General features: G+C 46.3%; 1 protein-coding gene, 1 long non-coding RNA gene and 1 pseudogene across 2 annotated transcripts; all 3 read right to left on the reverse strand.

Moving 5' to 3' along the window:
• Positions 1-37692: 37692 nt before the first annotated feature.
• Positions 37693-38726, reverse strand: LOC123142413 (E3 ubiquitin-protein ligase BOI-like). The gene is made up of 2 exons (XM_044561338.1): positions 38463-38726; positions 37693-38365 (listed from the first exon to the last, which is right to left on the reverse strand). The coding sequence occupies exons 1-2, from the start codon at positions 38724-38726 to the stop codon at positions 37814-37816; spliced, it is 816 nt and encodes a 271-aa protein (XP_044417273.1). The 3' UTR covers positions 37693-37813.
• A 9865-nt stretch (positions 38727-48591) lies between these two features.
• On the reverse strand, positions 48592-56244 carry LOC123143469 (disease resistance protein RGA2-like; annotated as a pseudogene).
• A 4272-nt stretch (positions 56245-60516) lies between these two features.
• On the reverse strand, positions 60517-62032 carry LOC123141039 (uncharacterized). Its single transcript, XR_006470132.1, has 3 exons — positions 61503-62032; positions 61212-61362; positions 60517-60573 (listed from the first exon to the last, which is right to left on the reverse strand). It is a non-coding gene; the product is annotated as an uncharacterized lncRNA (long non-coding RNA).
• Between the last annotated feature and the right edge of the window lie 10057 nt (positions 62033-72089).

Here is a 72089-nt window from a genome sequence, read left to right on the forward strand (position 1 = left end):
TAGCTCCTTGCTTGCGAGTACTTTGGATGAGTACTCACGGTTGCTTTTCTCCCTCTTTTCCCCCTTTCCTTTCCTCTCGGTTGTTGCAACCAAATGCTGGAGCCCAGGAGCTTGACGCCACCGTCGACGACGACTCCTACTACACCGGAGGTGCCTACTACTACGTGCAGGCCGCTGACGACGACCAGGAGTGGTTTAGGAGGATCCCAGGCAGGAGGCCTGCGCCTCTTTCGATCTGTATCCCAATTTATGCTAGCCTTCTTAAGGCAAACTTGTTTAACTTATGTCTGTACTCAGGTATTGTTGCTTCCGCTGACTCGTCTATGATCGAGCATTTGTATTCGAGCCTTCCAGGCCCCTGGCTTGTATTATGATGCTTGTATGACTTATTTTACTTTTAGAGTTGTGTTGTGATATCTTCCCGTGAGTCCCTGATCTTGATCGTATATGTTTGCATGTATGATTAGTGTACGATTGAATCGAGGGCGTCACAAGTTGGTATCAGAGCCGACTGCCTGTAGGAATCCCCCTTCCACACTCCTTGGCCGAAGTCGAGTCTAGACATTGCAAAACTTTTACTAACATGGCTGTGTGTCTTACGGGCCCATGTCGCCATTTGGGTGGTATTAGGATCTTTTATTCCTCATCTATACTCTGGGACTCTGATCTCTCGCCTATTTGGGTTAAATGATTTTGCTAAAATCTAACTTTAGGTTCTCGAAAATACTTCCTTCCGGAGAGCCCCTTCAGGCCAGATGATCGCCTGTTGCACCAGAAGATTCCGATGATACCCTCTGATGTTCTCTCGAGACTTTGTGTCCTTCGTTTTTGCAAACTCGTACCACCAATATATCCCTATGGATAGCTACTTATACTTGCCATCCATACCTTCATTCTCGATTACTCTTGTTAGTACAAGATACCCCGAACTACCCGCTATTCCGAGAATCCTTTGTGCTTGCTGCCTTGCAGCTCTTTTCTGCACGATTACACCTACGAATAATTCCTCACAACTTATCGAGGAATCGTTCATCCCCAGTTGATCATGTGTTTCACAAAAGTCTTCGAAATACCATTCGATTTTCGGAAAATCCTGAGCAGCATATTACTCTTGAAATTCTTGCTTGCTTGCACTATGCTTAATCCCATAAGTCTCGTAATCTTATTGGCATCCCTTGTCATTATCGTTATGAATCTGCTGATTCAATATGTTGCGGATGCTCGCAATCCTCCATCAGATCCTAGAAGTCATCCTTCCGGCTGAGGCGTCATTTTAAACATGAGTTGGATCTCGACCAATCAATTGTCGTCGATTGTACCCCTAAACTTACTCAACTTATCCATCCTTAATCACAACGTTTGCTTCTAATCCCTTGATTTGGAAAATTATGATTCCTTTACATTTGAGCTTTGAATTAGTCAGTTGTTTTTATAATCTGATCCCCTTGCATTCTTTCTTCCTCTGATTGGGTATCGATACTCACATCAGCTCCATTGTGGATCGCCATATCCACTGTTGGATTATTATCCGACAGTGTCCTTCATAATTAATCACCTTGTGAGTTCTTTCTCCGATACATAACGCCTTTGGTAAATTGTATCCTCTCCTTTTGCCAACCATGCTCTGCTTTCGAGCTGGTGATATTTACTCTTGAAGCTTGTGGTATATGTTCCTAAGAAACCCCGATGGGTTGAACCAATGCCTTCCCTAATCTGTGCAAACCCGAAAGATTTCACAGGTCATACTTATCTGGTATTGCACCAGGTAAAACTTTCAACAACTAATGCCATTTCGAAAAGAAACGAGAAGTGAGTGAAAGGTTATGCATTGGAGAAGTGGGAGTCGACCTTGAACTTTGTGTTCATGCCCATGGACACGATGTAGAACTTATCATGGAAGCTGCTCGTAAAAATAATTACCCCCTTGTAGAAGTTCATCTTGTATCCGTGGTTCGATCATTTATGATTGTGGTTCCGACCATAAATTCTTCCTTTGATTCCATTTCTCAAACAAGTTAAAGTGCTTGTCTTCTATATATCAATACACCCCACTTCAACCTTTCATTCGATATGCCTTCGAGTATTATCCCCCTGGTATCTCGAGGATATCATGCCATTGCACTACATCTTATGAATTTGTGCTGGAGTAATACATTTCCCTATCAGAGTCACTCCACGAGTTCTGGGTTGTCGTCAACCGAGAACATCGATAAGTGAATTGATTCTGCGCTCCGACCTTCGATACGATAACTCTAAGTAATTTTTGTTGCTTATGAGTTTAATAATCCTTCAAGTCATTCCTAGCCTGATTGGCTATATCCTTATTGTGCTAAATTTTAACTGTGCTACCTTGTCCTTCCCGGAGCACAATTTTCGATGATGAGCTAAGCTTACGTCGATCTTCCTCTTCATATCATTTTGCCTTGAACCGCAAGTTTGGTTTCGAGTTTGTGTCGTATCCGTGGTTCCAATAACCTTTCGCTTCATCATTCCTTTGACTTGTTGTCATCGCCGATCGATTACATCTTCAGGTGATCTCTCGACAAATATGTCGTGATCATCATCAACATTCTGAGCTCTTCTAGAATATCAATCAAATTCATGATGAGAAATACCATCCTTGCCCCTCTATGATTTGTGTTATCATCGGCAACATTCTTGCCTTCCCCCCCCCCCAACACAAACTTGTTCATTTTTCGTGTTGTACCTTGATTTCCTTGCTATCTAGCTTAGGTTAGGTTCTACCTTGTAGTATTACTGTCTTCTATATCAAGAATGTTGTGAGGATTGCTCCACCTCTTAAGAATTCTTGGTATAGTGATGCTTCTTGCCATCACCATTCTTTTCTTGGTCCTCTTGTTGTTTCTAACTGGAATACCAACAAGTGAACGGTGCTGTTTGGATTCTGCCCTTCTAGCAACCCTCTTGCTTTGAAGTTAATGGTCGGTCGTTCATTCTTAGACAATTGATTATTGAATCACCATTCCGACGTTGGTCGTGCAACCCAGCCCACATTCGGGTGCACCTTTCAACCAATGTTTAATTGTGTGTGTTTTCCTCGAGCATACATCATTATACCATTTGATCAGACAAATGTTATCTCCTTGTTCACATAATTGTGGAAATCCATCTTTTGATAATCTCGATGAATTGCCGCTGATTCCATCAGCCACCTCCTCATCCTCTCGTTGGCTTACTGATGAACTCTTGTTTCGGAACTCGCTTCCATAGTTCATTTCTGGAGAATTTTACAATGTCATCTCGTCAATTTGTATTACACCTTTTCCTCTCAGGCATCCTAAGTCTGAGGTATTTTGACACCAATCAGATCTGAATCTCGGTCAGATATGATGGTTGGAACATTTTCCAAGAGTCACAACATTGGTCTTTATATGACCCGGTAAGGTGATGTCATGCCTAGCACACCTGGCCGGAGGACCTATTGTTATAGTTTCCATCTTAGCAAGGTTAACCATTCTTCCATGAGGAAATTGTGAGACTTATTCTATAAGTTGTTCCTGATGAATCCTTTGTATATCCAAGTCTGACCTTTGCTTGAAGACCATGTCAATGCTATCTCAAAGCATGTCTGTGGTACTCCGATTTTCAACAAGAACATTTGAAGCCCAATGCTAAATGTTTCTTGCTCAATTATCCAAACACCGCTGTATGGGTAATGTCATGAAGTTTCTCTCCCCTTACCTAAATGGTTTTCTACATTATATCTTGTCACAGATATCATGCTCTACTTGTCCTTGGGAAGGATATACCCCTGAATTATGTGTTTAAACACATTTTTCTTTCCATTGTTCTGATTAAATCTGATAGACACTTTTCCCTTTCCATTGGTTTGTTTAAACCCTTTCTATGATCTATATGATATAAGCAGTAACAATTCCCTCCTTGTGCAAACACCACGGTGTACAATTCTGTCAGCAAGACCCTGTTACTATTGTTGATGACATTCCGGTAGCCACCGATGGAGGAGAACTTTGCCTATTGGTCCGCCTCGTTCAACGAGCAGGATAATGGTTCTCTTCGTCCCTCGCCCTTCGTACCGATGTTGTTGCCGACATAACTGACAGGCTATCCTTTGACATGCCTTGCTTACATGATCGTGTAAGACGTCATCGCCTTCCTACTTTTAACCCACATGGTGGGCCCATGACCCACAGATCCACAGGATCGAAACCTGACTCTCCTATACACCCTGTTGTCAAAGTTATTCCTTGAGCTTGACTTCGTATGTAATTCACGGGCCACATGCCTAGTAATCTATTCTGGTATCAGACGCAATACTTACTCTCGCCGCTCTGAACCCCTTTCTCACTCTGGTTCAGACTTCGAGCAACTATCTATCCGCTGGGAACCTCTTATTGTACCTTCGTACCTTACTCTCGATGTATTTTATATGTTCAACTCGATAGATAATCTTATGCTCATTCATGGGTTAACCCCAGATTGTTTTCCCTCATAAGCATTCTGTCGTAGCCGAGCTGCCCCTTACCTATTCGTAAGTACGTTGGAGTTCCCGAAGAAAAGGACGACTTCACCATGATGACCTGAAGCAGAGAAATGAAGACGTCAATGTAAGGGATCGACCTCTTCGAGAAGAGCAACCAAGGCCGAGAAGATCCGTTAGAATTTCGTACCTAGACCTTTCCCCCCTTCTCTACCTCTTAAATCTCGGGACGATATTTCTTGTAGTGGAGGAGAATTGTGACGCCCGGATAATTATGCTACAGTGATCCCCCGCTAATGATGCCGCGTCACCTCGGTTACTGTTGATAAACTCTAGATAATTCAAAACCGAAACAAATTCAAAATTTAATTAAAGGAAAACAATAAAAGTTTTCAAACATTAAAATAAAAATGTTCGGTTGTACTAAATGTTACATAGATAATTATGGTGTAGAAGACACAGTTTTATAAAATTCATAAATATTTTAAATTGAATTAAAACAGAAGAGAAAATAAATAAATAGAGAAAATACAAAAGAGAAAAACAAAAAAAGGAAAAGAACCCCCCACCCCCCGGCTCCGGCCCAGCAGGCCACCGGCCCAACTGGGCCACGAACCACCAGGTCGGCCCACCCCCGCACCCCATAAACCTCCCCCACTCCCCACTCGCCCCACCGACACCCCCACTCCTCCCCCCGAAATATCTCCCCCCCCCCTCTCTCCCGATTGGATCGGGATCGAGAGGAGGAGGCCGCCGACGCTGCCGTACGCCGCCGCCTCGTCATCCTTTGCCGCCGCCCGAAGCCCACGCCGCCTCGCCGGACCTCCCCACTGGCCTGCCTCCCGCTCCGCCGCGTCGTCCTCGTCGACCACCCCGACCCCCAATAACCCGTCCCTACTCCCCGCCGTGAGCACGCGCCCCTCTCCTCCTCCTGTCTCCCTCGCGCACGCCGCTCGGGGCCGCGCCGCTGTCCCTGCATCGCCGCGCTCACCGCAGTCATGCCACGCCCTGGCCGCGCGCCGCCCCGCCCGGCCGTGCCCATCGTCCCGCGCCGTGCCACCACCCTGCTACCCCCGCGCACGCACGGTCGACTCCCGCTTGCGCTGCTCGCCCCGCTCCCCTCCCCTTTGCTGCTCGCCGCTGCTGCCGTCCCGCCTCTACTGTTGCCGCCGTCTGCCACTCACCTCGCTGCTGTGCCGCTGCTCGCCGCCCCGCCTCCTCTGCTGCCGCCGCGCGCCTCGCCTCCGCCCTCTCCTCCTCCCGCGGCCGCGCCACCGCGCCTGCTCGCGCGCCACTGGCCGCGCCGGCGCCACCACCCGCCGTGGTCCCGGCTGACCGCGCCGGCTTGCCCCGCCGTCGGTGCCCCGGCGGCCTCGTCCCGCCCAGCGGGCGAGTACCCGCTCGGGTGCGCCCGCGCCCAGGCACCCGCACCCGTGTGCCCGCCCCGCTAAGGCCCCCAGGGCCAATGACAAGTGGGGCCGAGACCCTGGAACGTTTTTTTTAAATGAATATAAAAAAATAAAAAATAATAATTAAGTTAATTAATCCTATTTAATTAATCTAATTAACTAGTTAGTTTAATTAAACAGTAATTAGATTAGTTAAACCCTAATTAGACTAAATAGTCAATGACGAACGGGACCCACACGTCAGTTGACCAGTCAATGCCTCTGTTGACTGCTGATGTCATGCTGACGTCAGTGTGCACTGTTCTAGATAATGTTGGATTAAAATAATTAAATAAATGCTAAAAAGTGATTTAAATCTTTTAAAATCAATATAAAATAAACCGTAGCTCGGATGGAAAAACTTTGTACATGAAAGTTGCTCAGAACGACGAGACGAATCCGGATACGCATCCCGTTCGTCCGCCACACATCCCTAGCATAGCAAACACGCAACTTTCCCCCTCCGGTTCATCTGTCCAAAAACGCGAAACACCGGGGATACTTTCCCGGATGTTCCCCCCTTCGTCGGTATCACTTCCTACCGCGTTAGGGCATACCTAGCACCGTGTATTGCCTCGTTATGTTTTGTGATGTTTTGTTTGCTCCGTATTTACTGTTTCTTCTCCCCTCTTCTTCCCCGGTAGACCCAGAGACCGGCGCTGATGCCACCGAGTACGGCTACATCGACGACGAACCCTTCTCTTGCCAGAGCCACCAGGAAAGCCTCCCCCCTGGATCACCAGATATCGCCTATTCCTTCTCTCTACTGCTTGCATTAGAGTAGTGTAGCATGTTACTGCTTTCGGTTAATCCTATTCTGCTGCATAGCCTTTCATTGTTGCTACAGTTGTTACCCTTACCTGCAATCCTAAATGCTTAGTATAGGATGCTAGTATTCCATCAGTGGCCCTACATTCTTGTCCGTCTGCCATGCTATACTACTGGGTCGTGATCACTCGGGAGGTGATCACGGGCATATGCTATATACTTTATACTGTTACATTGCTTATGATACTGTTCGGAGATGGGGGCTGAAGGGGCAGGTGGCTCCATCCCGGTAGAGGTGGGCCTGGGTTCCCGACGGCCCCCGACTGTTACTTTGTGGCGGAGCGACAGGGCAGGTTGAGACCACCTAGGAGAGAGGTGGGCCTGGCCCTGGTCAGCGTTCACGGATACTTCAATTAACACGCTTAACGAGTTCTTGGTATTTGATCTGAGTCTGGCCACTGGCCTATACGCACTAACAAACTACGCGGGAACAGTTATGGGCACTCGACGTCGTGGTATCAGTCGAAGCCTTCGTGACGTCAGCGACTGAGCGGCGCACGCCGCATTGGACCGTAAGCTCGCGCTTGTATTAAGGGGGCTTGGTCTGCTTCCGGCCGCGTTCGCAACGTGCAGGTGTGCAATGGGCGATGGGCCCAGACCCCTGCGCCATAGGATTTAGACCGGCGTGCTGACATCTCTGTTGTGCCTAGGTAGGGATGTGACGTGTTGATCTTCCGTGGCCGGGCATGACCTAGAAAAGTGTGTCCGGCCAAATGGGATCGAGCGTGTTGGGTTATGTGGTGCACCCCTGCAGGGAAGTTTATCTATTCGAATAGTCGTGATCTTCGGTAACAGGACGACTTGGAGTTGTACCTTGACCTTATGACAACTAGAACCGGATACTTAATAAACCACACCCTTCCAAGTGCCAGATATAACCCGGTGATCGCTCTCTAACACGTCGACGAGGAGGGATCGCCGGGTAGGTTTATGCTATGCCATGCTACTTGGTGAACTTACCATCTACTCTCTTCTACATGCTGCAAGATGGAGGTGGCCTGAAGCGTAGTCTTCGACAGGATTAGCTATCCCCCTCTTATTCTGGCATTCTGCATTTCAGTCCACCGATATGGCCCTTTACACATATACCCATGCATATGTAGTGTAGCTCCTTGCTTGCGAGTACTTTGGATGAGTACTCACGGTTGCTTTTCTCCCTCTTTTCCCCCTTTCCTTTCCTCTCAGTTGTCGCAACCAGATGCTGGAGCCCAGGAGCTTGACGCCACTATCGACGATGACTCCTACTACACCGGAGGTGCCTACTACTACGTGCAGGCCGCTGACGACGACCAGGAGTGGTTTAGGAGGATCCCAGGCAGGAGGCATGCACCTCTTTCGATCTGTATCCAATTTGTGCTAGCCTTCTTAAGGCAAACTTGTTTAACTTATGTCTGTACTCAGATATTGTTGCTTCTGCTGACTCGTCTATGATCGAGCATTTGTATTAGAGCCTTCGAGGCCCCTAGCTTGTATTATGATGCTTGTATGACTTATTTTACTTTTAGAGTTGTGTTGTGATATCTTCCCGTGAGTCCCTGATCTTGATCGTACATGTTTGCGTGTATGATTAGTGTACGATTGAATCGGGGGCGTCACACACATGGAAAAAAATGGGCCCGTTTGGCGGATGCGAAGGAGAGACGTGCGCCCGAGGGTCCCCTCCGCCCATACTGAAACCACCCCCTTCCACACCAAGTACCTGAGTGGTTTCACGGAATGCACCCAACTTTTGCCAGCGCGTGAGGGGCCCCACCCGGGCAGCCCATGCCAAAAATGAACAAAATCCGACAACGAACGCAAGTTGCGTCACGCCCGGGCAGTATTTTAGGGGTTTTCAGGCCAGAAAATCGTAGAAATTACATAGAGCCTCGAAACGCGACAAATTTTGGCGTGCGTGCCCTGCATGGTCACTGTATCACGTGGAAAAAACCCCGCCCATTTGGCGGATGCGAAGGAGAGACATGCGCCCGAGGGTCCCCTCCGCCCATACCGAAACCACCCCCTTCCACACCAAGTACCTGAGCGGTTTCACGGAATGCACCCAACTTTTCGCAGCGCGTGTGGGGCCCCACCTAGGCACCCCACGCCAAAAATGAACGAAATCCGACAACGAAGGCACGTTGCGTCACGTCCGGGCAGTATTTTAGGGGTTTTCGGCCCGGAAAATCGTAGAAATTACATAGAGCCTCGAAACGCGACACATTTTTGCGTGCGTGCCCTACATGGTCACAGTAGCACGTGAAAAAAAATGGGCCCGTTTGACGGATGCGAAGGAGAGGCGTGCGCCCGATGGTCCCCTACGCCCATGCCAAAACCACCCCCTTCCACACCAAGTACCTGAACGGTTTCACAAAATGCACCCAACTTTTGCCGGTGCGTGTGGGGCCCCACCCGGGCACCACACGCCAAAAATGAACGAAATCAGACAACGAACGCACGTTGCGTCACGTCCGGGCAGTATTATAGGGGTTTTCGGCCCGGAAAATCGTAGAAATTACATAGAGCCTCGAAATGCGACAAATTTTTGCGTGCGTGCCCTACATGGTCATTGTAGCACGTGGGAAAAAATGGGCCCATTTGGCGGATGCGAAGGAGAGACGTGCGCCCGAGGGTCCCCTCCGCCATACCGAAACCACCCCCTTCCACACCAAGTACCTGAGCAGTTTCACGGAATGCACCCAACTTTTGCTAGCGCGTGTGGGGTGTTGGGAATCGTAGCATAATTTTAAAATTTTCCTACGCTCACCAAGATGCATCTATGGAGTCTACTAGCAACGAGGGGAAAGGAGTGCATCTACATACCCTTGTAGATCGCGAGCGGAAGCGTTCCAATGAACGTGGATGACGGAGTCGTACTCGCCGTGATCCAAATCACCGATGACCGAGTGCCGAACGGACGGCACCTCCGCGTTCAACACACGTACGGTGCAGCGACGTCTCCTCCTTCTTGATCCAGCAAGGGGGAAGGAGAGGTTGATGGAGATCCAACAGCACGACGGCGTGGTGGTGGATGTAGCGGTTCTCCGGCAGGGCTTCGCCGAGCTTCTGCGAGAGAGAGAGAGAGAGAGGTGTTGCAGGGGAGGAGGGAGGCGCCCAAGGCTGTAGGTTGCTGCCCTCCCTACCCCCCCCCCTTTATATAGGCCCCCTGGGGGGGCGCCGGCCCAGGGAGATGGGATCTCCAAGGGGGGGCGGCGGCCAAAGGGGGGAAGGGGTGCCTTGCCCCCCAAGGCAAGGGGGAAGCTCCCCCCCCTAGGGTTCCCAACCCTAGGCGCATGGGGGGAGGCCCAAGGGGGGTGCCCCAGCCCACTAAGGGCTGGTTCCCTTCCACTTTCAGCCCACGGGGCCCTCCGGGATAGGTGGCCCCACCCGGTGGACCCCCGGGACCCTTCCGGTGGTCCCGGTACAATACCGGTAACCCCCGAAACTTTCCCGGTGGCCGAAACTGGACTTCCTATATATAATTCTTCACCTCCGGACCATTCCGGAACCTCTCGTGACGTCCGGGATCTCATCCGGGACTCCGAACAACTTTCAGGTTTCCGCATACATATATCTCTACAACCCTAGCGTCACCGGACCTTAAGTGTGTAGACCCTACGGGTTCGGGAGACATGCAGACATGACCGAGACGCCTCTTCGGTCAATAACCAACAGCGGGATCTGGATACCCATGTTGGCTCCCACACGTTCCACGATGATCTCATCGGATGAACCACGGTGTTGAGGATTCAATCAATCCGTATGCAATTCCCTTTGTCAATCGGTATGTTACTTGCCCGAGATTCGATCGTCGGTATCCCAATACCTTGTTCAATCTTGTTACCGGCAAGTCTCTTTACTCGTACCGCAATGCATGATCCCGCGACTAACGCCTTAGTCACATTGAGCTCATTATGATGATGCATTGCCGAGTGGGCCCAGAGATACCTCTCCGTCACACGGAGTGACAAATCCCAGTCTCGATCCGTGCCAACCCAACAGACAGTTTCGGAGATACCCGTAGTGCACCTTTATAGTCACCCAGTTACGTTGTGACGTTTGGCACACCCAAAGCACTCCTACGGTATCCGGGAGTTGCACGATCTCATGGTCTAAGGAAAAGATACTTGACATTGGAAAAGCTCTAGCAAACGAAACTACACGATCTTCTATGCTATGCTTAGGATTGGGTCTTGTCCATCACATCATTCTCCTAATGATGTGATCCCGTTATCAATGACATCCAATGTCCATAGTCAGGAAACCATGACTATCTGTTGATCAACGAGCTAGTCAACTAGAGGCTTACTAGGGACATGTTGTGGTCTATGTATTCACACATGTATTACGATTTCCGGACAATACAATTATAGCATGAATAATAGACAATTATCATGAACAAAGAAATATAATAATAACCTTTTATTATTGCCTCTAGGGCATATTTCCAACATGGGGCCCCACCCGGGCACCCCACGCCAAAAATAAAGGAAATCCGACAACGAACGCACGTTGCGTCACGTCCGGGCAATATTTTAGGGGTTTTCGGCCCGGAAAATCGTAGAAATTACATAGAGCCTCGAAACGCGACAATTTTTTGCGTGCGTTCCCTGCATGGTCACTGTAGCACGTGGAAAAAAATGGGCCTGTTTGGCGAATGCGAAGGAGAGACGTGCGCCCGAGGGTCCCCTGTGCCCATACCGAAACCACCCCCTTCCACACCAAGTACCTGAGCGATTTCACGGAATGCACCCAACCTTTGCTAGCGCACCCCACCTGGGCACCCCACGCCAAAACTGAACGAAATCCGACAACGAACACACGTTGCGTCACGTCCGGGCAGTATTTTAGGGGTTTTCGGCCCGGAAAATCGTAGAAATTACATAGAGCGTCGAAACGCGACAAATTTTTGCGTGCGTGCCCTGCATGGTCATTGTAGCACGTGGAAAAAATGGGCCCGTTTGGCGGATGCGAAGGAGAGACGTGCGCCCGAGGGTCCCCTCCGCCCATACCAAAACCACCCCCTTCCACACCAAGTACCTGAGCGGTTTCATGGAATGCACCCAACTTTTGCCAGCGCATGTGGGGCCCCACCTGGGCACCCCACGCCAAAAATGAACGAAATCCGAGAACGAACGCACGTCGTGTCACGTCCGGGCAGTATTTCCGGGGTTTTCGGCTCGGAAAATCGTAGAAATCACATAGAGCCTCGAAACGCGACAAATTTTTGCATGCGTTCCCTGCATGGTCACTGTAGCACGTGGAAAAAAATGGGCCTGTTTGGCGGATGCGAAGGAGACACGTGCGCCCGAGGGTTCCCTACGCCCATACCGAAACCACCCCCTTCCACACCAAGTACCTGAGCGATTTCACGGAATGCACCCAACCTTTGCTAGTGCGCCCCACCTGGGCACCCCATGCCAAAAATGAACGAAATCCGACAACGAACACACGTTGCGTCACGTCCGGGCAGTATTTTAGGGGTTTTCGGCCCGGAAAATCGTAGAAATTACATAGAGCATCGAAACGCGACAAATTTTTGCGTGCGTGCCCTGCATGGTCATTGTAGCATGTGGAAAAAATGGGCCCGTTTGGCGGATGCGAAGGAGAGACGTGCGCCCGAGGGTCCCCTCCGCCCATACCGAAACCACCCCCTTCCACACCAAGTACCTGAGCGGTTTCGCGGAATACACCCAACTTTCGCCAGCGCGTGTGGGGCCCCACCCGGGCACCCCGCGCCAAAAATGAACAAAATCCGAGAACGAACGCACGTTGCGTCACGTCCGGGCAGTATTTTCGGGGTTTTCGGCTCGGAAAATCGTAGAAATCACATAGAGCCTCGAAACGCGACAAATTTTTGCATGTGTTCCCTGCATGGTCATTGTAGCACGTGGAAAAAAATGGGCCCGTTTGGCGGATGCGAAGGAGAGACGTGCGCCCGAGGGTCCCCTTCGCTCATACCGAAACCACCCCCTTCCACACCAAATACCTGAGCGGTTTCACAGAATGCACCCAACTTTTGCCAGCGCATGTGGGGGCCTACCCGGGCACCCCACGCCAAAAATGAACGAAATCCGACAACGAACGCACGTTGCGTCACGTCCGGGCAGTATTTTTAGGGTTTTCGGCCCGGAAAATCGTCGAAATTACATAGAGCCTCGAAACTCGACAAATTTTTGCGTGCATGCCCTGCATGGTCACTGTAGCACGTGGAAAAAAATGGGCCCGTTTGGCGGATGCGAAGGAGAGATGCACTGACTGTATAGAGTTAATTACAGGCAGACGCTTATTAAAATTGAATTAGAAAATCTCGACCGGTGTAGGACTAAAGCACGACCGACGGTTATATCACGTCGGGTGGGTATTGATTGCAAACTGATCACCGCGGGCCCGACGCTGTAAATATCTCCACAAGCCGTCGCTATCGGAGGGAATATTCCCGACAATCTCGGACATCGGTGCCCAATCACGTCGTCCGTGCCCTTTCCACCTCATACGTGTCGACGACGCGCCCGATCTGATCCCGCCCGCCGTCACCCCCAGCGCCTGCCGTCAGCGCCCGCCGTCACCCCACACTGGTCGCCGTCAACGCCCGCCGTCACCCGCATTGGTCGCCGTCAGCGCCCGCCGTCGCCCGAACTGGTCGCCGTCAGCGCTCGTCGTCACGCGCACTGGTCGCCGTCAGCGCACGCCGTCACCCGCACTGCTCGCCGTCCGCGCCCGCCGCTGCCCACACTGGTCGCCGTCGAATAGGTATATCTTTGAATATGTTTCATTGTAATATAACATCTCAGCTGCATGCAACGTCACATAGATATTATTATATGAAGTATGGACATCGATGGCGTGATTGCATGTTCCGTAGAAAAGTGGGTTAGTCTTGTTAATAAGTTGACACCAAGTCAGCAATTCACATTTTACGAAACGAAGATGGAGGGCATGTTATGAATACCTTCGATGAAGATGCGTGATAATTTGCTTGCGCTTATGATTCAAGGTTCCAACCCAAGTACTAAAAAATTCATGGTACAAGAGGCAGCCGAAAAGAAAGGGTTGATTTCACTGAGGCCTGATGATGTGTTCGCTATTTTTGGTTTGAAGAACGAAGGAGTGGATGTTTCTAGTTTTTTGAGTATGGACAAAGGGAAAGCAGTAAAGAAAATTCCAGTTAGTTTTGTTAACAAAAAGACTGGTAAAATCTTGATTGATGATCTCATTCAGAAGATTGTGAGAAATAAAAATGCGGACGATGAATTTGTTCGGATGGCGTTTCTCGTCCTGTTAGGGACTATAATTGCACCGGTGTCTGATGAGTACATACCAAAGAATTATTATGCGCTAGTGCAAGATGTCAGGTCGATAAAAAAGTTCAACTGGAACGCATTCACTTTGCGGTTTTGTTTGTCGGAGATTGATATGGTCTTGCAGCCCGGCCGTGTTAGGGAATGGCCACGTGGCAACCTAGCACTTCTGCAGGTATGATATATTTCTTAAGTTGAAAATTTCTATTATGTAATAATAGTGTAACACGTGATAAGTGATTTTTTTTGTTTTGCAGTATCTATATTGGGAGAAGGTGCAGCCAATGACCGGTCCGCAGTATGATCTGTTAGCGTTGTTGAGCCCCTTGATGAGGAACTGGACAGAAGAGGCAGCGGAGAAAAGGGACAAGTACGACTTCCAATATGGTCGTGGTGTTGGGATGGTAATACGTGCAATTAATTTTTTTCATTTAAAGTCTGCAATTAATTATTAATTAAATTTGAATGTATGATTCTTTATGTTGTAGATCGATGACACCATTACTGAAGAGTACCGACTAAACAAAATTAGAGTGGAACAAGCTGAAAAAAACAAGAAATCCAGTACGAAAAAGTCTAACATTACAGGAAGGAGAAAAGGTGTGAGTACATCTGAGGCCTCCGCTAGCCAGAACCCTATTATGGATCGGATTATGACTGAGCTGAAGCATATTCGTAAGGACATGCTTCGTTTTCCAGAGTTATGCGCACAGGTACAAGTTTCGTCTTTTTGCCGTTCACTTTGTTTTTGATGTGTCACCTAACTAACTACAACTTATTTGTAATCACAGAGGATGATAGAGAAATTGAACAAAAGCGGTGTCTTCTACAAAGCCGATGATAGTGAAAAAGAAGAAGAGAATGAGTATGGTGATAATAGTGAATCTAGAAACTATGGTGGAGACCCTCGTAAAGAATTTGTATATCAACGTGATATGGACAATTTGAAAACACCAGCAAAAAACAATGTGCAAGAGGATGATGAAGATGATCTTAACAATTCTGAAGAAAAGAGACTTTGTTATTGCACACCGGACTATTTGGATAGTTTCAAGGGTGATAAAGATGATCCTATCGAAGTTCCTGAGGTATCGGATGAGAAATCCGTTACATCTTTAGGAACAGACGAAATCGCATCACATGGATCAGTTGGTTCTATTGAACAAGATGAGGTACCGGAGGAGGTTGTTGGGAAACGAAAGCGCGAGGTATCAAACCTTGTGAAGTCTCCTTATGTGCCTATTATACCGACTAAGCGTGCAAAACATTCTGCAAAAGCAAGTGAGTTTCATTAATTTTCAGACTGTTCTAATTGACTTTGCGCTGAACTTACTACTTATCATTTATTTAGTAACATATTAGAGTTATGTGATGTAGAAATATTCGAGAAAGAAGTATTTCAAAATTCTAGTGATGAATACGATGTGGTGAAAGCGTCTGTTAAGTTTGTCCATGCTTATGAGCATTCAGAAAAACATAGAAAGAAGGAAATATTCAATGATGGCATGCGCGAAGGTCTTAGTGCAGAGAGGGCTTGTAAGATTCTTAACCATCAATGGATAACCGGTGATGTAAGTTATTGTTGTGTTTTATATTACCGTTCACTGCAAATTGGAATTGTTATACATCTTTTAAATTATTTTCAGGTTATCAATGCTTATTCGTCGTATCTGTTGGGAGTTGTTGGTGACGATCGTCATATAATGCCGACCTGGCTGGTCAATTGGTTACTAGAATTTAGACCAGACACCGAGCCAGAAAGAAATGAGAACGAAGTTATGGCGAAGAAGAATGGACCCGTGAATAGATGCACCGATGAGTATTTTAAAAAAGATAAGGTAAGTTCGACTCGCTTAATGTATGCATTTACGGGTTTTGAATAATAAAACAATATGTGTTGATTACATCGTATATTTGTTGTGATGCAGACTTATATTCCTCTTAATAAGGGAAATACCCACTGGGTTTCGGTCATCATGCATCGCCCGAAGGAAGAGTTTTAGGTTCTTGATTCTTTGATGGGACGCGAACTTGACAGTGAAGTTAAAGACAAAGTTAGGGAGCTGGTACGGTTTAAATTTACATGGGCATATCGAAACTATCAGTTCGTAATTTAACTATCTTAAATCCTTTGCGTGCTATCATTCATATGAACAGAGAAAACAACTTGGATATGACATACGTGATGTGAATGCGAGCGGTGCTGTGAATTATCCGGATGTGTCTACCTGGCCTATTAAAACGTATAATATGACACAACAGGAAGATGGGTGCGTATATACTTTCACATTATTTTAATATCTTGTCTGAAATGCGAACTTATCAATCATTGTTTGTATGGACCAGAAATTCATGTGGATTATTTGTGCTTTGATGCTTTCAATATGGGGACGGTGACAAATGGAGAAGCCGTATTTTGCAGGTATGGTTTTATTTCAAATGCTTATATTTAATTGAATTCATTATGTGATACAATTCGCATTGGACTAATATGAAGTTGTAACAGGGGTCAATTGACAATTCGAGGGACATAATGATTGCGCGGCTTATTTTTTCAGAGAGAAATACGCTCAACGATGTGAAAGACAAAGTAACCCGGCTTGCAAAGAAGAAATAAATGCGGCAAAATTTATGTAACAGAAAATTTTGTACGCTCAAATGATGTTTTCATTTATTTTGACTTGGATATTTTGTGATGAAGAAGACACTACTTGTTTGAATATTTAAGTTGAGAATGACATTTGGATTATTATTTTGTCTTCATGTCGTTGTCTATAATTTTCAATTACTCATATTCATACTTCTCCCGTCGTCTACTTGTTTGAATAAAACAGATGTTAAAAAATGCTTCTGTCGTCTACTTGTGTGACTTAAACAGTCCATGTTTATATAATGTTAAAAAAAATGCCCGCCCGGTGAATATTTCTCCCGTCGTCTACTTGTTTGAATAAAATAGTTGTTAAAAAACGCTTCTGCCGTCGTCTACTTGTGTGACTTAAACAGTACATGGTTATGTAATGTTAAAAAAATGCCCGCCCAATGAATACCTTTGCACGTCGGCACGTCGGCAAACGGGCCAACAGGGCAGCCAAGACGGCCCAGTTACTGTCGAGTTAATGGAGAAGTTCAACAGCAATGCTGACGTTCCGTATATAAGCCGGTCGACGCGCCGTTCGGCAGGCGAGGTGGGACTAAATGTTCCATCGCCGCCGCCGTGTCAGGAGCGACGCGCGTGACCGCGTGGGCTGGCCCAATAACACTTTACAGCCGGACAGACGACGGCCCAAGTACCCCGCGGAGCGACGGGAAATGTTTAGTCCCACCTCGCCCGATGGAGCACGCGACGACCTGCTTATATACCCGGCGGCACAGAGGCAGTCGAACTCCTCTGATTAACCCGCTATACTACCGCCGTCCGACGCTGCCCTGCGGGACAGTGTCGTCGGTCCAGTCTGTGCAATGTTAGACTGGACGGCACACTTGTCGGGCTGTTTTTTTAAGCTAAAAACGACGGTGTTATAAGCGACGGCGACAGTGCAGAAAAACAACAGTAAACAACGACGGCACTACAGTGCATAATGAACACATCAAAATAAACAGAGTAAAAATACTTCTTGCATAACATAGTCTGTCATCAAAAAATACTTATGTGGGTATCTTAGCAAATAGTCTGACATGAACAAAGTCTGACATCAACAAAATAAAATAAGTCTCATATACCATAATCTAACAATTTAAAATGATCTCATAGATAGAAGCAGTCCATCAAAAAATTGTCTTCAATCAAAGGGCGAAGCAATCTTCCATACTCCAGAATTCAAGCAAAGTTCCTACATACCAAAACAGTAAGATATGTGTTATTCACAATAAACAAATAAATTTGGTTTGAACAATAAGATTTGCATGAACATACGAAAATCATATTTAGGATTTTGAGGGCACGTGGACTTTTAATGACCCGTAAGACCGCACTGGCCAAATTGAGGTTTGCTTTTCTCATCAAAAGCTTTAGGTCGCCCACTTTTAGTGACATCAGGACCATCCTCACCGCGGCCTTTAACATTCTGTTTTGGTGCGTCTTTGGTGTTAACTTTTGCGGGATCACGAACCAGAACATGATCTTGATTAGGCTGAAATGCATCATCATTCACAAACTTTTTCTCCGCACCAGGCTCATCCTCCTCTGTGTAATCATTATCTATTATGTCCCTCAGAGCCGCCTTCAACTTGTCGAATAAAGATGATTTATGGCATGCTTTATGAGTTGCTTCGGCAGATAAGATAGTCAACTCATTGTACCTAGCTCTATCCCCTGCACCTGCCCATCCCCACACAAACAGATCGCTAGTGCGCTTCACGGGAAGTCCACCCCTTGCAACTTGGCTCAACCTCCGCAGTATTAAACACTTAGGTATCTCACGTAAGCGTAGCTGAATCAGAACGTGAAGAATATGTTTGCAAGGAAGTCCTTTGCGATCCATACTTCTGCAACTGCACTTCACGGTTTCTTCGGAGTTACCTGCGGTGTAGTCCACAGTGAATCTAAAATCCCTATTTTCCTTCCATGTCAGTATGAATCTGTGAGTGTTTGCTCCTCTCAGTCTCTCAAGGACCTCAAGCTCCCGTGCCTTCTTCATATCTTCCTGTAAGATATAAAAGTTTGCCGCGGTGAACTCACGGGCAGTTGATTTCTCAATATCTTTACACTCGTCCAATACAGGTACTGGGACTGTCTGTGAGTTTCTGTAATCGTCATGCGCCTCGTTCTCATGGAGACGAACTATGCAGTTCTCACAGTGCACAATAATATCAACAATAGTCATACCGGAGTCTAGATGCAAGTGAAGGCATGAATTCAGACTCTCACTTCGCTGGTTACTTCGCATACCTAGGAAAAACCCACTAGACAGATATGATGCAGCCCAAAGCCTTTTCTTCTTGTACATCCTACGTAACCATGTCTTTGTTTTCTCCGACTGCCATTTGGCGGTAAACGATGCCCATCTCTCCTCAAATACTTTTTTTGAAGTGGCATAATAAAGTAGAGACCTGAACTCCTTTAGAGACTTATGATGAAGGTGTTTCTGCATGTTCTTCTCAATATGCCACGAGCAAAGACGATGCCAAACCTCCGAAAGTACCTTTCTGATGGCCTTAATCATAGCTGCATCTCCATCAGTAATTACTGACCTTGGCCTCTTCTGACAGTGAGCCCTCAAAAACGTCTGAGCAGCCAGACATATGTACCTTCCGTCTTGTCAGACACAAGAGCACAACCGAATACCGTGGTGCAACGGTGGTTGTTCAGACCGACAAAAGGTCTAAATGGCATGCCATACCTATTCATCATGTATGTGCTGTCGAAGACGGTCACATCACCGTAGTCAACATAGTCTCGACGTGATTGAGAATCACACCAGAATAGGTTTTTCAGCCTTCCTTCATCATCGACGGTGTGCTCAAAGAAGAAATCTGGATCCCTCTCTCTTCTGGTCATCATGATCCCAATGGCAGTGTCTGCATCACCTTGTGCAAGCAACTTCATTTTTTCTCTATAACACATGTTATAAAGCTTCTTCCTCCCAAAACCAGCCTTTGCATATGACCCGTACCTACTGACGAGATTATCATAAATCATATGTTTCCTGATTCCAGCACCTGCCATAGTTAAGATCTCAGCTTTCTGAAATTCTTTTATCTGATTATGAGACCGAAGAAACGTGACTTCATCCGGTCTAGCTAGAACGTGACTGTGATCATCACTGAAATTGCTCACATACCAAACGTCACGCTCTTTATCAAGCTTCAAAGTTATATGCGCATCGCAGAAGCAACGAGTCTCCCTCTGAGCCTGCGGGTCCTGCCTTCCATTGTACAAAGTTTTGCCTGTCGTTTCCCAGCTCTCGCACACAGATACTTTCTCAAGCACATAGTTCCCTCAGGACCTTTCGAATATTTCAGCGAGTCCTTTCTTACGCTGAAACCACGCTCGTAAGCATACTGGTTATAGAAATGTAAGCCTCTCCTAGTGACCTGAACGTCTTCCTCATGACCTTCCAATGCCTGTCCAATGATTCTTGCTGATATTCATCAAATCCGATGTCAAAATTAAACAGATCATCACCAACATGCTCATCCTTCCCGCTTGGACCATCTACATCTCCCTATAAATTAATGCATGAAACCATGTATGTCAGTCAGTTATTATTTTAATATGTAATGTATGTAAGTTTCAATACTTACTTTGCTGGAGTTGTCATCATGAGATGCATCAACGTCGATTTGTCACTTTCATCGTCCACAATATTCCTCACAAAGTCCCCGTCCTCGTCCATCTGCGCACATTTCAAAAAAAATACATGTAAGCGCTCATATGGTTATTATGTCATTTCTTCTCCTATTTTTTTAAAAACATACCCAGAGTGCACTTTCAGCAAATGAATCATATATATATCCATATCATCATCATCATCGCCATGTCGCTGCGTACAACAAAAAACATGTAATTGTCCGTGCGGTTTATCATATTTATTGTTTTTATCAACATTGATCACACTTACATTGCCATTATAAGATTCATCCAAACTTATGTAGATCTCCTCAGCAGGTTCATCCATATTCAGTGACGAGGTTCCGTTGTCCTCGCCGTAATCATCGCCATCATAATCGCCCTCCTCCTCTAACTATACATGTTTAAAAAAAATTCTAAGATCAATCGAACACCGTGTAACATCATCCCTAAAATAATTTGTTCATCAAACACAACGACGTCTCAAACCAACCTCTTGCACGGCGCCGAGGATTTCAGCTGGATCCATTTTGTTCGATGTTGAATGCGCTGACGGCGTGACGTTGCTGGCCGGTCGAGGCAGGTGTCGACGGTGTGAGGACGATGGCCGGTTGTAGCAGGCGGAGTCTGCGGAGGAAGGCGACGATGAAGATCACGGGTGGGCGGCCATCTGGGCGATGGGAAAGGAACGCGGCGGCAGCAGCAACGGCGCCGGAGCACGCGCGGCAGTCTGTTTGGGCGGCGACCCGGGCGACGGCGACTTCGTGGAGACGGGGGCCGACGTGGGGACGGCGTGGATGCGTCTAGGGTTTAGGGTTACGACGGCGGGCGTCGGCGGCTCCCGTGACGTTTTCTTTCTTCAATAACTATCGACGCCAACGTGAAGACGTGCGGGCGTACGGCAGCGATGTACGGCGACGGGTGCGGGTACGCGGGCGGGCGTACGGGGCGCGGCGTACAGTGACGGGTGCGACATACGCGGGCGGGCGTACGACGTCGTGTGTGGACGTACGGCGTCGGGGTGGGTATTCCTATACCTAATGTGAAATGACCATACTACCCATTATACGTTTTAGGGGGGTTGTACCGAAGCACTCCCCCTGAATAAATCATGGAGGGGCAAGATACATCCCTTGTAGAACTGAAGGCAGGAGCACTACTTGCTCACCCTCCCACGGGGCCGGCATGACCTCTATGATCAAGGAACCTTCCCTGGTCGGGCACGCCAAGTGGACACCCTCTGCGACGGAATGTATCCAAATGTGGTAAGCTTATTTAGCTGCTCTTCCGTCACTAAAGAAGGCAACCATTTCCCCTTTGTTGAGGATGTTACCCACGGTTGAGACCCGGCATCAGTGTGACCCGGCCTTGAGCCCAAAGGCTCTATGAGTCACACTACTGACGAGTAATGACAAAGATGATCAAGAAAACTGGAAGCCCATAACAAGACCCGACAGGAGGCCGGCTCTCACATAAGCCTCGTGGGCTGAGACTTGCCAGAAGGCCCGGATGGAGAAATTTCCTAACTTGGAGAACGAGACCAATATGAGTTAGGTAGGAAATGGGTTAAGAGTATGACCCGGAATCTTCTGTACAACTATGGACTCAACCTATTATATAAAGGGCAGTTCCTAGGACCCAAAGAAAAAGCTATAACCTCTCGAAAGCTACGTAGCAAAAGAAAACCCTTGTAATTGAGATCATCATCAATATCAATCAAGCAGGAGTAGGCTTTTACCTCCATCATGAGGGGCCAAACCTGGGTAAACTCGCGTCCTTCGTTTCCGATTAACCCCATTCAAGCAACCACCTAGTTGTGATGGCCTCGAAACTTAGTCCTTTCACAAGGACATTTCCTGCGACAAAATCACGACACCCTTGGTGGTGTTGGGCGGGCAGCCGGGCTTTTCAGATCCAGCGCCCTAATACGTCTCCAACGTATCTATAATTTTTTATTGTTCCATGCTGTTATGTTATCATTCTTGGATGTTTTACAATCATTTTATAGCGATTTTATATCATTTTTTGGGACTAACCTATTAACATAGTACCCAGTGTCAGTTGCTGTTTTTTACTTGTCCTTTACTTCACAGAAAATCAATACCAAACGGAGTCCAAACACAGCAAAACTTTTTGAAGATTTTTTCTGGACCAGAAGACACAAGATAGGCCAAAGAAGTACCACATGGGTGCCCCGAGGGGGGCACAACCCGCCCAGGCGCGCCCTGATGGGTTGTGCCCCCCTCAGTGGCCTCCCGCACCGCCTCTTTGCTCTACAAATACACTGAAAATCCAAAAACCCTAGGGGAGTCGATGAAACACAATTCCAGCCGCCGCAAGTTCCAGAAACCACAGATCCAATCTAGACACCATCACGGAGGGGTTCATCATCCTCATTGGTGCCTCTCCGATGATGCGTGAGTAGTTCATTGTAGACCTTCGGGTCCGTAGTCAGTAGCTAGATGGCTTCCTCTCTCTTATGATTCTCATTACAATGATCTCTAGGAGATCTATTTGATGTAATTCTTTTTGCAGTGTGTTTGTTGAGATCCGATGAACTTTGAGTTTATGATTAGATCTATTTTATCCATAAAAGTTATTTGAGTTTTGATCTCTTATATGCATGATTGTTTATAGCCTCGTATTTCTTCTTCGAATCTTTGGTTTAGTTAGGCCAACTAGATCGATTTTTCTTGCCATGAGAAGAGGTGCTTTGTGATGGGTTCGATGTTGATACGTCTCCAACGTATCTATAATTTTTTATTGTTACATGCTATATTATATTCTGTTTTGCATGTTAATGGGATTTATTATACACTTTTATATTATTTTTGGGACTAACCTATTAACCGGAGGCCCAGCCCAAATTGCTGTTTTTTTGCCTATTTCAGTGTTTCGCAGAAAAAGAATATCAAACGGAGTCCAAACGGAATGAAACCTTCGGGAACGTGATTTTCGGAACTAACGTGATCCAGAGGACTTGGAGTCTACGTCAAGAAATCAACCAGGAGAGCACGAGGCAGGGGGACGCGCCCACCCCCTGGGCGCGCCCTCCACCTCGTGGAGCCCACGTTGCTCCACCGACGTACTTCTTCCTCCTATATATACCTACGTACCTCCAAACTATTAGATACGGAGCCAAAAACCTAATTTCACCACCGCAACCTTCTGTACCCATGAGATCCCATCTTGGGGCCTTTTCCGGCGCTCCGCCGGAGGGGGCATTGATCACGGAGGGCTTCTACATCAACACCATAACCTCTCCGATGATGTGTGAGTAGTTTACCTCAGACCTTCGGGTCCATAGTTATTAGTTAGATGGCTTCTTCTCTCTCTTTGGATCTCAATACAAAGTTCTCCACGATTCTCGTGGAGATCTATTCGATGTAATCTTCTTTTGCGGTGTGTTTGTTGAGACCGATGAATTGTGGGTTTATGATCAAGTTTATCTATGAACAATATTTGAATCTCTTCTGAATTCTTTTATGTATGATTGGTTATCTTTGCAAGTCTCTTCGAATTATCAGTTTGGTTTGGCCTACTAGATTGATCTTTCTTGCAATGGGAGAAGTGCTTAGCTTTGGGTTCAATCTTGCGCTGTCCTTTCCCAGTGACAGCAGGGGCAGCAAGGCACTTATTGTATTGTTGCCATCGAGGATAACAAGATGGGGTTTATATCATATTGCATGAGTTTATCCCTCTACATCATGTCATCTTGCTTAAAGCGTTACTCTGTTCTTATGAACTTAATACTCTAGATGCATGCTGGATAGCGGTCGATGTGTGGAGTAATAGTAGTAGATGCAGGCAGGAGTCGGTCTACTTGTCACGGACGTGATGCCTATATACATGATCATACCTAGATATTCTCATAACTATGCTCAATTATATCAATTGCTCAATGGTAATTTGTTCACCCACTGTAATACTTATGCTCTTGAGAGAAGCCACTAGTGAAACCTATGGCCCCCAGGTCTATTTTCCATCATATTGATCTTCCAACACTTAGTTATTTCTTTTGCCTTTTATTTTACTTTGCATCTTTATTTCTCTTTATCGTAGAAATACCAAAAATATTATTTTATCATATCTATCAGATCTCACTCTCGTAAGTGACCGTTGAGGGATTGACAACCCCTTTATCGCATTGGTTGCGAGGTTCTTATTTGTTTGTGTAGGTGCGAGGGACTCGTGCGTGATCTCCTACTGGATTGATACCTTGGTTCTCAAAAACTGAGGGAAATACTTACGCTACTTTACTGCATCACCCTTTCCTCTTCAAGGGAAAACCAACGCAGTGCTCAAGAGGTAGCAAGAAGGATTTCTGGCGCCGTTGCCGGGGAGATTCGCGCCAAGTCAAGTCAAGTCAAGACATACCAAGTACCCATCACAAACTCTTATCTCTCGCATTACATTATTTGCCATTTGCCTTTCTTTTTCCTTTCCCCCACTTCACCCTTGCCGTTTTATTCGCCCTCTCTTTTTCGTTCGCCTCTTTTTCGCTTGCTTCTTGTTTGCTCGTGTGTTGGATTGCTTGTTTGTCGCGATGGCTCAAGGTAATACTAAATTGTGTGACTTCACCAATACCAACAACAATGATTTTCTTAGCACTCCGATTGCTCCTCTTACCGATACTGAATCTTGTGAAATTAATGCTACTTTGTTGAATCTTGTTATGAAAGATCAATTCGCCAGCCTTCCTAGTGAAGATGCCGCTACCCATCTAAATAGCTTCATTGATTTGTGTGATATGAAAAAGAAGAAACATGTGGACAATGATATTGTTAAATTGAAGCTATTTCATTTTTCGCTTAGAGATCGTGCTAAAGTTTGGTTTTCATCTTTGCCTAAAAACAGTATTGATTCATGGAATAAGTGCAAAGATGCTTTTATCTCTAAGTATTTTCCTCCCGCTAAGATCATCTCTCTTAGAAACGATATTATGAATTTTAAGCAACTTGATCATGAACATGTTGCACAAGCTTGGGAGAGGATGAAATTAATGATACGTAATTGCCCTACACATGGTTTGAATCTTTGGATGATTATACAAAAAATTTATGCCGGATTGAATTTTGCTTCTAGAAATCTTTTAGACTCGGCCGCGGGAGGCACTTTTATGGAAATCACTTTAGGAGAAGCTACTAAACTCCTAGATAATATTATGCTTAATTATTCTCAGTGGCACACCGAAAGATCTACTAGTAAAAAAGTGCATGCGATCGAAGAAATTAATGTTTTGAGTGGAAAGATGGATAAACTTATGAAATTATTTGCTACTAAGAGTGTTTCTTCTGATCTTAATGATATGCCTTTGTCTACTTTGATTGAGAATAATAATGAATCTATGGATGTGAATTTTGTTGGTAGGAATAATTTTGGTAACAACACGTATAGAGAAAACTTTAATCCTAGGCCGTATCCTACTAATTCCTCTAATAATTATGGTAATTTCTACAACAACTCTTATGGAAATTTTAATAAGATGACCTCTGAATTTGAGACTAGTGTTAAAGTATTTATAAATTTGTAAAAGAATTTCAATGCTTTGCTTGAAGAAAAGTTGCCTAAGATTGATGAATTGGCTAGGAACGTTGATAGAATTTCTCTTGATGTTGATTTTTTTGAAACTTAGATCTATTCCACCTAAGCATGATATCAATGAGTCTCTCAAAGTCATGAGAATTTGCATTGATGAGTACAAAGAAAGAACCGCTAGGATGCGTCTAAGAAAGATTGCTTTGTGAAAGCGTGTTCTTCTAGTTTCTATGAAAATAAACATGAAGATCTAAAAGTTATTGATGTGTCTCCTATTAAATCTTTGTTTTGCAATATGAATCTTGATAATGATGGGGCTGAATATGATCCACCTTTATATAATACCCAGGATTTTTACAAAGGGTTGATTAGAAAATTCATTATGAAGTTGACTAAAGTTGACTGTGAGTTGTACGATGAATGAAGAATCTGAGACCGTGGTTGCGTCCGTCTCATCAAATGTTTAAAAGATATATATAATTGCCCAAAACGAAGTTCATAGGCATACCGAGCGAGTCAGTTAATTGTAGCCTTTGATTAATTTCAGAAAAAAAAGATGGACAACTTACCTGTTCGGTTAAGAATAGGATAAAGTAAAGAGATAAAATCCCCTCACGGCCAGCCTTAACCTCCTGTTACCATCGTTCCCCAATCCGCCGCCGCCGCCGAGGGCTTTCGTGACAATTTGCTGCTAGCGGCCGCCTCGCCGTGGTTGAGCCCGGCGTCATCGCCTCTGTCCCCCTTGCTACTGTCCTGCTAGTGGCCGATCTCCAGGTACATAGCGCATCACATCCATGTCGAGGGTTGTAGTACTACTGCGCTAAATCGCCGGCTAAATTTACTTGTTCCAACCACGCTAGATGCCACTACTAGGACACTTCCATTAACCTGTACATGAGTAGCCCAATCCGTTAAGGAGATTGGAGGTGGTACTAATGTTTGGGTTCAGGGAAAATTGATGCCTCGGGTTATACTGGAGACCTTGGTTTTATTTTCTGGCATGACTTGTGCATAGATGCGTTTTTCCCAAGCAGTATTAGCAAATACTTATTCTACACTAGCATGTGAATTGTGAGACATATACTAGAGCAGATTTCTTACGGACTAGGCAAAGACGATTTGGTTTCTAATGCTATCCACTACATAAAAATCGTATCTACACTATGTACTGTACGTGCTGCATTCTGTTTACTTCAGGTCACACTATCCATCGACCTAGCTAGTGAACCTACAGCTCCAGTATATATATGACCCAGATGTTCGGATGTCTGAAGTTGTTTTAGTGTATGCTCAGGGGTGGTACGCAGGGAGCAACAGATTAAACTTCTTTTTTTTGTCTGATCAAGTAAAGCTACAGTCGCACCCCAAATAGAGACCTACTAGTTAAGATAATTAAATGTGAAGTTAACGAGCATGGATATCACTGTTAGCTATTTTTACATAGTGTATTTCCTCTTGTTCTGAGTAAGGGATTTTTATTCAGGCTTTGGTGTTGCTCAGTCTGGGGTTGAGCCGACGCGTGGTTCCGCTCCACTGAATTAGAGGCAAGTACATGATGGGATTTTCTTAACACTATGGCCATCAATGGTTCTTCTTGGTTTTTGTTGGTCGTTCGGTATTTTTTCTGCATTTGTGTTTTGTGTTCAGCTTTTGTAGTTCAGTTCAGGAGTTGGTCGACTTTCCCGGTAAAGTACCGTTGTGGATAGTCCGCTTTGTCATTCAGAGTTCTGTTTAAGCATTGGTTGACTCTTCCGGCAACGGCCGTTGTGAAGGGTCCGCCATGTTGTTCAGCGTTCTGCCTAGGCATATGTCGATCATTTCGGTCTTCGCCGTTGTGGAGGGTCCACTGTGTCTTTTTTAGTCTCCGAGGAGAGAACGACACGGGATGTGTCTATTCCGGAGAGCCCATTTGAGTTAATTCAATTCACTAATGCTTTATGGTCATGTTTGGAGTAACCACTTATTTTGAGTTCTCCTTTCTGCAATAACTTGTAATGTTTCAGCAGTAATTGTATTGGGCTGAGTATATCCATACTCACACTTGTTTCTGTTTTGATTGGTTTCTGATTGGTTTTCAGGTATTCGAAGCAACGACATGCATGGGAGGGAGTAGTCACCGCCACACGAATACCACACTTCATCTAGTTACCTAATAGCTCATAGTTATTATTCAGAAGTTACTTTGTTGCTTAGCGCCGTTCCTTTTGTCTAGTGTGAGCATGTGGACGCTTGGAGTTCTTTATCTTATTTTCCATGGAGTTGTGTGATAACTTTACCTGCGTGGTTGGATGTGTGAACTTAAATTGTTGCTTAGTTATATTATATCTAAACTGCATGATGTGGATGTCCAGAAAAAACAAAGGAAACTCCACCGAAATTTCAAGTTTCCCTAGAACTTGTAGAACTATGCTATTGTGGTAGCATCTCCGGGTTTGATTGAAACCTGGGGTGTTACACTTTACCTAGAAGGCGTTTCAAAAATTCGGAGTTTTTAGATCTTGATACTAAAATTGATAAAAGTGAGATTGAAGAAGTTAAAACTTTAGATATCAATGAACCCACTATTTTAGATTTCAAGGAATTTAATATGATAATTGCTCTTTGATAGATTGTATTTCCTTATTGCAATCCGTGCTAAATTCTCCGCATGCTTATAGTCAACATAAAGCTTTTACCAAACATATCGTTCATGCTTTAATGCAATCTTATGAAGAAAAACTTGAGTTGGAAGTTTCTTCCCTAGAAAACTTTATGATGAATGGGAACCTATTATTAAAATTAAAGATCATAAATGCTATGTTTTGTGTGATTTGGGTGCTAGTGTTTCCACGATTCCAAAAACTTTGTGTGATTTGTTAGGTTTCCGCGAATTTGATGATTGTTCTTTAAACTTGCACCTTGCGGATTCCACTATTAAGAAACTTATGGGAAGAATTAATGATGTTCTTATTGTTGCAAATAGGATCCTATTATTCTTGGTAGACCTTTCCTTAGAACGATTGGTGCAATTATTGGTATGAAGGAAGGGAATATTAGATTCCAATTTCCGTTAAGGAAAGGCATGGAACACTTCCCTAGAAAGAAAATAAAATTACCTTATGAATCTATTATGAGAGCCACTTATGGATTGCCTACCAAAGATGGCAATACCTAGATCTATCCTTGCTTTTATGCCTAGCTAGGGGTGTTAAATGATATCGCTTGTTGGGAGGCAACCCAATTTTATTTTTAGTTTTTTTTTGCTTTTTGCTTCTGTTTAGGAATAAATATTTGATCTAGTCTCTGGTTAGATTTGTTTTTATGTTTTAATTAGTGTTTGTGCCAAGTTAAACATATAGGATCTTCTTGGATGATAGTTATTTGATCTTGCTGTAAATTCCAGAAACTTTCTGTTCACGAAAATAATTGTTAAAAATCATCAGAACGTGATAAAATACTAATTCCAATTGCTGCTGATCAATAAACAAATTTTCCAGGTCTTCCTATTTTGGTAGATTTTTCTGGGTTCCAGAAGTTTGCATTAGTTACAGATTACTACAGACTGTTCTGTTTTTGACAGATTCTGTTTCTCGTGTGTTGTTTGCTTATTTTGATGAATCTATGGCTAGTAACATAGTTTATAAGCCATAGAGAAGTTGGAATACAGTAGGTTTAACACCAATATAAATAAAGAATGAGTTCATTACAGTACCTTGAAGTGGCGTTTTGTTTTCTTTCGTTAATGGAGCTCACGAGATTTTCTGCTAAGTTTTGTGTTGTGAAGTTTTCAAGTTTTGGGTAAAAGATTTGATGGATTATGGAACAAGAAGTGGCAAGAGCCTAAGCTTGGGGATGCCCATGGCACCCCAAGATAATCTAAGGACACCAAAAAGCCAAAGCTTGGGGATGCCCCGGAAGGCATCCCCTCTTTCGTCTACTTCCATCAGTAACTTTACTTGGAGCTATATTTTTATTCACCACATGATATGTGTTTTGCTTGGAGCGTCTTGTATTATTTGAGTCTTTGTTTGTTAATTTGCCACAATCATCCTTGCTGTACACACCTTTTGAGAGAGACACACTTGATTCGGAATTTGTTAGAATTCTCTATGTGCTTCACTTATATCTTTTGAACTATATAGTTTTTGCTCTAGTGCTTCACTTATATCTTTTAGAGCACGGTGGTGGATTTGTTTTATAGAAACTATTGTTCTCTCATGCTTCACTTATATTATTTTGAGAGTCCTACAAAACAGCATGGTAATTTGCTTAAATTGAGAAATTAGTCCTAAAGTAATAGGCATCCAAGATTAGTAAAAATTATCTTATGAGTGTGTTGAATACTATGAGAAGTTTGATGCTTGATAATTGTTTTGAGATATGAAGATGGTGATATTAGAGTCATGCTAGTTGAGTAGTTGTGGATTTGAGGAATACTTGTGTTAAATTTTGTGATTCCCGTAGCATGCACGTATGGTGAACCGTTATGTGATGAAGTCGGAGCATGATTTATTTATTGATTGTCTTTCTTATGAGTGGCGGTCGGGGACGAGCGATGGTATTTTCCTACCAATCTATCCCCCTAGGAGCATGTGCGTAATACTTTGCTTTGATAACTTGTAGATTTTTGCAATAAATATATGAGTTCTTTATGACTAATGTTGAGTCCATGGATTATACGCACTCTCTTCCTTCCATCATTGCTAGCCTCTCTAATACCGCGCACTTTTCGCCGGTATCATACACCCACCATATACCTTCCTCAAAACAGCCACCATACCTACCTATCATGGCATTTCCATAGCCATTCCGAGATATATTGCCATGCAACTTACCACCGTTCCGTTTACTATGACACGCTTGTTGACATCGTATTTGTGGCAAAGCCACCGTTCATAATTCTTTCATACATGTCACTCTTGATTCATTGCATATCCCGGTACACCGCCGGAGGCATTCACATAGAGTCATATTTTCTTCTAAGTATTGAGTTGTAATTGTTGAGTTGTAAGTAAATAAAAGTGTGATGATCATCATTTTTAGAGCATTGTCCCAAGTGAGGAAAGGATGATGGAGACTATGATTCTCCCACAAGTCGGGATGAGACTCCGGACGAAAAATAAAAAAAGGAAAAAAAGAGGCCATAAAAAAAGAGAAAGGGCCCAAATAAAAAAATGAGAGAAAAAGAGAGAAGGGACAATGTTACTATCCTTTTACCACACTTGTGCTTCAAAGTAGCACCATGATCTTCATGATAGAGAGTCTCCTATGATATCACTTTCATATACTAGTGGGAATTTTTCATTATAGAACTTGGCTTATATATTCCAATGACGGGCTTCCTCAAAATGCCCTAGGTCTTCGTGAGCAAGCGAGTTGGATGCACACCCACTTAGTTTCTTTTGAGCTTTCATATACTTATAGCTCTAGTGCATCCGTTGCATGGCAATCCCTACTCACTCACATTGATATCTATTAATGGGCATCTCCATAGCCCGTTGATATGCCTAGTTGATGTGAGACTATCTTCTCCTTTTTTTTCTCCACAACCACCATTCTATTCCACATATAGTGCTATATCCATGGCTCACGCTCATGTATTGCGTGAAGATTGAAAAAGTTTGAGAAAACCAAAAGTATGAAACAATTGCTTGGCTTGTCATCGGGGTTGTGCATGATTTAAATACTTTGTGTGGTGAAGATAGAGCATAGCCAGACTATATGATTTTGTAGGGATAACTTTCTTTGGCCATGTTATTTTGAGAAGACATAATTGCTTAGTTAGTATGCTTGAAGTATTGTTATTTTTATGTCAATATTAAACTTTTGTCTTGAATCTTTCGGATCTGAATATTCATACCACAATTAAAAGAATTACATTGAAAATTATGCTAAGTAGCATTCCACATCAAAAATTCTGTTTTTATCATTTACATACTCGAAGACGAGCAGGAATTAAGCTTGGGATGCTTGATACGTCTCCAACGTATCTATATTTTTTTATTGTTCCATGCTATATTATATTCTGTTTTGCATGTTAATGGGCTTTATTATACACTTTTATATTATTTTTGGGACTAACCTGTTAACCGGAGGCCCAGCCCAAATTGTTGTTTTTTTGCCTATTTCAGTGTTTCGCAGAAAAAGAATATCAAACGGAGTCCAAACGGAATGAAACCTTCGGGGACGTGATTTTCGGAACAAACGTGATCCAGAGGACTTGGAGTCTACGTCAATAAATCAACCAGGAGAGCACGAGGCAGGGGGTGCGCCTACCCCCCTGGGCGCGCCCTCCACCCTCGTGGGGCCCATGTTGCTCCACCGACGTACTTCTTCCTCCTATGTATACCTACGTACCCCCAAACTATCAGATACGGAGCCAAAAACCTAGTTACACCGCCGCAACCTTCTGTACCCGTGAGATCCCATCTTGGGGCCTTTTCCGGCGCTCCGCCGGAGGGGGCATTGATCACGGAGGGCTTCTACATCAACACCATAGCCTCTCTGATGATGTGTGAGTAGTTTACCTCAGACTTCGGGTCCATAGTTATTAGCTAGATGGCTTCTTCTCTCTCTTTGGATCTCAATACAAAGTTCTCCACGATTCTCGTGGAGATCTATTCGATGTAATCTTCTTTTGCGGTGTGTTTGTTGAGACCGATGAATTGTGGGTTTATGATCAAGTTTATCTATTAACAATATTTGAATCTCTTCTGAATTCTTTTATGTATGATTGGTTATCTTTGCAAGTCTCTTCGAATTATCAGTTTGGTTTGGCCTACTAGTTTGATCTTTCTTGCAATGGGAGAAGTGCTTAGCTTTGGGTTCAATCTTGCGCTGTCCTTTCCCAGTGACAGCAGGGGCAGCAAGGCACGTATTGTATTGTTGCCATCGAGGATAACAAGATGGGGTTTATATCATATTGCATGAGTTTATCCCTCTACATCATGTCATCTTGCTTAAAGCGTTACTCTGTTCGATGCATGCTGGATAGCGGTCGATGTGTGATGCAGGCAGGAGTCGGTCTACTTGTCACGGACGTGATCCCTATATACATGATCATACCTAGATATTCTCATAACTATGCACTTAGTTATTTCTTTTGCCTTTTATTTTACTTTGCATCTTTATTTCTCTTTATCGTAGAAATACCAAAAATATTATTTTATCATATCTATCAGATCTCACTCTCGTAAGTGACCGTTGAGGGATTGACAACCCTTTTATCGCGTTGGTTGCGAGGTTCTTATTTGTTTGTGTAGGTGCGAGGTACTCGTGCATGATCTCCTACTGGATTGATACATTGGTTCTCACAAACTGAGGGAAATACTTACGCTACTTTACTGCATCACCCTTTCCTCTTCAAGGGAAAACCAACGCAGTGCTCAAGAGGTAGCAGATGTGCTCAATCCCAGTGACAGAAGGGGACATGACATGTATGTATCGTTGCTATTAAGGATAACAAGATGGGATCTATTCCTACATGAATAGATCTTGTCTACATCATGTCATCGTTCTTATTGCATTACTTCGTTTCTCCATTAACTTAATACACTAGATACATGCTGGATAGAGGTCCATGTGTGGAGTAATAGTAGTAAATGCAGGCAGGAGTCAGTCTACTAATCTTGGACGTGATGCCTATATAATGATCATTGCCTGGATATCGTCATAATTATTTGACATTCTATCAATTGCCCAACAGTAATTTGTTTACCCGCCGTATGCTATTTTTCTCGAGAGAAGCCACTAGTGAAATCTACGGCCCCGGGGTCTATTCTATATCATATTTGTCTTTGAGATCTATTTTTATTCGCTTTTATTTTCAGATCTATTAATCCAAAAACCCAAAAATACCTTGCTGCACTTTTTTGTTATTTATTTTATTTCGCGTTTCCGCGAGATCTATTTATCCAATCTACTACAAATTTATCTATATTTTACCCCGGAGGGATTGACAACCCCTCTTACACGTCGGGTTGCAAATATTTGCTCTTTGTGTGCAGGTACCGCTTACATAATGTTGCGTATTTCTCCTATTGGTTCGATAACCTTGGTCTCATCACTGAGGGAAATACCTACCGTAGCTGTGCTGCATCATCCCTTACTCTTTGAGGAAATACCGGCGTAGTTCAAGCTGCATCACGCCCTTGCTGGCGAATGGCTCTGACATGTGACATTACAACCAAACATGTATTGGAAGTACTAAACAAGAAATGCGAGCCCGTCTACAATAAGGTTCATGATTTCCTATTCAGCACAGGTAGCACTTGTTACCGGCGGCGCGCACCCCCTGAAAGCTAAACTAACCGGGTCAGCCCATATATGCTTGGACGCTCGTTCGTGGTTTGTGCAGCTTCTGGTTGGCTTGCCTAAAACAAATTCTGATCGGTATCGTGAAGCTTCTAGAAGCTTCTCATCGGTTTTATGAAGCTTCTAGAAGCATCTGACCAGTTTTCTTGCTTTTTTATTCCTTTTTCTTTTTTCATTTTTAAATTTGCATGCACTATTTCAAAAGCTGCGAACAATATTTGATATTGCAAACATTTTCCAATTCGCAATTTTTCTAAATTTGGAAAGTTTTCAAATCCATGAACTTTATTCATCCATATTTTTTCAAAATTGGTGAACCTTTTTAAATTTATTAACTTCTGAAATTTCTGAACTTTTTCCAGATTTTTGACGTTTTTTCAAATTGGTGAACATTTGGTCTAATTAAAGGTTGTTTTCAAAGTCGCGAACTTCTTTGAATTTATGAACATTTTCAAATTCACTCACTTGTGTCCAAGTTTATGAATATTTTTTAATTCATGAACTTTTTTCAAATTCAGATACTTCTGAATTCGTGAACTTTTTAAAAAAAAATTAAACAATTACCATTCTTTTAATTCATAAAAAACGGGCGAGTTATGTTTTCTCCTAAAAAAGAAGTAATTGTTTTTCTTGAATCAGTAGCTCAAGCGGCCGAGCGAGCGAGGTGTGCAACGAGTGAGCTGTAGAGAATTTGGGCCGGCCTAATTGAGACGATATGAGCACTGGCGCTCCAAGAAGTCAGCGCGTGAAGGGCCAATTTGGAGCACTGTAAGGTCATTGGTGCCTTGGCCCATCACTTGCACCAAGGGCTATCTGTCGCCCGTACTGAAACCTATTAGGGACTTCGCTAATATCGGGCCTGCCCAACACTTTAGCAAGCATGAGTTTTTCTCCTGTAGTTTTTCTTTCCTGTTTTTTCCACTGTTTGTACTACAGTTTTCCACAGTCTCTTTGGTTTTCACTGGATTTTCTTATTTTGGGTTTTTGTTTTCCTTCTTCTTTTTATTCTTTGTTTCTTTCTTCGGTTATCACTGGGTTCTTTGTTACTTTCTTTGGTTTCCAGTGGTTTTCTTTGGGTTTTTTTTCTTTTCTTTTTTTTCAACACATGTCTAAATTTTTCATAAGTGTTCGACATTTTTCATATATAGCAGGAACAATTTTGTTGTACTCATTTGAAAATTATCAAATACCTAATTAACAGTTTTGCAAAATATATGTTTACATATCTACTTTCTCATACACATCGTAATATTTTCGGATACATCTAAAACATTTCTTATATATGTTTACCTTTTTGAAAACATGGCTTCACATTTTCTTAAATACCGTTTTGAACATGTTCTCTAAAAGGTGTTAAACATTTTTTGCATGATACAAAACATTTGTTTTGAACTATGCGAACATTTTTGTACACTGGATAAACATTTTTTTTAGAAATGCCACAAACATTTTCTTTGATACACGTAAATATTTTTATAAATGTAACATACATTTATTGAATGGTACGAAACATATTTTTAATTACATAAACATTTTTTAACATTGTATAACATTTCTCAAAAAAAGGTCACGTCCACATTTCTGAAAGGCGTGAACATTTTTTAAATGACCATAACTGGGTTGGGCTTAATATGGAAATGGTTTCGTAACATAACCTATTACTTTACTAAGGATAGATAGTTAATTGTGCTCCATGACATGTTGTGTTGCTACTATAGCCTCATCTGGCAGCTCTCTTGTTGGTTAACATGTCTATTTATTTTATCTTGGTCATTCTAGCTCTTGCCGTAAACAAATGAATATGGATCTGAATCCTAGTTCCACTGATGGGCTAAGTTCATTGACATTGCTTCTATGCTTCTTAATTGTAGTGATAATAATTATTCAGCTAATATTACTTCTATCAAGATTAGTATTAGAATTTACTTTTGATATGTGTGATATATGGTGATAATTTCCTTATGGTGTATCCATGTGTGATCCTTTATCACACATGGCGCAATTACACACCCTAGCATTATTAAGAAGATCTGGGTGTAGGTGGTGTAAATTTATGATTCGATGCTTCTTTCATTTCCCTGTAATTATATCTATGGTTCTTAGCATATCTTCTCTTTGATTCAAAAAGTTTCCACTTTATCTAAATTTCATAAGAATAGATACTATACAATCCTCTCGCTTCTATTATATTATTTCCTACCTTAAGGTCATGTGAAGCCTGTTATTCAGGATATCTCAACAACCTACTCTCTTGTGGTAAACATGCTCCACATGGCTCCTACTTCCTAGACATGTATGGTTTCGTCCTTGCTCCTGTTTGCTACAAAGGTACATTGGTTCTATCTCTGTAAGTTACGCTTGATGTGGCCCTTTGATAGGATTCGGTACGGCGTGACACTAAGATCTGAATCAACTGTGTGCTTGGGCAACATGGATTAACGGATTTTGGAGAGATTTACAGCAAGGCTCCGTTGATTCCATATCCTCATTGGTAGTGATCCATACGAGCTATTGGATGTCGTAGATGGATAATTATGACATGTGTGTGCTTGATTCTGCTGGTAATATCCAGGGTACAATCTCCACCATCTCCCACCTCTTCGATGTGGCGATCACCTAAATTGTTGCATACCCTCTAAACATCCCGCATATGATGTTTAACTTCTATTGTATTCATGCAATGGTGCATACTGTTTTTCTTTGTGTTGAGGAATTGATCTACTTGAGAAAACAGCAAAACAGAATAAAAGAGGGGGAAGTCATCCTCTCATGTTGACATCATTCGACCATCACGCTAGCATCGCCATCATCAATCAAACAACTGAGAATAAATCAATGATAACAAACGCCGGCTTTTATAAGTATCATAAGGAAACAAAATGTCGACTCTAAAACTGCGAAAATAATGACATGCGCCATGAGATACACACCGTCTATGCACCTCTAGGAGGCGAATGTCTTCTTCATCCCCTAATGAGTGTGAGTAAAAATAATCATTTTATGTAGTCGATTGTAGGAATTTATGCAACCCACCTTTGCTAGCCATGTATATTTTTATCTAACTCAATCGATCTTTTCGACTATTGGATCTGAATCTGGTTCCTTGCTATCTAGATCATTAATCCTAACACTAGCCACCCCCACAGATTCCTCACATGCGCCTCCAGGCGCCACCGCACAACCTTTGTCCTTCTTGCCCCCATTTCTCCCCGTTTGCCACAACATACATGTCATTTTTCTCGTCTACAATGTTTGCACATAATCGTATACACTATACACACCATCTCCCACCGCTCCAAAGTGGTGATGACCTAACTCGCCGCAAATTCTCGGCCCCAACCCATATATTTTTCTTAATTTCAAATATATGTATTAAATGCAATAGTACAAACAATTTCTCTTCTTGTGTTGAACAATTTGTCCAACATCTCCAGAAAAAAATCTAAACAGAATAAAAGAAGGGGAACTCATCCTCTCATGTTGACATCATTGGACTGTAAAAAGTCTTAGAAGGAAAGGAAATGTTGACTCTAAAACTAGAAAAATAATGGCGAATGAACGTTCGATGTCTCATTGATAGTGCAACGCAATGCACCATGTGCGTTTTGTCAGCAATGGCTTGATGCGGTGGGGCGGCCCCACGGTGGCTACCTTCCAAAACAATTTCTTCCTCGCATCACGAGAAGTTGACGCTGGTACAGCCAGTCTTGACGCACATGCACGATGGGCATACCCGTGCCGCTTCTGCGCACGGCGCGCACACACAGAGGTGTCGACACGGCAGCAGCAGCACAACGGGGGCTCTCTGCCCGCACCCCTTGCACATTTCGACTTCTGTCACTCGGGGCTCCACTGCCGGTGTCTCACCCTCCTCCTCATGCTCCTCCCTGCAAAAAGCCACATGCTTCTCCCCCCAGCACGGTCCGGCGGTGCCCTCACCGCCGTCGCTGCCACTGCCACGAACCGCTTGCTGCTCGAGCACCTGCTGAAGGTCGGTGCGGAGAACATTGGCCACGGTCTCGCTGGACTGCGCGACGTTGCGCCACGCCTGAGCCTCCATGTGGAGGTTCCTGATGCGCTCCTTGAGTGCCCAATTCATGCTCCTGATCCACTCGATCTCCTGGTCCTTGGCCTCGAGCTGCTTCCTCGCCTTGGCCACCACGGTGGATATCATCATACTGATGTGCCTCTGCCTCTGCTCCCTTGAAGTAGTACACATCTTTTCCGCCTGCATCATCGATCGCCATTAACAAAAATCTAGATAAACCTGAAACTCAAATTATGGATAGGTACATGCATGGTGATGATTTGATCGGTGGACTTACATGATTGCGCATGTTGTGATCGACAACGATCGGTTGTTGTTGCGCTTGGGCGGCACCAAGCATCGACGATTGTTGGTCGCGCTTCCGCTTGTTGGTGGCCATTTCCTGAGCACCGTCGAGCCTAAGACCTAACGGCGGCGGCAGCGGAGGCCCACTCATAGGCATAGCAGCGGCGGAGGCACCCACGGCGAACCCTTGATTAGCGGCGGGTTGGTGGTGGCCGGTGTCAAGGATAATTTGGTGCAGACTTTTTGCATCGACCATGACATGACTATATATGGAGCCAAGGTGACGCGTCCCTGGAACCAGATCCGCTGGATGGCAGGGCGCTTGGATGACAGCAAGCAGGGCATTAATGCCTGATTACTGGGTTTTGGTTGGCGTTGAGTGTGAGTGATTGACCCCAAATAATTCATATCCTTTTTAGGAGTGATTTGCTTGTATTATGGCTCCCATTTAAGTCTCGCTCAATTTGGAAGAATTCGCCGTGTTTCTTTATTTACTAATCTGCAACGAACGGAAATACTGGCTTCCCCCTCGGGACAATCGATCGGTAGACTCGTAAAAAACCAAGAAAAATCTAGATGGAGACCATACATACCGTTATGTTAGTTTTTTTGCGGGGTATATCGTTTATGTTAGTGTTAGTATGTTCTTGGGCCAAATTAGCATGCAGCGTTAAGCAGGAGGAGTAGCTTTGATCTGCTCTACTCCGATAAATCCTGGGGTGTAAGGAAACCCAAATTAAACAAAACGGATTACGCGTGCTTGGTAAAGGTCAGAAAACGGTAGTGACTGCCTCAGTGGAGGGCAATTCGGAGAAGAAGGAAACTGCAATTTTGTCGTGTTACCTACATTTAATGTGTTTTGGCTCGCTAGCTGTATACGGATGAGAAAAAAAACAAAGGAAAATAAGGGAGTAAGTTAAAGCGTAGAGGTCCAAAATTAGGAAGAAACAAAATGTGCTCTATCGTCCGCCATTCATTCTTGGCGGAAAATCCTATCTGCCGCATTCTATGGCAGATTGTCGTCACTTCTAAAACTCTAATTTTCAAATTTTCAAAAATGATCCCATATTTTCAGTTTTTATGTATTAAAAAACTGTTCGCATTTTCAAAAAAAAATTAGGATTTTCAATTTTTTCTTGATTTGAAATTTTTGTTCTGTAAATTCAAAAAATGTTTGGGCTATTCAATTTTTTGTTCCCATGTTCAATTTTCTCCTTGATTTAATTTTGATTTTTTCTCTAAATTAGAAAATGTTCAAAGTTTCAAAAAAATGTTCGGGATTTCTACTATTTGTTTGTTCCATTGTTCAAATTTTGTTCTCGATGTCAAAAAAATTTCTCTAAATTCAAAAATGTTGGTTTTTCAAATATTTGTTCCCATGTTCAAATTTTGTTCCCGATTTAAAAATTTGTTCCCTAAATTAGAAAAATGTTCGAATTTTTAAAACATGTTCAGTATTTTAAAAAAATCACATGTGTCATATTTTGTTGAAAATTGAAATATATACAGAATTTTTAAAAATTTCATCGTGTTTTGTCAAAATTGGCCGCAAGTTCAATTTCCTACTTTTCTAAAAAAACAGTTTTTTAAGCAATCCGGCAATTTGAAAAGTGTTTGCTTCCACAAAACACTCATTTTTTTAATAAAATCATTCAAAATACTGAAAATAATTTGGATCTGTTCTGAGGTGTTGATTCTTAAAAAGGTACGCCGCTAACTAGTCAGTAACGCTCGCTAGGTCAGTTTGTTGCAGCGCTTGGTCTGCAGCATGAGGTACAAGTTCGATTTCGAGCTAGGTTTTTTTTTTTGAGGGGTGAAAACCAAGTTTATTCATGAAAGTCCATATGGTGTGGGATACATCTGAGATCATGGGGTGCACCAAGCCAAACGTGGCGTCCCAGCTAGGTGGAATTTTTTTGCACTACAGTACAAGTTTGCTGGCTGTCATGGGCCGGCTCGGTGGGAGACCGCCTATGCGAAACGATGCCACTTTGCCGCAGAGAGCGGCGTATAGGACGTCCCATTCTTGGCACAGTGCCGGCCGATGGATCTGTACATTTAAATGCCAAAAATCTCTGCGAGTGGGACGAGTAATCTCTAGTACTTCTCCGTCTTGTTGCCCCGTCGTCTTTTTTGAAAGCTGTTGCCCCGTCGTCTTAAATTGGAAGATACGAAGGAAAATTCGCTTCTATGCCCAAGAGTGAACCATCACCAGTGCCTACATGCAGATCCATCCCAAGCCACTCAACTCCAGCCACTGCAGCACCCTGTCGCTCCGACTGCCTGATGTCCAACAACAGACGCCCAAGGCTGTTAGCACTTTAGCAGGCACCCAAGGCTGCCTTCCATTTGCACCGCTACTAGGCTACACGCAGCGGGCTACACGAAGCTCGTGACTCATAATTACTACTCCTTCCGTTCAGAATTATTTGTCTCGAAAATGAATGTATCTAAAACTAAAATACGTCTAGATACATCCATTTCTGCGACAAGTAATTTCGAACGGAGAGAGTAGCAGCTACTATCTCTGTCCAGGTTTACCAGAGCATCTACAACCGGACCTCTCAAACCCATCTCATACATCCTAGTAGGCCGCTCGGTCACGATTTTTTGACCCAGACGGTCCCTCAAACACCCGGACTAATCGACACCCCATATCCAACCCAAAATAGGGCAGATATGGGGGCGCCCGGATGCGTCTGGGCATGCCTGCCACGTCATGGCCCCACACAAAAACGCCCGAAAACCCAGTGGTCCGGCGGACGCCGAGTCCGTCGCCGCGGTGTGAACGTCGCGTGGTGCCGCTCCGGCTCGCTGCCGAAGATGAAATCTGGCTATTTAAGCCGGCCGACATCCCACAACCCATCCCCCTCTTCCCTCTCCGTGCCGCCAGTCTGAGCCCATCCACCTCCTCCCTTCTGATGGAGGTGGAGAAGGCGGAGGAGATGGAGGAGCCAGACCACCAGGTGCCGACTTCAACATGGAGCAGGCGGAGGCGGAGTTCGCCATCGCCCAGTCCGACGAGATAACCGAGCAGCAGGCCATCCTGGAGTCCATCCAGGATGAGGCCTATGTGGAGGCCAACCGGGCGTTCCTCAGGCAGGAGCAGGCGGAGTCCGACGCGCTCTTCGCCGAGCTCGACGCGGAGATAGAGGCGGAGGAGGCCGGAGCGGAGGCGTCGGAGGAGCCGAAGCTGCAGCGGCCGCCCATGCTGCCGGAGCCGGGCACGGAGGTCGTCGTGATCTCCGACGAGGAGTAGTTAGGATCGACATAGTACGTAGGTTCTATTTCCTTTTGCATGTCTTTGTATGAATATAAGAATCGAGTATGAGATGTCCAAATGCAACAAGTGAAATTTAAGATGCGCCCGGTCACTATCTGCGGACGCGCCCGAGCGCATTCGCGAGCGTTTGAGGGACCGGATTTGCCATGTGTGGTTGTAGATGCTTTTAGGCGCCCCTCATATTTTAGATAAAATTTGATTATTTATTTGACTAAGAAAATGTAAAATATATATTACAAAAAGTATATTATCAGATTTGTATTGGGAAGAGGTTTCCAGTGATATAATTTTGATGACATATAGTTATATTTTATTAGTTACATCCACGATCAAATGTTAGCTCAAAATAAGAAGCAGCATAATAAAACCAGACAGAGGGAGTATTAGTCTGCTAATAGCGGCGACTAATTTGATGGTCACCGTTCTAGTACTAGGCGTGCCTATGGTCGTGTACTATGGCTCTGAGATGTAACATTACTACCAAACATGTATTGGGAAGTACTGGACACGATTTGTGAACCTGCAATTTTGCACTAATGTGCGTGATTTCCTATTCAGCACCTATAGCGCCTATTACCGGCATCCTCGTACGGCGCCCCCTACCTTCATCGAATGCTAAACTAACTAAGCCGGCCCACATACACTTGAACGCTCATGCGTGGTTTGTGCAGCTTCTAGCCAGCTCCTAAAAAAAATCTGACTGGTTTTGTGAAGCTTCTAGAAGCATCTGACCAGTTTTCTTTCCTTTTTTGTTTTTCCTCTTTTTTCCTTTTTATTTTGTTTCATTGGTAAATTTGCATGAAAGTTTTTTAATTGCAAACAATTTGCAATTTTGCAAACATTTTTAAAATGCAAATTTGTTTTTCAAATTTGTAAACATTTTCAAATTTGTGAAATTTTCAAATCCACAAACTTTTCTAATCCATCAATATTTTCCAAATTTAGGAACTTTCACAAACTTTTTCGAATTGTCTCATTTAAAAAAATCAAGATTTTTTTTCAAACTCATGAATTTTTTTGAAATCCACAAACATCTTTTGAATTCGTGATTTTTTTTAAATCCATGAACATTTTTCCAAAATACAATTTTTTTCATAAAATGGCGGGGAGTCATTTTTTCTCCTAAAACAGGTAGTACTGGTTTTTCTTGAACTAGTAGCCCGAGCGGCCGAGCGAGCGACTGAACAGCTCGAGCGAGAATGTGGCAGAGAATATGGGCTGGCCCAACTGAGTCGGTGTGACTGATGGCACTCTAATTCAGCGTGTGAAGCACTAATTAGGAGCACTTCTAAGGCCTTGTACAATGGGAGATGCTTAATGAGGTGCTTAGAAAAATAAACCGAATTTTTCTGAAGCACTGGTGCCTATTTCTACAAGAGAGACGCTTAACTGTACAAATAAGCACCGGTGCCTAAGAAAAGCTTGGTTTATTTCTCTAAGCACCCCCTCTAAGCACCTTGCATTGTACAAGGCCTAAGGATCCCTAAAAAAAAAGGAGCACTCCTAAGGTTGGTTACAGTTCGTGTTGTACTAACATTCCAAGCCCTGGCCCATAACTCGTGCAAGGGGTATGTGCCACCCGTACTGAATTCTCTTAGGAATCGCCTATAGCGGGCAACTACAGAGCTGGTCCAACATTGTAGCGTGCGCGATTTTTTTTTCAGGTTTTCCATTGTTTGTACTGCGGTTTTCCTCGGGTTCTCTTCGATTTTTCAACGAGGTTTTCTGGTTTTTGTTTTTCTTCTTATTCTTTTGTTTCTTTCTTTGATTTTCATTGGTTTCTTCAGTTTTTTTCCTTTCTTTTTTTTACTTTTTTCACACATGTCTACATTTTCATAAGGACATTTTCCATATATCGCAGGAATTTTTTTTCTACTCATTTAACCTTTATCAAATACATGATCAACATTGGGGAAAATATATGTTTTCATATCTACTTTTTATACACATTATAATTTTCCTATACATCTAAAAAAATTATATATGTTTTAACATGGTTTCACATTTTCATAAATATTTGTTTTGAACATTTTCTTGAACGGGTGTTATACAGTTTTTGAAATACACCTTGACACATATTTTGTATGATAAAAAACATTTGTTTAACTATGAGAACTCTCTTTTTACATTGGGTAAACATTTTTTTCGAAATGTCACACCCATTTTATTTGAAACGCGTGATTTTTTTTCTAAATCTAACGTACATTTTTGAATGGTACGAAGCACTTTTTGAATTACACGAACATTTGTTTAACATTTTATATCATACTATCTAAAATAGTCGTGTAGATATTTTTTTGAATGGTAGAAACATTTTGTAAGTGTGGGGCTAATATTTTTTGTACACTTCATTTACTAAATCAACTTCATAATATATATATTTATTTCAAAATATAAACAAAAGAAAAAGAACACGTGTGGTGTCAGCATAACATCATCGCAACGAGACTATGTCATTGTTGGGCCCGCCCACTACCGACTAGCTGCAGGCGAGGCTGGCATACGACCCGTTGCGGGCGACACATAGCCACGCGCCCATCACTTCTGAGTTATGGACTCAAGTTAGGTTATTCTTATGGGAAACGTTTCAGGGCGGGGCGCCGGCCGAACCTTCGGCCGGTCGCGAGCCACGCTAGTGCCCCGTGCCCGCCCAAGACGCGCCCCGTGCGAGACTCCTGTTTATTGTTGGGCCCCACGTGGACCACCCCACCTCCCTTATCTTTCCCCTAACTGCTGCCTTCATCCCCTACCTCCAGACACATCCTTTCCCGTGGCCATATTTCTTCTTCCTTTTCCCCGCGCTGCTGCCTACCGGCGGCCGCTGCCGGCCGTGTGCTTCGCCGAGCCAGTGGGACTACCCGACTACTGCCAGTCCTCCTCCTCCACACATCTTCTCCCCCAAAACATCTCTCCTTCTCTCTCAAATAAGCCATGGTTCGAGACGAGGCAAGGTCTGGGAAGGAGGCTGCAACTGGTGCCTAGGGAGGCTGCGACCGACCATGAGACGACGAGCATGGTGACCTCAGGACGGCAAGGATGGGGCGACGCTCCTCCGAGAAAACAATCAACGTCGTTATTTTTGCTACATGCTTCAACCGGCGTCGGAATTTGCTACAAACGGCATCGCATACTGCTGCCACCGGTGTCACGTTTTGCTGCAATGCACAATCGACCTCGCGTTTTTGCTACAATCTATGTCGCTTTTTGCTACAACTGTTTTCATTTTTTGCTACATATGTTCAGGCTGAGCTGCGACCCGACGATGGCGGCGATGACTTTTTTGCTGCAACTGTAATAGATTTTTGGTACATTCAGCAATTTTTTTTACTACATTCATTCTTTTTTCGCCAGCGACAATACAATGGCGAGATACAACCACCGGCGGCGATGACAAGTTTTTTTGCCAAAAAGCTGCAACGGGCGTCGTCAAGAGCTGGAACCGGCCATCAGCGGAGCTGCATCTAGTGTGGTGGTGCCCCGGCAGCCATGCCGGGCACCTCTTGCGGAGCTCGGCGCCCATGGCCATGGCGACAGCCCCTCGCGGAGCTCGATGGCCATGGCCATGGTAGCACCCCTCGCGGAGCTCGATGCCGATGGCCATGGCAGCACCCCTCGCGGAGCTCGACGCCCATGGCCATGGCAGCATCCCTCGCGGAGCTCGACTCCCATGGCCATGGCGTGCCCTAGCAGCCACGGCGGCATCCCTCGAGCGGAGCTCGACGAACATGGCGATCGTGTCCATCACCAGGCGGGGAATCATGCACCTCACGGGTCGGGGGGGGGGGGGTCGCGTCCAGCACGAGGAAGGAGACAGTTTGGGGGAGAATCGAACGGTTACGCGCGCGTAGATCGTACGGCTACCGAGCGACCGGCCGAACTTTCGGCCGGCGCACCGGCGCCTATCGTTGCCCTATTCTTATGCTTTTATATGGATCGGTCCTAAGCCACAGACCATGAAACGTAACCAATGGAGATGGGCTTCCGAGTTTGAAACCTCTTACGAAAGGGACACAACGGTCAGTTACAAAGCGTTCTGCGTGCGACAAGTGGCATGCACGGAGCGGTCCCTCGCTAGCAGGCACACCGAATTGGTTTCTTCCGGCTTTCTGGTTTCGCAAGTTTTGCAATTTGCCCCTCCAAGTTCTCGGTTTCCCTGTTTCCATTTCCACGTGCGACGGATTGAAAACAGAAGTGGCTTTTCACACTTAAACTCCAAAAATAGATTTTTTGCTAGTAAAGTTCCCCTTTTTCACTTTCTTTTTCTTGTCTTATTTTTGGGAGAGGGAGTTTAATGGGGTAAAAAAAAGGGAGGGAGCACTATCGCTTTCAGCTCAAACAAATGACAACTTTTAACTCAGAACTTCAAGTTTTCAGTAATATTACCGTGCGTTCCTGCTTGCCTCCGGTTCATCAAGTTACCATATACATCTTGAAGGGGATCATAGGTCAAGGCATGTGTTGATCGTACCACGTCTTTTGGCTTCATCGATACACGACACCTACAGCATGATTCCTGCTCGCCCCCGGCCCGTCAAACACACTCTTTGCCAGTAGCGGATAGACAGGTAGTGCTTTTACATTAGTGTTGGAAGCACAGACAGTGCTTTTCCCCTCGTTTTGGAGGCACAGATCAATGGTTCGTGGGAGCACATGCAGTACTTTTTTCCTGGTTTTTGAAAGCACATATCACCTATATGTATGGTCCGTGGGGAAATAGGCAGTGCTTTTTTCCATTAGTTTTGGAAGCATAGATCTATGGTTTGTGAGAGCACATGCAATACTTTTCCCCTCGCTTTGGAGGCACAAATCAATGGTTCGTGGGACCACAGGCAGTGCTTTTGGAAGCACGGATCATTTATATGGATGGTTATTTGTGGGAGCACAAGCAGTACCTTTTCCATTAGCCTATGGAAGCACAGATCTAGGGTCTTGTAAGTATTGTTTCGTAAGTATTGCATTTTGGAAAGCTGCAAACCAAGAGCGCCTACAAAATAAAGGTTCAACGAAAACTTACAATAAAATGTTCTTTCAGTTTTTTGAACTCTCCACCGTTATAGAGAAATGAACATCTTAGTATGGTAAATGGCGATTCACAATGGTAAACATTTGGCACTTCTTCTACAAAATCGAAAATTCAACTCTTCAAGTATTTGCTTTTACAGTGTCTTTCTCCTCCAAATAAGTGTAGCAAGGATGCTTCCATCCTGGCCATCTGAGGATTGCGTTGTGTTTTAAATAAAAACACCTAGAAGGTATGGTTCGAGAGAAACAAAAATCGCTACTTATAAGACTTACCGTTCTGTTTTTATGTTCATGCTAGTATTCCTTTTTAATTCTCTTTTGCGTCAACTTCTTTGATATTTCCCTGCAAAAAAAAAACTTCTTTGATATTTGTTTAGCCACTCCTCTTGATATTTTTAATCTTTAGCGGGAGTGGTCTCTTTCGGTATCAGGATTTTAACCTTTCCCTTATATATGTCCATCAGATATAGTGTGTAACGGTCTTCCTTCTTGCTGGGCAAGAATATCTGAAGAGGAAAGTTTTCACAAGATTTCAGGGTTTTTTCAACTATTTATTAAAAACCCAAAATTTATAGAATTTTGAGCTTGTTATAAACAAAATGATTACACATTTTGCTGTTAGTAGCCTTTCCTTTTGATCTTGTGTTACATGATTCATAATCTAGTCGCCCTTCAAGCTTTTTGTTGTTGAAATTATGGATATTTTCTTTGCTGTCAATTTTCAGCACCTCCAACAAAAAAGGTTAAACCAAATTACATAAATTACCGACCGGAATGTTAGAAAGAAACATAATAATACCTAATAAAAGATGCTAGAAAAAAACAAAATAAAAATTTGTTTATTTGGTATACTACATGTACGAAGTAAGGGCTTAAGATTAGTCTTTGGCTTTGTTTTGATTGTTGCCTTTCCGGGATATCTGCTACTGTTGACATCAGTCCATCACCTGTTTTTCTATACGGTGTTCGTTGTTCTTTGTTGGATACGAATCCTTCAGGTTCTTTGCACTGTATTCTTTGACCTTCTTCCCATATTGCCGAAACAGAGTTTTCCCGCAGTTAGATAAGAATTTTGTGCTCACATCAAAACAATAAACAAGTATTTGCGATGCTTCTGGTCACCGTAATTTCTCTAATGAGGTGCAGAAGAAGCCACTCACCCTGAGTTATTTGCATGCCACTGGTCGCTCATGCTTATTTTCTTCAGTTGAAAGGCCTCTTTGTTATGATAAAAGTAATGTTGTTGATAAAAGTAATATTTGCCTACCAAGCTTTGTTGTTCTTTTGTTTCATGTTTTTTTCGTTCTTTACTTCCTTCATTTCCGATTTCTCCTTTTTATCTTCTCATTTAATCATATCTTTTTACTTTTTGATATCTTCTTTTCCATTATTATTTTCACTTGCAAAATAATTTATCTTTTGCTTGCCACAACTGACATTCTTGAAAGATATTACTGAAGCTTTTGATTTTTGTTTTCTTACATTTTCTTGCTCTGCCAACATATTGGATTTCGATCTATTGGTGATTGATGATGTACTGTTCGAGGCAAAAGAAATTATATTCACCGTTGCTGCATTTTTATCGCCAAAAAAGTGAAGCAAATATCTCCTAGAAATTCTTGTTTCACAAGCATGAGTACCAATTTCTAAACTATGACAAACATTTTTGTGGAGATAAGTGAACAGTTTCCATGGGTAATTTTTTTAAAAAAATCATGCTAAAAATTTGGGGCTTTTTAGGTCGAAATACAATAAAACGTGAGCTACACAAAAAAGACAAATCTGGGCCTTTTTAGCATATGTACTGTTCATCTTTAAAGTCCATGATTTTTTTTTGTGCAGCTCGCAATATTAGGTATTTCATCCTGAAATTTTTCACACATACACTTTACATCCTTGCATACATGTGTAATTTTTTCAGAATTTTTTTAAACCTAAATTTATGAATTTTGAATTTTTCAAAACTAAGGGCTCCATGGAGCTCGGTCTCCAAAATGCTCTACTCTTACAACAAGTGACTACATACGGAGCAAAATGAGTGAATCTACACTATAAAATATGGCAAGTCTCCGTTAACAAATGTTGCTTGTGCTTCTGCATGCAGAGCTGGTGTCGATTTGAAGTGAATTAGGAATAGGCATGAGCTCAGCTGGCCAGAGAGCTGGAGTAGTTTGGCAAGTGATCCACACAGATACAGAGATCTCAGTGCAACAACAACAAAAATCCTGCATGACATAGATACGTTCAAACTTTTATTGAAGATCAGAACGAGTGGCAGAAAACATATTGATAAAATCTGCAGGTTAACTAGTAAGAAAATAGCTTGCTGTAAATTAAACAACACACGTACCATAGACTTGAAAAGTGATGGGATCTTAGCTAGTCTCCGCCTCTCTTCACAGGCTGCTACATCTCTATCATCTTTGGGCAGCCAGAGATGTGCAGCGTGCCTAGCTGCGCAACGGCCTCCAATCCCCCAATTGAGACCAGGTCTGGACAATCGGTGATATATAACTCCTCTAGAGATGCAAGGTTCGTCCTCCAAATGTCACCTGGAATGGATGTTATGCCCGGGCACTCAGACATCTCCAGCGAAACAAGTGACGCGAGGTTTTGCAGGCAGCTGGGAACCCATGCAGATATATCCCCACATTGGCCCAGTACGAGCCTCTGGAGCGTCGACGGCAGCACCAGTCCCCTCTGCCAGTCCAGACGTTGGCAATCATAAATCTCCAGGTCGTTGAGACAAAGGAAACTTCCGAACCATTCTCCGGGTAGCGAGAGCAACTCGTCGCAGTGTGCAATATAAATCCTCTCAACGACAGGCAGGCATTCTTGTGTTAGGAGACCATCAAGGGTTGACAGTTTAGTGCAGCCGCTAATGGTTAGCACCGTAAGGAACAAGAACGATGTAATGCCGCTGGCACTGCACCCACAATGGGAGAAGTTAGTGAAGATCGCTGGTCTCACAGATGTAAGAGACTCGCACCTTGCAATGCTCAAACTCATTAGGGCTGGAAGATGTTGTAGGTGTATGGACGTGTGGCGGGAATAATATAAGAAGAAGCTAGTGAGGGAGCAACACTCAATATTGTGTGCTAAATCCCCAGAACAACCCAGCACAAGCCTCTTGAGTGAAGGAGCCACCAAACTTCGGGAGCAGATATTTCGGCAATAAACCACCTCCAATTCTTCAAGGCAATGGAACTCCACAAATCTTTCAGTTGGTACTGATATTAACCTCTCGCAATTTTTAACTACTATTTTCTTGATGGCTGGTATAGAAGCTGGATGTAGAAAATGCTCAAGGCTTGATAACTTGTGGCAATCAGAAATTGCTAGATCCATCAGGGAAGTGAAAATACCAATATTTGCAAGTGAAATTAAGCTTGATAACTTTTGTGGCTGAAACCATCTTGGTAGAGACACATCTGGATAATCTCGGAGTTGCAAAGATTTTAGACCATTGGGAGGTTGTAAAAGTTGAAGTGCTTCTGTCACATTGTTCTGTCGAGTCATCATCGAAGACCGGTGCACTTTTAGACCGTGAAGATATCTCTTTTTTTGTTCAGCTTCTAGTGCATCGCAGTTTAGTTGATACTCTAGATAATATCGAAATCCACATAATTCAATTCTCCTCAAGCTGATCAACTTATCGAAGTCACTGGGTAAACTTTCTATCTTGCATTCCCCAATATAAAGAATCTGCAAATTATAGAGGCAACAGAACGTTGAAGGAAGGCTCTTCAAAGGAGAAGCTCTGGAGATTTCAAGGTACCGAAGATGCTTCAAGTTGCAAACACTACCCGGTAACCCAGTTGTAGAGGCACAAATAATCACGCGCATACGCCCAAGTTCAGTACACCAATGATCCATTACAGGTGCTACAACTTTATCCTCCAAGGGCATGTTGCAAATCAGGGTACGCAGCTTCTCATGCTTGCATAGGCTTAACAGCTTTGAATAGTCAAACTTTGGGTTAGAGAGTACTGATAGGTGACGAACATTCTTAGGAATTTTTTGGAATTCATTCACATTTTTTAATATGAAGCAATCATTCTTTGAAACCATTTGGACCATGTCATGAAGCAAGTCATGGATTACATATGCTCCGTGTACTTTCTGAAAGAAAGATCGACTTACAAGATCTTCAAAGTACTGACTAGCAATATCCTGAATTGGAATGTCCCCCTGAGGTTCCACAAAGCCTTCCGCCACCCAAATTTCAGCTAAATAATCCTTCTCAAATTCATGATCTTTAGGGTACACACCACATAATGAGAAACATCTCTTTAGGTAGAATGGTAAGTACATGTAGCTCAACCGAAGGGCTGGCAAAATGTCATCCTCCTGTTGCCTTAACTCCCACAATTCACTCTCTAGAACATTATTCCAATATGTTGTGTGACGGTTCATCCTTAGCAGGCGTCCAAGAGTTTTTGCAGCTAAAGGAGAACCCTTCAGCTTAGGAAGTATGCTTCTACCAATTTGCTCTAACTCATGATCATTGCTAAACCTCTCGGATCCAAACATGCATAGTTTGAAGAAATTCCAAAAGACATCATCTTTCAAGCCATTTAATTTCAATGTCTTCATTGTGCGCACTCCATCAGCAACCTTTTGAGACCTAGTGGTGACCAACATGATGCTTCCCTTCCTCACATTTTTTAAAGGTGCACAGAATCTCTTCCAAGATTGCCCATTCTCCTTCAAGGCATCGTCCCATAAATCATCAAGGACAATAAGTAACTTTTTCTGGCACACAGTTTTATGAAGAGCATGTTGAAGCGAGTCCAACTGGCCAGTGCTTTCCTCTCCAGAAATGGATTGCAAGGCTTCTTTAGTTAACTTCTTGACGTCAAAGTCATCTGAGACAGAAAGCCAAATTGTCTTTTTGAAATGAGGCTTCACTTGTTGGTAGATATGTTGAGCCATAGTGGTTTTCCCAACACCCCCAATTCCAACTATTGGCAAAACAGCAAGGCCATTTTCTTGTTCATTACAAACATGGTTGATTGTTGCTAAAGTTCTTTTTGATGAGCTTTCGTGGTACTATCGCCTTCTCTTACAACTAGCAATTCTATCACCTGAGTCAACTCCTGATCACGGCCAAACATTATTGTCTCAATAGGAAAAGAACTAGTCTCTGGCCTGACTGATTTGTCAAAACGTGGTGTCGCTTCACCCAAGCCCATCTTCTCGAGCAGATTAGAAAGATTCTCCAGCCTTTTCTGGATATCCTTCACTTTGTTGAAACTGCCCTGAATGACACAGTTAAAGAAATCAATAAAAGCAGATTGGCTTGCAATGCCCTCCACTGTCACTTTCTGCTCATACCACCTGAACTCATCAAGAATGTCCTCCGCATCATACACCGCATCACTGAATTTTGGAAGGAGCTCGGCCACACAGTGTTTGTGGCTCCTCCACTCCGCCCGATCAATGAGGTTGTACATTGCCGGAAGAGTATCACTAAGACGTTGTAGGCCACTCTGCAAGTGCAGTACCTCATCCTGAAGATTTTGCTCTTGCTTACCACTCCATCGGGAGTGCAGAGATGAAATAGAAGACCTTGCCCACTGAAACAAATTGACACATTCATTAATGCCACTGATGACCCCAAGAGTACCAGATATACTCATGGTGACTCGAATCTGCAGATTTCTTCTCTGTCCTGTTGAGCAACAATAGACATGGTGAGCATTACAGCATACTTTGTGGTCAGATACCAAGAGTAAAAGAGCAATATTCACCATGAAATTAGTAACACTAGTTCTTTGTATGAGAGAATGTATGGACCTAACTGGATCACGACAAATCACAAGAATGACAAATCACAATTGAATGTAATGTAGTATTTTTTAGAAAATATTTCTTTCAGAGAACCCGAGAACCACCTCAAAATAGCACTAATACTTTGTATGAGAGAATGCATGGACCTAACTGGATTACGATAAATCACAAGAATGACAAATCACAATTGAATGTAATGTGATATTTTTAGAACATATTTCCTTCAGAGAACCTGAGAACAACCTCATAACAGCACTAATACTTTGTATGAGAGAATGTATGAACCTAACTGGATTACGACAAATCACAAGAATGACAAATCACAATTGAATGTAATGTAGTAATATTTTTTAGGACAGATTTCTTTCAGAGAACCTGAGAACCACCTCATAACAGGGCACTGGATTCGTGAGGGCTTGTTTGGACTGCGTGGAGGAGGAACTTGCCTGACCTGGAGACCTCCGGCCGGCTCGCCTAATCAGCTTGGTTAATTACCGGCTGGCCAAGACATCCTTCGTGCACAGAGAAGGTGCAGCCACAGGGATGCATCACTGAATCTCCGCTGCAGCTGCTGCCGCTGGCTTCTACTCCAGCGCGGCTGTACCAACTAGGAGGGATCAACGAAGCCGGGCCGCCGCAGCATGGACGGCTGGCGACGCTCCACTAGCGAGCGACAGCCAATGCCTAATCTCAGTGTCTTCCCTCTAAGCTCGCCGCGGCTGACCATCACGCCGGTCAAGCAACAGAGCTCGCTGCCTCTAGTATCTACCCTCGTATCACCACTCCTGTGGGGAGGCTGCCGCCTCCGGCCTGGGGTCGCGCTTCCGCCGCGTGCCTTCGCACCATGGTCGCTGGCTTGGTGAATCAAATTAGATCGGGGGAGCGGAGAGGGACGAAGGGGGAAATTTTGGATCTGAGGGATGAGGAATTGAGGAATTTTTTATATATACATGACGAGAAATTGAGGATTAGATAAGCTGTGAGATGTTCCGAAAAAAGAAAGTAGGAGCACCTGCAGCCGAACCTCTTAAACCCGTCTTATACGTTTGCACGGCCGGTTCAATCAATGTCCGGTCGTGAAAATCTGACCCAAACGGACGCCTTAAACATGCCTCAAACGTCCGGGCTGACCGGTACCCCTTATATCCAGCCCAAATATGAGGCGGATATGGGGCGCCCTCAGGGCACGCTCGCTGACCCTGCTGCAGGTCGTAGCGGTTCCACCTACAGCGACCGAAGCTCCTCCCTTTCCCACCTGCAACGACCGAAACTCCTCCGTCTTTTATCGGTGCAACCAAATTTTAGTCCCACATCACCGGGCGAGGTGGACGCCTCCCGACTTAAATAGCTGCACCAGCGGATGGCGAAAAGCTTGGTTATTGTTGTATAGGTCTATCAATTCTTGCATGTGTGATCAAAATAAATTTGACACTACATTGCATTCATTGACTGATGATTATTCATCGAGTGTCAAGTTTGTCTTGATCATATACGTTGATACCTCTACTACAATGACAGTAGATTTTTATTTTATTTTATGCATAGACACATTGTGATTGGAAAAAAGCCGACACCAATGTTTTCTATGTCAAGGAGTTAGACCCTGACTATGAATCTTGTATGTCTTTTATGTGATAAAGATAGAAGATTCATAGTAAGAGTCCATATCCTTAACAAATACTATAATGACGTCAGAAGCTTATCCCTTCTGGACGACCCGGATGTTTAAGCTGGTCGACTAGCTCATCAATCAGTGAGGTGAGACTAATACAGATATGAAAATGTTAAGTATGAGCAATTTTCGGTGCCTAGCCGGCCCAAGACGGACAGGATGATCGACGTACATGGCCCTACATGTAACAGATGTTTTGAAAATAGGATATATGGTTGTAAATTGTAAAATTTGAGGCACGCCCAGTCACTGTCTGCATGCGCGTCCGCGAGCGTTTGAGGGCTCAAATTTGCAACCTCCGGCTGTAGATGCTCTAAGCTCTAAGATTTGAATCTCTTACTTCATGGGACTATAAATGTGTTTTTTTACACACTACAAACTACAAACAAACGCATATGCTCACATACACGCGCACACGCACTCAACTCCATGAAGTATGAACACATACGCATATCCTAAGCCGGCAGAACATCTTAAATCATGAAATTAACGAAGTCGTAAGCGGACAGAACATGTTAAAGCTTGAAATTGACGAAGTCGTCACTGACACTTTCATAGTCAACGAAAACGTCTACTTCCACACTGAACACACATCGCTAAGAAGCCTAAAATAAATTTTAGAAAATGCAACCACCAGTGTCAAGTCTAAGACTTAGCTCTGGCGGGTTGACTCCACCATAAGAAATCTAACCATTTGAGGTGTGACTTCGTAAATCTCAAGATTATACTCCCTCCGTCCAGTGAAGAGTGTACATCTAGCATCAAAATTTGTCCATAAAAGAGCGTACGTTTATCTTCCCAATGCACTTTAAAGTAGAAAAAATAATTCTCTCTCATCACACGGTAATCAAGACCAATAGCAATCTACACATGGTCTTCTTAATTTTTACATGCGCTCAACTTATTGGAGGTTGGGTAATTAAAGAGAAGAAAGATAGTGGCTTGCACCTTTTCCATGCAATTTTTACTTAACTTCATAATTTGTTCTAAAATTCCTAGATGTACACTCTTCACCGGACCGACGGAGTATGCCGGCTCAGTCTTTCAGAGGTGATCATAGGGGTAGGGTGTGCGTGTGTGCGGGTATGTATAAGCGCTTGCGTCTGTACTGTGTTAAGAAAAAGCTCAATCCACCATAAACGTGGTGTACTGAAGCAAACCTCCATGCGTACATAATACTAGTAGTCTAGTAGTACTATCTAGTACTACGGAAGCGGATTTGTAGCACCCGGGTGCTCCACACCCCTATACGAACATTAAATTCAAAGAAATGCTGAAAAATTTGAAGAAAAATCTAAGATTTTGAGATATCAAAACTGGATTTCCGATCTACTCCCGTGTGAAATCTCGCGACAAAATGTCAGGAAATGTATTCGTGGCAAAAAAGGACAAAAATTTCTATGTATAGAAAAAACTGTTTGGATGGATATTTTTTCGGACAATATTTCCTTCACCACCGATACGTTTTCTGGTAGTTTTTCATGAAATTTAACACCGAAGTAGATTGAGAACCCATGTTTTACATTCCTAAATTTTAGATTTTTTAGAAATCTTTTTAATATTCTTTATGTTTAATATTAGTATAGAGATGTGGAGCACCCAGGAGCTCCTGTGTTTTTTTCTATCTGCTACTCCCTATATATGCGGACGGAGGATGAACAATAGCAAAGAGAGAGGCAGAAAACCAAAATGGAGTGAGCCCGGAAATCGATGGAGGTGCTTACTGGGTGCGGCGGACGACCGGCGAGGCGTGCAGCAAGCGACGATGATCCAGACCTCGAGCACGCTCTCTCTTGCTGCCTCCAGTCCTCCACAGAAAATGGGGCGGGGGTGGGTGGGGATGAAGAACGGGGCCGGGGAGATGGCGATGAACAAGAGCAGCACGGGGGACGGCGCGGCAGTTTCCGAGAAATTGCATGCGGGCCCATGGACGTCGCCTTTTGATGTGCAGCAAAGTAGCCACAACAGTGCGAAGCGTCTGCGCACAGGAAAGCTAGAGAAGATTTTTTTTAGTTAATGCACTACTGATCTGGCGGAGCTTTTCCTCATCACGAACTGGTGCTTTCGGCAGTGGGTCACTCTTAGTGCTTCGTGACAGACGCACGCAAACAATGGTACACATTTTTTATTATTGAAACGGAGGTAAAAGATTTTTGTGTTAATTAAGAGAAAAGAAGAGTTTGTGTTACAAATACACCCCTCAATACAACAAATGAACTACTCTTCCGGCATGATTGTCCCTAGTTTCTTTGTCCCCGCGCCACCCAAAGCAAGGCCTCCTTCTTAATGTTGTCGAGTAGGATCGACGGGGCGCACCTTGGTTACTGGAAACACGCGTGTTTCCCTCGTTCCAGATAATGGCTTTTCTATTTGGGATGGGTATGTCGGATTATAATCCAATCCATCAATCTTTGAGGGAGCGTCTCAAATGCCATGTGAGCAATTTGGAGTCAAGCATTGATCATTTCCCAAAGCCTTAGAGTGTATCGATACTTGAAAACTAGGTGATCAATTGATTCATGTTCCCTTTTGCAAAGGGGGGCAATCAACAAAATTTGGTCACCCTCGTTTGGTCAATATATCAGCCGTCCAACTCTACTTTGAATGGCCAACAAAACAAAGAACTCCACCTTAGGTTGTGCCCAAGTTATCCACACCGCATGCTCCAAAGGGGAGAGGATCATGCCAATAAATTGAGCCTTGTAGGTGGACTCTGTCGTGTAGCAACTACTCAACGTGTGCTTTCAAGTAATGTCATCTTCTGCCTCCACAAGATTAAAAGCCCGAATAGTGGCCCAAAACTCAACAAATTGACGGAAGTGGATGATAAAAAAAAGTGGGAGAGAATTTGATCTTGGCGACCCATGCATCGTCCTTCAGGGCTTCCCTCACTTTCCATTTTTTTTCTAGATGATGCCTCCTATATTAGGGGGGAGGAGCGAAATCCTTGGGCTTTCGGTCATGCACCCAAAGGGAATCCCAAAAAGGTGTTCTTGCATCATTGCCGACGGTGATGGTCGTGGAAGCAAGAAGCACATAATAAGTCGTGGTCCATGGCGTTACAAGGGTTGCCCATGCCAACCCACATTTTTTTTGGCTCCTTTCATTCAAACCAAAGCCAACAGGGCCTAAGGGCCCTAAAATTGTCCTTATGTAACACCCCTGGGCCACCACAGGCGAGAGGACTACAAACGGTGTCTCAATTTATTTTACATTTAGCACATGTGATTTTGTCTGTACTCGCCCAAAGGAAAGCACACTCAAGTTTGTTGAAAATGTCAAGGGTGATACGGGGAGTGACAAAGCAGGCCGTTTGGGAGGATATCACCGATTTTGACCAATGCGGTGTGCCCAATCCTGGCCATCTCAGGCCCGGCCCTGTCGCCCACCCAGGCCCGGCCCTAAAATCCAGGGCCTAGGCCCGATGGGCTTGCCCGTGGGCCGGGCTTGGGCCTGAGTTTTGAGCCCATCAGCAGGGCCTGGACGGGCTTGGGCTTGGCATATTGGGATTTTAAGGAAGAGGCCCGACCCACGGCCCTAAGCCCTAAGGGCTTTTCAGGGCTTTTTACCAGATGGGCCGGGCTTGGGCTTGAAAAGTAGGCCCGATGAAAGGGCCTGGGAGGGCCTGGGCCTCAGTTTTCTGCCGTGGGCTTTTTTAGGCCCGGCCCGGCCCGGCCCGGCCCATGGCCAGATATAGGTGTGCCCCATGAATGTTACGTTTTGCTCATCCCAAGGGACCAACTTTGCAGTCGCTTTGTCTTTGAGAAATTGGAAGTCTACTTTTTTTAGGTGCCATGCCGATAGCGGGAACCCAAGGTATTTTATGGGAAAGGAAGCGCGTGTAGCCGGAAGGCTTTGGAGAATGCATGGCAAGCTATTGTTCCCTCTTGTGGAAGTTGGTTGAGAGACGCTTGACATTACCAAAGAGGTGAAGAATGTTGGGGAGGTTATCAATGTCCTTCTTCATGGGTTCCATGAAGACCACTGCTTTGTCCGCATAGAGAGAGGTTCTCAAGATAGCACCACGGCCACGAATCTTGCGGAACAACCCTTTACTAGTTGCTACCTTGAGAATTCTTTGGAGTGGATCAATAGCGATTACAAATAGCAAAGGGGAAAGTGGGCATCTCCAACATCAGCCCCCAAACCAGACAAGCCATTTGTCTGTGGACTCCGGACTCGTCCGCGGAAAGTTATAGAGGAGCCGACCATCCAACCATTGCCCCCTTTTTTTAAGTCCGCAACACTCAAAATAATAGCATATCAAATTTTTGATTAGTCAAAATATTAAAATGTGACAGTAATGCAAATGTAAATATTACAATCCAACTAAGTTTTGAAATAAAATAGTTCAAACTTGGGTTCAACTCGCACATATGTTCTAGTTGTCCCCTTTGACTGCCCACAGATGCTCAAGCAGATATTCCTTAAGTTGCTCATGAATTGCTTGATGCCGAATTTATTGATGCAATTAGACAAAATTATAAAACATGGCCGGCTTCTAATTTGAAAGTTGGATATGATCATCCAATTTCTCAAATTCCAGACCTCTGGTAGCATCTTGAATCTCACTAGGGGTTGGGGCGCCCCCTTGGGACGCCTCCTGATAGAAGGCGGTGCCAAGTGGGAGCCGCCCCTTCCACTCTCCTATTTATACTAAAATTATCATAGTTGGTATAAAGATTCAGACAAGTGATTCAATGAACTTCAACAAAATATTCGAAGCTAATTCAACATTGATCGACCATTGATTCAGTAATAAAATTATACTTTCTAACTAAAATACAACATTTCTTACTAATATGCGGAGCAGCTTTAGCATTGATTAATCGCTGGCTCAGGAAAATAACTTCTGGTTGCTATTTAAACTACTATGGTAAAGGGATTCAACTCTACATTTAGTCAACTCTCACCATAGTGCCTCTTTTTTCTATTCAGTGAGAACATGCACATTCCTTCCTCCTTCGAATGACAACAACAGGTAGCACACAAGCAAGCTTCTAGCATCATCTCCTAATGTTCTCTTCAGGTATTTCAGTTCTTCACTGCCTTGCAACGAACCTATAGGAACCCAAAAGAGCAAGCTAGGATGGGAGTGGAGGTGAACCAAATCAAGATTGCAAGGGAGATAAAAGGAAGTATGGGTCACCTGATTTGAATGAATGTGTGGTCACCTGAAGATCCGATTCCTTGCCCGCATCAGAAACTCTTCCTCTCCCAAGGATTTGTGTTCAAGAAACAACTCAATATAAAAAAAGTGCATTACCCTACAGTTTTTACTCCCAACCAAATCGACCATCCTTCAGTTTCAATACATCGATCTAATTTGAGTCTTCTGAGATACCCCAAATATGGTTTTAGGTGAATAAACAGATATGCACAAAAACACGTTGTAGACACGTTTTTCAGTTGGGATTCAGGAGAAACATGCTTATATGCAAATAATGAGTATGAAAGCCTGCTTCATTATATTGGAGAAATCATAACAGACATGTTTATTATCCCAGATCACATAATTATTATTAAGCATGTAACGTATGCACATACATGCTTTGACGAAGACGAAACCGACCTGAAGATTAGGCAGCTCTGCGGCTCATCCATCCACCATGGGGGAGCCTATGCCGCCTTCGCGAACCCAACCTTCCTGTTGCCATAGTAGAATACGGCATGGTAGGCTCCCATGAATATATCGCCCAGGATCCTACAACAGCAAGTCCTCACTGTTAGAGTCAGCACAACAGTTTCGTGGAACATTCGCTTCCAGTATTTCAGAGGTGTTTAGCGCTCCCAACGACTGCAGATAAATCTCACAGATGAAGAAACCTTAATTACTAACCCGTCTGTGTTATGAGAGTGCAATAGTACACTAAGAAGAGGTCAATGTCGATAAAGGCAGAAGGCTCTGAGAACATAAGCCGCGCATAATTTTACCGGATAGGTCCATAGGGAGGAGGAATGTCCATGGCTATGAATCCACTCATGCACTGGGTAGCATCTCCATCACCAATCTTTAGGATGTACTAACCAACAGAAATCAAAAGTGAAACAAAGTCAGCTTACTGCAAATTAAACGAGAGCAACAGAATATACAAATCTGAACGTATGACAACCACTTGCATAAAGCACTCCGAATTTTGCCTAAAAAGTAATAGCAGTTCCCTATATGAAACCTTCGCCACCATTTTGTACACTATGATCTCTGCAGCCGCAGGTTGTTGTTTTCTTTCCAGTCGTACTAAACATTATGAACAGCGCACATACTTACCGCAGAAGATTTCTCCGGATGCTCGCCGTCGTCGTGCTGTGGAGCATGTGTTGAGAGAATTGCTACTGTGAGAAATAAGAAAGATATTTGTTTGTAATGGAAACGGCATATATGAGATTGAATAGAATAGAACATAATACTGAGGTAATTCAATTATGCAGTCTGAGAGGAGAGTAACCGGGCAAGCAGCAGTGATAAAACTTTACCAGTGTGTTCTTGACAAATTGCGCACATAGATAATCAGGCATACATCTTGTACTAAGTGGAATTAGCTAGTACTGGACTCCCTTCACAGAATGGCACATACAGGTAATGAGGCATGGATCTTACAGTGAAAAGAAAAGGTAATAGTACACTGAATGAGTCCAATTGTAGGATCAAATAGGAAGATAGAGTGCAGGGAATGAAAATGAAATGGTATCAGTTTATATGATGGGGACTGAGCAATGATGTATGTAAAATTGTGACTAAGCACACGCTGTGTGCCGATGTGGTAAGCACTTCCTTAGATATGTTTCACATTTTTTAGGATTCAACAAATTCTTAAAATGAAAGCAGCTTCTTTTGATTCAGTTCTGTATAAGTTTTCTATGGAACATGTTGATGCATGAGTATGGATGAAACAATGTGACTTACAAGTTTCATGTCATTCTCAAAACAGATTCTTACAAATTGAAAATTTAAGATTTAGGCAGAAACAAACCTTCTATTACCGGCTGAGTTCATTGAAGGCTTGTTGTTCCTTCAAAATCTGTTGACCTATCTACTGGATTACTTTGTCTGAAAGCTAACGGAATCTCCTGTCAAAACATCGCAGTATGCTCAACTCGATCGTTTATCTTGACGCAGTATTCCTACATATTCAAGGAACATGCTTATGACAATTTTGAGAAAATATTGTTGATAGTAGAAAGATATATAGATGCAGGCGATCAACCTAATCACAAAAATTATGGCTAAAACTTGACATCAGAAAATTGCAAGAGAGGCTAACCATGGCTGAAACGTATTGATCAGCTTGTTCCTTTGATCTGAGTCTGAAACAGGGATCATTATATGAACTTTGCAGCAGTTATGATAATATGATAGTACCACTGAGGCTCATGAAGATCATCCCTTCCCATCATCTTATCTTCATGCTAAAAAAGCACATTTTCTGTCAGCTATAATTAGTATTCCCAAGCATGTACCATAAAAGGGAAGGAAGCCATCTTCAGTTAGTTTAGAATGTTCTCATCGGGCTGTGGTTCTGATGGTAAGCTCAGTAGTAAAAGTAGGACATGTAGGTTGCATTGTCGTTGCTGATGATCAATCAAAAAACAAAAAGATAGAACAACACCGTTTTATGATAATGCAAAGAACAAAAATATGGATTTAAAGTTATCGAGCACTGCTAGGAAAATATTGTCTTGAAGAACGGAAGGTAAGAAAGCAATAAAGCAAGCGTTGAACCTGTAAAAATATCCTCCAAGCTTTGCCAAATTAGAATAAAGCTGATTTTCCTTTTTGAGAGTTTGATAGCAATCTGCAATGCATCAAAAAAGGATTAGACTTGACAAGAAAAGAAATCTCTGCTCCTTTTATAGTCGAAGAACAGGCTTGCATCGACAAAAATACAAAAAACAGAGAATTTGCTAGTGTAAGGAACTTGCTATGATACACTGCCGGTGTAAGGAATTTGCAGTGATACACTGAATCTCCACCGGCAGAACAAAGAAGCGCCAATCTGCGGAGATCGTACAGCCTGAGACATAAAAATGGAAGGAATTCGTTAGGGCGGAAACATTAATAAAAAAAAAAACTTCATCTGCACTGACCATGCAAGACGTAAACTGAAACAGCTAGACAGTTTCAACATTCTAGAGAATCAGAAAAAGCTCTAAGATTATGACACTAAACAAACGACGGCCAATAGATTCTCACCACCCTTGCAATAATTGGACAAATACTTTGTCTCCATTAATTGATCACATTTTGCTGCCCTCTCATCTATCAAATTGAAAATTCCAAAAGTCACAATCAAGAAAAAACAGTATCCATTTGAGAACTTGAATCCAGAACCGGGGAAACAGAGGAAGGAGTCATCACACCAAAGATTCGTCATGGAATGGCTCTTTCTGCCGCCGCCTGTCGTTCTACACTATATCTGGCCATGGGCCGGGCCGGGCCTAAAAAAGCCCATGGCCGAAAACTGAGGCCGAGGCCCTCCCAGGCCCTACCATCGGGCCTACTTTTCAAGCCCAAGCCCGGCCCATCTGGTAAAAAGCCCTGAAAAGTCCTTAGGGCTTAGGGCCGTGGGCCGAGCCTCTTCCTTAAAATACCAATATGCCAAGCCCAAGCCCGTCCAAGCCCTGCGGGTGGGCTCAAAACTCAGGCCCAAGCCCGGCCCACGGGCAAGCCCATCGGGCCTAGGCCCTAGATTTTAGGGCCGGGCCTGGGTGGGCCGACAGGGCCGGGCCTGAGATGGCCAGGACTATTCTACACAAACTCATGGACCATGAATTAACTACTGAACCAACTTCAAAACTCTAGAAATTAAGGGAGGGGGGAGGAGGAAGACCACACCGTCAAGAAGGTTGCTGCCGGGGGGAAGGGACCAAGCGACGGCACAAATGGCGTCGTAGCCGTCGCCGACGAGCTAGCGACACTGCAGCTCACCACCGGTGTCGGGGGGATGGACCCCAGGCAGGCAACGGAACCCGGATCCCCTTCAAAAAACAACGGGGCTGGCACCGCCCCTCAACACTGGCACGCGCAAGCCGGCTAGACTAGCCGACCCGGCAAGCCACGTCGACTCGGCCTCAACAACTAGCGCAAGACAGCCGAATCCGGCACAGTCAAAGCCTCCTCAACAAGCCAGCGCCACCCATGGCGTGCTACGCAATCCAGCCGCGGGTCAACTCCCGTCCCATCCAGGCCGTATGATGGGGACGAGACTTCAATCAACGATGACCGAGGCAACAGTGCCCCGCCCATGCCTCTGGTCAGCAGGAACGTGGCAACAGTGCCCCTCACCTACCCGCTGACCAGGGCCGGCGTGGCTAAAGTGCCCCCGCCCTCACCGCTGACGACAGCAAGCGGCAACCTGACGGAGGGCACTGTACGCGACTCGACTCGGCCACGCCCTGACGATCGACAAGACGGCGCACAGTCCCCCTAGGCTTGCGGGGCCCGCACCTAGGGGAACCCGGCGAACCACAAGCCCTCAGCGGGACCCAGCCCGGGTCCCCGGACACCGACAATACGGACCCACCGACTTATAACATTACCATTGTACCCCCGGGGGTTGGACTATAAAACCCCCCGGGAGCCCACGATCATTCGGGGGGGGGGGGGGGGGGGCGAGCGGGAGGACTAGCCACAAAACAGCAACACTGGAGAGAAGGAGCAGCCCAAGCCTTGGCCAGCTTCCTTCCTCCTCCATACAGCTCCAGGAGCAACATTGTACTATCGATCATCCAACTACACTTGGCAGGACTAGGGGTACTATCTCTCAGGAGAGCCCCGAACCTGGGTATATCCGGCGTCGCGTGCCCGCTCATGCTAACCTCGCCTCTGGAGTCCACCAGCGCCCTCGAGCCTCCTCCTCTCTTTAGCCATCCCTTGGCATCTGCCGTGTGCCCATCACGACAGTTGGCGCCCACCGTGGGGCAGCTCGAGGAGCTGGCCGGGAGCATGCTTCAGACGGGGCCCTTCTCCTGCACTGACGAGTCCGTCACGCTGGCGGACGACGTTATCGGCGCGCTTCCCGCCTCCTTCGCTGCGCTGCGCATCTCCGATGCGTTCGTGGCCGACGAGTACCCCAGCGAGGTGCTCAGCTACTCCGACTCTGCCCTCTCCCTCGGCAGCGGCGTTTCCGCTGGGGCAATGGATGTCCTTGTGGAGGTCTTCGTCACCGGCGACGGCGCCTCCTCCTCGTCGAGCAAGACGAGGAAGGCTGCCGAAGCCAGGGCCGCAGCGGATCGGATCGAGCCGTCCGACCCGTTGCGCGCCGCAATGCAGAGCCTCCGCACCCCCATCGGCACCGACGTCGACGCCACCAACATCGCTGAGACCCCAACCCAGCTCGAGGAAAGGCGCCAGCAGATGCTGGACCTATCTGAGACGCTCGCCGCCACTCAGCGTCACTTGGACGCTCCTCAGCTGGAGCACGACGCCGCCTACGGATTCACGCCCGCCGCGGCCGAGCCAAGCCGGGTCGCCGATGTGCGTGCCCGGGGAGGAGCGATCGGCCGGGCCCTCGGCGCCGTCCCAACCGTCTACGAGACCCCAGCGAAGAACATGCGCGCTGCCCAGGCGGCCGCAGCCGGCCTGGACCAGCTCGCGGGTGAGGAGTTGAAAGAGCGCATCGGGCGGATGCGTGAACTCCTCCACGCTGCCAACACCCAGCAGGACCGCCTCAACCAGCTCGCCAAGCCGGCGGGATCCGGCTCCGCCCACCTTGGTGGGCCCGGCGAACTTCTGCACACCGCTTCCTCGCCACCTGGCGAGGCGCACTCCGGCCGAGCTCGGACTCGGCGCGACCCGGCCGCTACAGCCGCCGGCGGATTCGGCGACGAGCCCGTCCTGGAGATCTAGCGCGGACCCGGCCAGCATGGCCGGCGTCCGGCTCCAACCGACCCGGCCCCCCCGTGGCCTGGCCGCAAGTCGACTCGGCCCGCGCGCCATCGACGACGCCAACGCTCGCCACCGCCTCGATCAGCTCGCTCGCTCCCTGGAGGTGGAGGAGAGCGGCGCTATCGGGCCGGCATGCTTCGGCCCGCGCATCCGGGAGGAGCCCTTCCTCAAAGGATTCATGCTCCCCCGCGACACCCCCAAGTACAACGGGACGGTGAAGCCAGAAAACTGGCTCACCGACTACACCACGGCCATTGGCATCACCGGTGCCAATCATCGTCTCGCCGTGCGATACGCACCGCTCATGCTCCAAGGGTCGGCCCGCACGTGGTTGAACAGCCTGCCGATGGGCAGGATCAACACGTGGGTGGATTTCGAGAAAGCCTTCGTCCGCAACTTCACGGGGACCTACAAGCGACCCGGCCGCCCTAGCCAGCTCGCCATGTGCGTGCAAGGGCCTACGGAGACCGGTCGCGAGTACCTCGCACACTGGACCGAGCTCCGGAATAGCTGCGAGGGTGTCCATGAAGTCCAGGCGATCCAGTACTTCGTCAGCGGGTGCCGAGACGGCACCCTCCTCAAGCACAAGCTCTTACGCTCCGAGCCGGCCACCATGGCCGCGCTCATGGTGACGGCGGACATGTACGCCAACGCCGACTCCGCCATGAATATCCAGGTGGCACTGGATGAAGCCGGCAAGGCGAAGTCGGTTCCCCCTCCGAAGCCGGCCGGCGAAAGCAGCCGGCAGCAGCATCACCAGAACAACAAGCGCAAGGCCGACCAGCCGGCGCCGCGTCACGAAAACCGGCTCGTCGTGGCCACCGAGCCCGCGGCGGACCAGGCGGCGAAGCGCCGGCAAACCGGCAAGACGGCATGGCAACCCGCCATGAGCTTCGAGCAGATGCTCGACGCCCCCTGCAAGCACCACAGCGGCGCAAGACCCTCCACGCACACGCTTCGGCGGTGCGCCATCACCAAGCGCATCATGAGGGGCGACGTCCCGCCCCCTCCGGCTCCGGCTCCAGGTGCGGGACAGCCGCCTCCGCCTCCACCGCCGCCTCCAGCTGGCGGCGCGATGCGCGACGACGCCTTCCCGGACCAGAGCGCGGCCTACGTCGTCTTCACCAGCCTCGGCGACGACAAGCGCAGCGAGCGCCTCCTTCGGCAGGAGGTGAACACCGTCGTCCCGGAAAGCCGGAGTTCATGCATTGGTCGGATCGCCCGGGTGGTTATGCCCTCGTCCTCAACCCCACCATCGTCGCACGGCGCACATGCAAGTTCTCCCGAGTCCTCATCGACGGCGGCAACAACATCAACATCCTCTACCGCGACACGATGACCAAGCTCGGCCTCAAGGCCGAGGACCTGGAGCCAACCCGAACAATCTTCCATGGCATCGTGCCCGGCCTCTCCTGCTCCCCCATTGGCCGGGTCCGGCTAGACGTCCTGTTCGGTGACAACAGCCACTTCCGGCGCGAACCGATCTGGTTCGAGGTGGTGGACCTGTCCAGCGCGTATCACGCGTTGTTGGGCCGGCCCGCGCTCGCCAAGTTCATGGCGGTTCCCCACTACGCGTACCTGAAGATGAAGATGCCGGGTCCCAGGGGCCTCATCACCATCACCGGCGATTACCGCAAGTCCCTGGAGTGCGCCCGAGACGGCGCCAAGTTGGCCGAGTCGCTGGTCATTGCCGAGGAGCGGCGCCAGCTCGACCGGATCGTCGCCCTGGCAGGCGAGGCCTCCGCCTCGTCGATCCTGACCCCGGACCCGGCCGACGAGGCCGCCTTCAAGCCCTGCAAGGAGACCAAGAAAGTGAAGTTCAACCCAGAAGACCCTAGCTGCAGCAAGTACGTTGTCATAGGCGCCCGCCTCGACAGCAAATAGGAAGACGAGCTCGTCGACTTCCTCCGTGAGAATCGGGATATCTTCGCATGGACCCCCAAGGACATGCCGGGTATCCCGAGGAAGTACGCCGAGCACAAACTTCACGTCCGCAAGGACACCAAGCCTGTCCGTCAACCCCTACGACGATTTTCCGAAGAGAAGAGAAGAACCATTGGTGAAGAGGTCGCCAAGCTTTTGGCGGCCGGCTTCATAATGGAAGTGTTTCACCCCGAGTGGCTGGCCAATCCAGTCCTCATCCTAAAGAAGAACAAGACCTGGCGCATGTGTATCGACTACACCAGCCTCAACAAGGCCTGTCCCAAGGATCCGTTCGCCCTCCCGCGGATCGACCAAGTCATCGACTCGACCGCCGGGTGTGAGCTCCTGTCCTTCCTGGACGCTTACTCCGGCTACCACCAGATCAAGCTGGACCCGGCCGACGCCCTGAAGACGTCCTTCATCACGCCCTTTGGGGCGTATTGCTACATCACCATGTTGTTCGGCTTGAAGAACGCCGGCGCCACCTTCCAGCACTGCATGCAGAAATGCCTGCTGGCGCAACTCGGCCGCAATATCCACGTATACGTGGACGACATCGTGGTGAAGACCAAGCAGCACCTCACGCTCCTCGACGATTTGAAGGAAACCTTCGCCAACCTCCACGAATACAAGGTCAAGCTTAACCCGGAAAAATGCGTCTTCGGCATCCCGGCCGGAAAGCTACTCGGCTTCCTCATCTCGGAACGCGGCATTGAGGCAAACCCGGAGAAGATCAAGGCCATCGAGCGCATGCGCAAGCCGGCTCGGCTGCGCGATGTCCAGAAGTTCACCGGATGCTTGGCCTCGGTCAGCCGGTTTCTAAGCCGGCTGGGCGAGAGGGCGCTACCCCTGTACCAGCTGTTGAAGAAGACGAGCCCGTTCGAATGGAACGGCAAGGCAGACGAGGCCTTTCAAGACCTCAAGTGCATGCTCTCCACCGCACCAGTCCTGGCCGCGCCGACCGACAAGGAGCCGCTGTTGCTCTACATAGCCGCGACCTCGCGGGCGGTCAGCACGGTGCTGGTGGTTGAGCGACCAGAGAAGGACAAGATCCAAGCCGTCCAGCGCCCAGTCTACTACCTGAGCGAGGTGCTCTCCATCTCCAAGCAGAACTACCCGCACTACCAGAAGATGTGTTACGGCGTGTACTTCACCGCCAAGAAGCTGAAGCAGTATTTCCAAGAGCACGTTGTCACCGTGGTCAGCACGGCGCCTATCGGAGAAATCATCGGGTGCCAGGATGCCTCTGGCCGGGTTGCCAAGTGGGCGATCCAGCTAGCCGGCCACACCATCCTCTACGAGCCCCACACCGCGATCAAGTCTCAAGCCCTGGCCGACTTCCTCGTCGACTGGTCCGAGACCCAGTACTTGCTGCCGCCTCCCGACTCGACGCATTGGCGCATGCACTTCGACGGGTCCAAGATGCGACTCGGCTTGGGGGCCGGCATCGTACTGTCGTCCCCGAAGGGCGACCGGCTCCGCTACGCGCTCCAGATCCACTCCGTCGCCTCCAACAACGTCGCCCAGTACGAAGCCCTTGTGCACGGCCTTCGGCTTGCCAAGGAACTCGGCACCGGCGCATCCTGTGCTACGGCGACTCGGACCTGGTGGTGCAGCAGTGCTCCGGCGAATGGGACGCCCGCGACTCCAACATGGCAAGCTACCGCTTCCTCGTCCAGAAGCTGTCCGGATCCTTCGAGGGCTGCGAGTTCCTCCACGTCCCGCGCGCGGAGAACGAAGCAGCTGACACGCTCGCCAAGATCGCCTTGTCACGACAAGCCATCCCGTTCGACGTCTCCCTCGAGCACCTCCGCAAGCCGTTCGTCAAGCCATCGCCGGACTCCGAGTCCATCCACATTCCAAACGACCCGGCCGCACCTCAACCTGGCCCGGGGACTGCTGAACCCGGCCCAGGGGCTGCTCAGCTCGACCCGGCCACCATCGTCCCAGACCCGGCCGTTGCCATCCCCGACCCGGGGGCTGCTCAACCCGGCTCAGGGGCTGCCAACTCGGAACCCACCCTGGTGGCCGTCTTCACCGTGGTCACGGCTCCATCTTGGGCCCTCCCAATATCAGAATTTTTGGAGAACGGGGTTCTCCCCATGGACGATACTGAAGCTCGGCAAGTGCAGCGCCGGGCGTCCACCTACAGCATCATCAACAACGAGCTCGTCAAGCGCAGCTCCACCGGCGTGTTCCAGCGCTGCGTCGAGCAGGAACGGGGCATCGACATCCTCCTCGACATACATCAGGGCGAGTGTGGGCACCACGCCGCATCACGATCCCTGGTGGCCAAGGCGTTCCGCCACGGTTTCTACTGGCCCACGGCCCTCCAAGATGCCGAGTCGCTCGTCCTCAAGTGTGAGGGATGCCAGCGCTTCAGCAAACGCAGCCACCAGCCGGCGTCAGCACTCCGCACCATACCGATCGCCTGGCCCTTCGCGGTCTGGGGACTCGACATGGTGGGACCCTTCAAAACCGCTCGAGGCGGCATGACGCACTTGCTGGTGGCAGTGGACAAATTCACCAAGTGGATCGAGGCAAGACCAATCAAGAAACTGGACGGGCCAACAGCCGTCCGGTTTATCAAGGACATAGCGGTGCGTTACGGCATGCCGAACAACATCATCACCGACAACGGCACCAACTTTGCCAAGGGCGCGCTCGAGCAATACTACTCCGTCTCCGGCAACCGCCTCGACCTGGCCTCCGTTGCGCACCCGCAGTCCAACAGGCAGGTCGAGCGGGCCAATGGACTCATCCTGTCCGGCGTCAAGCCGCGACTCGTGGAGCCACTCATCCACTCACCCGGCAGCTGGCTTGACGAGTTGCCAGCCGTTCTCTGGAGTCTACGCACCACGCCGAATCGGTCGACCGGGTTCACCCCGTTCTTCCTCCTCTACGGAGCCGAAGCCGTCATCCCGACCGACGTCGAGTTCGACTCGCCGCGCGTAGCGATGTACACCGAAGCCGAAGCCAGAGAAGCCTGCGAAGATGGCGTCGACCTGCTCGAAGAAGCACGCCTCCTGGCGCTCAGTCGCTTGGCCATCTACCAGCAAGGCCTGAGGCACTACCACAGCAAGAAGATCAAGCCCCTCGCGTTCCGCGAGGGCGACCTCGTCCTCCGACTCGTCCAAGAGCAGGCAGGCCAGCACAAGCTGTCCCCTCCATGGGAGGGCCCATTCATCGTGAGTAGGGCCTTGCGCGACCGCAACGCCTACTACCTCATCGACGCACGCAAGTCAAGGAAGCACAAGAAGGACACCGCCGATGAAGAAACGACCCGGCCGTGGAACGCGGAACTCCTCCGCCCGTTTTACAGTTAGCCGCACGAGCGTATGTATCATTGCCTTTTGTGAACGCATAAAACCATGGGGTCCCCGAACGAATCTCGGGGGCTGCCTTTTGTCAACCAATTTATTGTGTCCCTATTTCCTTGCATCACTATACCACTGAACCCGGCCACCGGTCCGACTCGCTCGACCCGGGGGCTCGGGGGCTGGCCGGCTCGGTCGCCACCCCGCAACCTTACTTGGTGATTCCTGATAAAGTTAGGATGCCGCGGTCCCCCACTTCGCTCTAAAGCCACAGATCCAGCTTTGGCTGTCGGCTGGCAAGCACAACAGGCCAAAGCTCCTTTACGCTTCATACACTAAGTCAAAGGCTGCCGGGTTGATCAACCCGGCCCACCATTCATCAAATGGACAGCTGCACGACCGTCGCCAACCGGCTTCGCCGGATTGCCGCCAGCCGGCCCAGTGGGTGTTTCGCTCGCGCTCAATGTTTTGAGGGACCCAAGTCCTGCGCGCTCCTCTCAAAGAACCGAACTCCTTGTCACGGACCGGAGCCTCGGCCGTCTGACTCGCGGGGGGAGGGGGGGAGGTTTGAGAAAGGAAAAGCGCATGAAATCGGTCCAAAAAACGGAAGGCAAAAAGCAAAAGCACCCACGACATCTACACAAGTATTTAAGAAAAGGCCCACGGCCGAGTTCATTACACCCTAAAACCCCCAGTGGGTGGGTGGACCTGCTATTTAACAGATTTTACACAAAGTGTCTCAGGCATCTCCAGCGCCGCGTCGCGACATCGACGGCTCTCCCCTGGCGGCCTCTGGGTCCAGCGAGGTGTCGGTGTCCTCCTCAGCACCCGCATCGCGGTGGATGCCCGTCTCCTCCGAGCTCCCCTTCGGATCGTGGAGGAGCAAGCCGTAGTCGTCGCCGTCCACGGCCCTGCCGTCTTCCGTCCGCTCCGGATGGAACTCGTCGTGGAAGGCGTACTCGGCGTTGTAGCTGGCCCGGGAGGCGATCCGGCCGGCTTGCTCCTGCAAGAGCTGCTCCGAACCGGCCCGCTGGCCCATCAACGCGTCCAGCTGTAGGTCCGGATGCCAGGACAGCACGAACCGGAGCGCCATCTCAGCACTGGCACGAGCGGCGGAGACGCGCCACTCGCCAAGCCGGTCCGGCCCCATCTCCAACCAACGCGCCAGGCGCGAGAAGCTGCTCGGTTGGACGGAGTCCGGCCATAGGGCCGCCGTCATTGCGGTGCCAGCCTAGGACAGCCGCCCCAACTGCGTTCCCAGGACCTGCAGGCGGGCCTCAGCGGCGGCGATGATCTCCGGTAAGGTCCAGGCCACCCGCGGATCCGTCCCGGACCCAACGACGCCGGTCGGGTCGCGCTGATAGCGGACGGCTTCCTCCGCCAGCCGCTGCGTCTCTGGGAAGGCCCCTGCCGCAAAGGAAGAAGCGAGTTAGAAGAAGAACAACAAGGAAGAAAGGCCGGATCCCGACCCGGCAAACGACAAGAAAAAGCACTTACTGGAGAAGGACTCTTCCAGGTGCTGCGCCTCAAGCAACGTACCACGCCGCTCCCGCTCGATGGCGCGGTCGCGCTCCTCGAGCGCCTTCTCCAGATCGGCCGCCTTGGCTAGGGCCGCCTTCAGCTAGGCGTCCTTGTCTTCGGCCGCCTTCTCGGCCGCCTCGCGGCGACGGGCCTCGTCCCGACGGGCCCCCTCAGTCGTGGTGACCTGCCCCCGCAGGCGATCC

The sequence above is a fragment of the Triticum aestivum genome, chromosome 6D (genome assembly GCF_018294505.1).
Source record: "Triticum aestivum cultivar Chinese Spring chromosome 6D, IWGSC CS RefSeq v2.1, whole genome shotgun sequence".
Lineage (NCBI taxonomy): Eukaryota > Viridiplantae > Streptophyta > Magnoliopsida > Poales > Poaceae > Triticum > Triticum aestivum.

What these genes read in the sequence shown, in the direction of transcription:
- LOC123142413 (XM_044561338.1), bottom strand. Translation starts at nt 38,726, where the DNA reads ATGGTCGATGCAAAAAGTCTGCACCAAATTATCCTTGACACCGGCCAC. An exon ending in ATCACAACATGCGCAATCAT is followed by an intron (nt 38,366 to 38,462) that starts GTAAGTCCACCG and finishes TCGATGATGCAG; the next exon opens with GCGGAAAAGATGTGTACTAC.